The 72,089-nt window shown below is 37.3% G+C and overlaps 3 protein-coding genes and 1 long non-coding RNA gene across 5 annotated transcripts; 1 reads left to right on the top strand and 3 right to left on the bottom strand.

Moving 5' to 3' along the window:
* Positions 1-6,146: 6,146 nt before the first annotated feature.
* AspRS-m (aspartyl-tRNA synthetase, mitochondrial) lies at positions 6,147-29,725 on the bottom strand. 2 transcript variants are annotated; one of them, XM_089836834.1, is made up of 17 exons: positions 29,495-29,725; positions 25,280-25,461; positions 22,642-22,740; positions 22,478-22,576; positions 22,278-22,401; positions 22,158-22,204; positions 19,115-19,186; positions 18,409-18,513; positions 16,961-17,131; positions 11,798-11,896; positions 11,385-11,456; positions 10,453-10,608; positions 9,716-9,821; positions 9,557-9,639; positions 8,764-8,883; positions 8,628-8,703; positions 6,147-6,402 (listed from the first exon to the last, which is right to left on the bottom strand). In XM_089836834.1, exons 1-17 carry the CDS (start codon positions 29,679-29,681, stop codon positions 6,257-6,259), a joined length of 1,944 nt encoding a protein of 647 aa, XP_089692960.1. In that variant the 5' UTR covers positions 29,682-29,725; the 3' UTR covers positions 6,147-6,256. The 2 variants fall into 2 exon arrangements, with proteins under 2 accessions (XP_089692960.1, XP_089692961.1); XM_089836835.1 differs by having other exon boundaries at positions 11,397-11,456; positions 29,495-29,724.
* Positions 29,726-38,664: 8,939 nt separating this feature from the next.
* LOC149679005 (MFS-type transporter SLC18B1-like) lies at positions 38,665-42,544 on the bottom strand. The gene is made up of 8 exons (XM_089836836.1): positions 42,055-42,544; positions 41,744-41,883; positions 41,524-41,622; positions 40,768-40,862; positions 40,336-40,431; positions 40,029-40,100; positions 39,867-39,960; positions 38,665-39,612 (listed from the first exon to the last, which is right to left on the bottom strand). Exons 1-8 carry the CDS (start codon positions 42,077-42,079, stop codon positions 39,559-39,561), a joined length of 675 nt encoding a protein of 224 aa, XP_089692962.1. The 5' UTR covers positions 42,080-42,544; the 3' UTR covers positions 38,665-39,558.
* Positions 42,545-45,560: 3,016 nt separating this feature from the next.
* Positions 45,561-48,699, bottom strand: LOC149679006 (putative glutamate receptor). The gene is made up of 8 exons (XM_089836838.1): positions 48,573-48,699; positions 48,403-48,500; positions 48,247-48,340; positions 48,020-48,184; positions 47,412-47,529; positions 47,020-47,252; positions 46,694-46,959; positions 45,561-46,352 (listed from the first exon to the last, which is right to left on the bottom strand). The coding sequence occupies exons 1-8, from the start codon at positions 48,609-48,611 to the stop codon at positions 46,091-46,093; spliced, it is 1,275 nt and encodes a 424-aa protein (XP_089692964.1). The 5' UTR covers positions 48,612-48,699; the 3' UTR covers positions 45,561-46,090.
* Positions 47,366-48,699, top strand: LOC149679007 (uncharacterized). The gene is made up of 3 exons (XR_016366193.1): positions 47,366-47,692; positions 47,781-47,925; positions 48,034-48,699. It is a non-coding gene; the product is annotated as an uncharacterized LOC149679007 (long non-coding RNA).
* Positions 48,700-72,089: the final 23,390 nt, after the last annotated feature.

The raw sequence follows: 72,089 nt of genomic DNA on the forward strand, positions 1-72,089 counted from the left end.
AAGAACGACGTGAGAATTGACTACACTCGGTTTTACAGTCCATCCTCCTCTTTAGTCTGTACTAAGCCTTTGACAAGGCCTCACTACGCGTCGCTTTACAAGAATCTATGACGTTTCACCTACGTCACTTCATGACAAGCTCTCATTAACGAGTGACACACTTATGGAACATATCTTATAAACTTATGTCATTGTTATAAGACTTTGTCAACATTTTTACGATATAAACAAAGGGGATTTGATATAAAATAAAGTAAATTAATATAAATTAAATATGTTTACATACCTCATTAATTCTAGAAAATTACATGCTTTGAAAACCGTTTAATAAAAACAATAACATCAGTTTCACCGTGTGACGGTTCAATCATATTGATATTTGCATAAGTTTATAAGATATTTTCCATAAGTATGTCACTACCTATACTTCGTAATGCTAGAGGCTTAATGAGAGCCAGTTCAAGAACGACGCGAGAATTGACTACACTCGGTTTTGCAGTCCATCCTCCTATTTAGTCTGTACTAAGCCTTTGACAGCGCCTCACCAGGCGTCGCTTTACGAGAATCTATGACGTTTCACCTACGTCACTTCATGACAAGCTCTCATTAACGAGTGACACACTTATGGAACATATCTTATAAACTTATGTATTTGATAATCCAAGCCTTCCTAAAAAACAACTGTTCGAATTACAACCCCTCTATGCCCCTATCGTCCATGTTTTGAGTAATGTCACTTTATGTTAAGATTCCATAGGGCTTAAGGCAATGAAAAGCAGTACAGTGTCAATACCTTTATGCTTTTTAGTTCTCCGTTCCGTCTATAGGTGGCGCTCGTGTTTTGCCCCTACTATACATGGTTCTCGCGCAAGTAGGGAAATGGAAGCAAGGCCGCCAATTCAATAGTGAGTCTAAGTGTATATAGTGTTATATGTCTATGGAATTAACATACGGAATTCAAGTGTTTGCTTAACTGATGTGGTTTAGTTTAATTTTAAGAGGAAAATTCACAGCTGAGACAAAGTTATTTTAACTCAAATTTCCCAACTTTTGAAGGGAAAACTAACCTGTTTGTAAAATTTAAATGCTTTAACCATACAAATATAAATCTAGGGAACTTCTAACTGTGGATACTAATTAGCATTTCAGGAATTATAACAAATTGTATGTGCTTATTAAATTATTTATTATCACTAGAAAATTACAAATTCTCTGTGGAAGGATGGAGGATTGAAGGTGGAAGTAGAGTGGGAGGTAAAGTGAAAACCAGTTTTAACAGCTAAAACCCGGTTTCAACAGCTAGTAACCAGTTTTTGGCGCAAATATTTCGCGCCAAAACATTACCGGGAAATTTAAAACGAATAAACTTCATTTTTCTGGTTGTGCTCATGTGCAAACAAAGCTTTATTGAATTTCAGGGTAAAAACTATTGGTTTTAGAGCTTTAAAACTTTGTTCGGTCATTAAAAATCCTTCAGTACACCTCTCATTCAAATTTCAAGAGATTTGAGCCAGTATTCTCAAAATTAGGGGCAAAAAACGTGATTCCCCCATAGATGTTAAAAGCTGACGGCTTTGATTTAGGTTAAGTTTAAATTTTTTTGCAAAAAAACTACAACATAAAATCTTTTGAAACTTTGCACAAAAATCAAAAACCTTATTTTACACATCTCATTAAAATTTAAAGAGATTTGAGCCAGTATTTGTCAAATTAGGGCCAAAAAACGGTGTTCCTTCCATAGAAGGCCATGTTAAAAGCTGACGGCTTTGATTTTCGGCTTGAAATGCTTGATACGCGTTTTTGGGCCGATTGAACGGGCTTCTATAGCGCGAGCAGCCTGCGACCGCGAGTTGCGTGATCCAGGAGGCTATGGCTCCGGGAGTGCTCGGAAGCAGGGTGGGAAATAAGGGTTTCTTTAAAACTGGACATTGGGCCAGCGATCCCCCTGGTCTGGAATAAATAAACTGGTCCAAGACCATTGACCAGGGCGCGTCGTCTGCTAAACTAAAGAAGTGGATAATTAAAATAGTTGAGATAATCTCTGGACTCTGGTTACCCTTGAATTTTCTTAGTGGTCCCGTGGACCACTGACCCCCCCCCACCGATTTAATTTTTAAACTGGTCCAGGCAATTTTTAAACTGGTCCAGGCAATTTTTAAACTGGTCATTTGCCCTGTGACCGGAAGCCTCGGATCACCTTTTGGGTCCTCGCGGAGCGCTCCCATGGAGGAATAAAACTAGGAGATCCTATTCCTCAAAAGAGTCAAAACCAGTCTTTAACGAAGTTTGAAACTACTACTACCATTTTTATTGCTCCTTGGGAGCGTTCCGCGAGGACCCTAAGGAAAACGCTATAAAAGAAAAACACTATCAATCAGTCTTCAGTCTGCACTCAGCCGCGACGTCTTCAAGTTCAACTAGTGAAGATGGATCAAGACAAAGACTTTGAGAAAATTGATTATTTTGAGAAAACAAAAGAAGGACAATATAATATTCCAAAAAATGCGGTTGAAGCTCTTCTTGAAAATGTATTAAATGGAAAGACTGTTGTTTTGCCTTCAGAGGTTTTCCGTAGCATTACGAAGGAAGCTTTGTCTTTAAGCCTTGCACATAGTGGTGAACCCTCAAAAAGAAGACTGAAGCCTGGCGATGAAGATAAGACAGTTGATTTTTCAAAACAAAACTTGCCAAATGACGGCCATGCTGAAGAAAATAAGGTCGGTGCGTCGAATAACTGTGATCTTGCATCACAAATGCACGTAAACAACCCCAAAGAAAAAGATTCCATTTTCATGCTTAAAGATACTTTGGTGGAAATAGTTCAAAATGATACTAACGAAGGAAGAACTACGCGCCCTGTCACACCAACTGGCATGCAAGCCGTTTCGGAACAGTATATTCAAGCAAAACGTATACTCAATTCCAACCCATATGGCGTGGAACCACCCATTTTTCAGAACCTCCCTGCCGAGTTCGAAGAAGCCTTCACTGTTTCAGCTGCCTATGTCGCCCAACTTATTATATCATCGACAGCGCAGCTTAATTATAAATTAGAAAAAATTGCGAAAAGTCTTCCTATTCCCGCAGCCGTTAACGATCCAAATGTTAATGCTAACGTACCTGAAACTAACTCTAGCATCAGCGATACTCGAACAACTGTAGTTAAAAAAGATGCATCCGCACTACCAAGCGAGAATGCGGCTAATAATAATATTTTAAAAGGAAATAGTCCTAATAAGCAGTCCAAAAATAATGAAGTTGAGAACCGACCACCTATTGCCAAAGCGGCTGTCGATGTATTTGCTAGTTTCGAGAGTTATCTACTAAGGATTAAAATGCCAGCTCCAGAAGTAACGGCTCATTTAAACCATGCGAGGATTCTAAGCAAAAAGGAAGCGGTTAAATACATGTCAAAATTTGGCTTTACTCCCAAGAAGAAAAAATGAACTCAATCAAAAAAATAACCATGTTTTTGTTTAGTCATCTCAAAATATGTTTCTTTTAAAAGAACGTCCTAATGTTTTCCCACTTGCATGTAAAATGTAAATTACATGATTATATTGTTTTCATTAAAGAAATAAATGAATAAAAGACACATTTCTTAAATAACTAATCTAAATTCAGTTTTTGAACTAAGAAAAACGTTTTTAATACTAATGAAGTGGGGTGGCGTAGTTGTTAGCGCTTTCGCCTCGCAGCAAGAGGTTCCCGGGTTCGATCCCGGACTGTGGTACCGGGTGAAAAATCTGGGAAGAAATCCTTCTGCGTAGAGTTTGCAAGTTCTCTCCCCACTTGTTAAAGGAGTTTTCCTCTGCGGTCTAACCTGTTTCTCCTTTCCATCAAAAACTTGCAGAGGTTAACGGTAATAGTTAGTATAGGGCGCTGTAGGTTAGCTGTGGCATAGGGGCAAGCCACCACCCCTCTATGCATTGTAAAGGGACCCACCTGTAAACAAGCCACAGGTTTAATGTGGAAATCCCTTCGTAGGCAAAGCCTAGATTATTATTATCTAAAACGATTAAAAATCTTTTTCATTGCTTTCATTCTCTCATCAACCTGCAACGATTTATTGCTCCTGACTAGAACCATGGAAGAAACCAGGAGTGTCGAATCTTCCTTTGGCCTATGTTAACAAATTTTTGAAACGCGACCCTGGTGCCCCCTTTTTTTCATAAAGACAAAAACGGGAACATCTTAATTATGTTCCGTAAGAAAATTAGAGGCCGGTAGAAGCTGTAGCTTCTGCCACGAGTCTACCGGACAGTAACGGAAACTGCCAGAATCAACTCTCCTGGTTTGCTCCATGCTAGAACTTTGGAAAATGGGTTTACAGTGTTCAAAAATCACTAATGAAATATCACAAATGGCTAATAGATAGCTTTCAGATGGGATAGTAGTACGTCACACCCTCCCAAGTCTTACGGCTGTTCTGGTAGCCATATTGGGTGGTCTCAGCTTCATCCCTGCTTTATACCCACCTATTGGGACTTGGCAATTCGGGCTTAACTCCGCCCCCAGCGCCATTATGGTATGTTTTTTTAACAGAATGAAAGCTATATAAGTCCCTCCTCCTGGTATGTTTTTTAGCACTAATGGAAGGTAGCCTGACGTTGCATGACATAGTACTGCCAAGTCCCTATATGGCAGCGTAAATTATGTCACGAGACTCAGCTCCTCCTCCAATTGAAAGCTCTCTATAGCAAGAGTAAACTAAAGGCTGTCAATTGAAAAAATAAAAAGTTTTGATGTCAAAATGCGTCTATATAAAAATAGGTCTTCAATTAACATATTTTTACAGTGTTGAATAATAATAATCTACGCTTTGTCTAGGAAGGGATTTCCACACTTAGCCTGTGGCTTGTTAACATAACCCCTTCACATTGCATAGATGGGGTGGTGGCTAGCCCATATTCGCAATCGCAACGTAAAGTTACTATAGGGGGCGCCACTGAAAATTCCAATAGGGACTTGGCAGTACTACGTCATGCAACCTCACACTACCTTCCACTAGTGCTAAAAAACATACCAGGAGGAGGGGCTTATATAGCTTTCATTCTGTTAAAAAAAACATACCATAATGGCGCTGGGGGCGGAGTTAAGCCCGAATTGCCAAGTCCCTATATGTCGCAAACTAAAGTAAACAAACCATCTGTCGTGTACTAAGAACTCCATCTTTCGGGTGTGTTTTAATAGTGATTCATAGATTATACAAGCGAAATTAACTATGGTTTCTTACTGCTGCGTTTATGGATGTAAAAATAATGGAACAATGGAGAATATTCATTTCCATAGATTTCCGCGTGACGCAAAATTAGCAAAACAGTGGGATATAGCATTAAAAAGGGGCAAACCACACAGTAAAACTATGGTAGTCTGCTCCCATCATTTCGAAGCAAAGGATTACCGCCCTAAGCCAATTATTCCAAATAAAGGTAAGATTTTGTACGCAAGTTAAATTGTAATAGGGACTTGGCAATTCGGGCTTAACTCCGCCCCCAGCGCCATTATGGTATGTTTTTTTTTAACAGAATGAAAGCTACATAAGCCCCTCCTCCTGGTACGTTTTTTAGCACTAGTGGAAGGTAGCCTGACGTTGCACTGCCAAGTCCCTATTGTACAATCTTATCAAATAAGCCTGTACATTGTAATCCTGTAAGTGATATAACAGAGGCGGTGTTCAAAATTCCGTTAGAACCATTAATGTAACACGTGTGATTATCCAATGTGTTAACCATGATGCATTTATCATTTAATATTGACGTGGCTTCCTTACAATCTTCTTTTTCACGTAATATCAATGTTTCCTCGAGGACTTCTACCTCCATCCTCGCATACTTTATTGAGAAACTTCGTCTGCTTATATTTTTGCCAAAAGTGTTTAAAGGGATGTACAATCCGTTATGTATGGGCGGGGCCTATATCAAACTTATCTTCCATCAAATATAGCTCTACTGAGCATGCGTGAAGTTCGTAGCATTATCAGAATGGGCATCTACCGTAGAAACAGACGTTCAAGCAGACGACAGCCTAATCACTACTCCAGGAAATAGTAACACTACTACTAAAAAATATAGTTCTTGAGTCTTATAGACACGCCCATACATAACGGATTGTACATCCCTTTAACAAAATAAACGAGTCTTCAGTGACACACTTAAAATATTTACTTTCTGCAAAATAACGCTACTCGATCGCCAAGCATAAGTGCTCAATTGAGTAATTGGACTATTTATTTTATTGTTCGGCAATAGCTTTATTAAAGAAAATAAAGTTGTTTATCTTTAGCGTTGATAGTAGCGGGAGCACCAGACATTGGGTCTTTCCCGTCAAATGATTTTGGAAATGCAATCACTTCTCGGATATTTTTTTCTCCACACAGCTTACTAATTAAACGGTCCAAACCTAAATAAATATTTATTTGAAAATAAATTATTCGTCAAGTTATCTATTAAAGGGAGGGTTAATGCTAGGGAGTTTTTATTCCCCCAAAAAGATAAAGTATACATGTTCCAAACGCCCCCTAGCAGCAGCTACTTTCCCTAACAGGAAGTTATAAGAAAATTGGACCAAATATCACGTGTCCTATGACGTCAAAATTAAAATCCTGCCTAACTTGAGCGCCGCCATCTTTAAAATCCGCAAAAACCATTTATTTTGCATGGAGATGGCGCCATATCTACATCCGTTTTGGTCCAATAAATTGGGGGAATGAAGAGGGGGAATCAAGGAATAATTCGGAACATGTAGTTGGCGATAGCAAGACATGGGAAACACGGTAAGTGAACAATCCCTAGCGTTAGTTAATCCATGGTTAATTCAAATCTTGGCTGTGGTTTAGTTCAAACAAATGCCACTAGATGCTCCCATCGTCGAGGGGTGGAGCTTAGTGTTCGTACGGGGTAAAAATTTAATCGGGGTGGGGGGCAGGTTATCCCCGAAAAAAACAAGTCGGGGTCGGGGTAAGACATCGCATGCTGAAAATTTTTGGAAAAATGATAAAAAAATCGTTAAATTTCTGGGTGTTTGGAAAGAAGCTTTATTAATATACAAATTCGAATTCAGTCTCTGAGAGACTCATCACTCATATTATCAGTCTCCGGCTCTGTCGGGGTCGTTGGCAGTGGCAAAACCCATGGGGTATCAAGATTTAGCTAGTAGGCAAGAAACTGTAAAAAAGCCCAATAAATTCCGACTTTCCGAGCTACGCAGCTAAGATTCCCACGAAAGACCACTGCCATTACAAAAGACGGGGGAGGGCCGCCGATCCACGAGAGGGAGGATGGTGAACTTTGGAATTTTCGTCACTGTTTTTACTGTATTTTGTTTGTTATTAGTTACCCCCTTGCCCTTTTTTTCATAAAGAAGAAGCGGAGCACTTATTTGAGACGAATGAGATGATTGTTTTTGGCGCAGGACAAAAAATAATTGGCTAAAAATAATCTAACCAAAATCTAACCCCGAAAAAAACCCCGACTACATTTCACATGTTAGGTACTGGGGTCGGGGTCGGGGGAAAAAGTCGGGGATCCCCGGTTTTCGGGGTCGGGGTCGGGGTCCCCGTACGAACACTAGTGGAGCTGACTGGCCTACAAACTAGTTATAGCTCGACCGCCCTATTGGACCAATTCTGATTGGTGCATGCCTTGGGAAAGGTAAAATTGGTGTACAGAAGATTAGCTAAGATGTTATAGGCGCAAAGGAGCTGACTCTTGCTTTAATACACTAACAGGAGCAAATGATCTGGTGTAATTACAAGTTGCAAAGGCAAAATTGCCCCCCCCCTAACCTTTCTCTCACCCTAGTAAAAAGCCCGTTGTGTTGGTAGCACACCTAAGGCCGTAAGTCGGAACTAGAATCTTTCAATAACAATAGCAATCTGGCAGGCCTTTTTCACAGTTGGTCATGGTATAGCCAAGAAGCGACATCTAGTTTACTAGGGAGAAGTTATAAATTCGCGCCTGCACATTTCTAGCTCTTTATCTCCAGTCCAAACGTAGGTCCGGAGTTAATCCCCGCCTCTAAATTACAACCAGCATCTCATTGGTTCTTGAAAACTCACGTCAGCCATGGATTAACTAACGCTAGGGATAGTTCGTTCCCCCAAAAAGATAACGCATGCATGTTCCAAATGCCCCCTAGCAGCAGCTACTATCCCTAACAGGAAGTTATAAGAAAATTGGACCAAATATCACGTGATCTATGACGTCAAAATTGAAATACTGCCTAAATTAGGCGAAAATATTTATTTTGCCGAGAGATGGCGCTATATCTACACCCGTTTTGGTCCAATAAATTGGGGGAATGAAGAGGGGAATCAAGGAATAATTCGGAACATGTAGTTGACGATAGCAATACATGGGAAACCCAGTTAGTGAACAATCCCTAGCGTTAGTTAATCCATGCGTCAGCACGACAAGAATGACGAAAATTAGGTTTTTTCCGACTGAGGAGAGACGAAATAACCCAGCCTCCTTTTACGTCCCCCCTTGTATTTTGAAAGGGGGATTGGCACTATGGTGCGCGAATACTTATATTAGGCATCTTATACCTTCTCCCTAGTAAACTAGATATCCCTTCTTAATTGGTATAGCTCTGGTATTCTTTTCAAAAATGGGCAAATTACTCACCTAAAGCGATTCCAGCATGAGGGGGGCAACCAGATTCCAAAGCATCAAGAAAATACTGGAGCTCAACAATATTTTCCTAAAATTAATACGCGCATAAGTCAATGTAATTTTTTTTCTTTCTCTTTTACTTAAGCACCTTCAGAATATTTTGGAGAACATATTTTTGAATTTCGGCATTATTAATGCGAACAGAGCCACCACCAACTTCGTCCCCATTTAAAACGAGATCGTAATGTTGACCTCTGATTTCTGTAAGCTAGAATACACGAGTCAGATTTAATTTAAGTCTCGGCTATGTATTCGATTTAGCAGACGACACTAAACCAATGGCGGTCCAGTAATCATCGTTTTTAAAGGGAATGCGAATTTAAAATATCATATCATATTTTACCACGAAAGTGGTATTATGTTACACTTTCAAGTCTCTACACATTCAAAATATCAAGTTTTTAATATAATTGAATTATTAAAGTTTCTATTTTTAAAATCCATTGAAAAATCATGAAAACTCTGCAGTTTCGATATATCAATGATTTTGTCTTGTTGAGCTTGTTCGCCCGTTTCATGACATCACTATGACGTGAGGGGGAAAAACGCGGGAATCCTATACGCGACTCGGGCTTCTCGCCAGTCTAAACTCTGGGTCTGATAGCGGAGAGAGTGGCGCCATCTCACGTGAAAAATATCTATCTGTGACGTCAGCCAAAGGGAAACGTTTCAGCCTTTCATAAAAAGCGGATTTCAAATAATTTCATATGAAGCATTTTCAAATGCATATTGCGGCCAAATAAGCAGCAGAAATCGGAGGGAGAATTAAAACCTTGATATTTTTGAATTCACAGAAATTAATTCTATCTTTTGTTATATAAAGCAGACGTTTTTCAAACGAAGCTTCTCATTCCCTTTAAGACTAAATAAAAATTTCATACCTTCGTTGATTCATAAATTTTGTTGATGTCATCAGGGTGTGGTGCAGTAAATGGGTGATGAACTGATTCCACACTTCCTTTTTCTAAATGAAATTTAATTGCAAATATTTTAATCCTTACTATTTTCATGTTAAAATGTTCACAAACATTGACACTAACCAGACATTTCAAATAAGGGAAAATCAGTTATCCATAAAAATTTCCATGATTTTGGAAATTCAATGAATTTGCAAATAGTTTCCCTAATTTTGCCCAAAACTTGGCACTGTTAATTAAGTTAAAAGATCGTTTAAGACAGTATTAATTAAGATTTTAGAGAAACTTTCAACAGAGAGAATTTATAATAGGGAGTGGAAACTGAGGAATATAATGAAGCTCAAAAATCACGTGATCATCAAAACTCGCCAGGTCTATTTCCGGTGCTATTTTTTGTGGCCCCTCCCTCTAGGGTGGGTGTAGAAGGTTGCGGGAGGGTCTCTAGGGGGAGATGGACACTACCTGACTTAAAATATCTCCAGATGGCGCCAGTCGCACTCGAAATCGCGAACCCTTATTGGGAAATTGTACAACCAATAGGGACTTGGCAGTACTACGTCATTCAACGTCAGGATACCTTCCACTAGCGCTAAAAAATTTACCAGGAGGAAGGGCTTATATAGCTTTCATTCTGTTAAAAAAACATACCATAATGGCGCTGGGGGCGGAGTTAAGCCCGAATTGCCAAGTCCCTATAGTGTTTTAGGGCAAACTTTAAAATTAAAGGAGTGTCATGTGACCCGAAATTTATCATTCCAGTTATAGCAACGCAGCCTTCTTGTTTGAGCTACATTTTATTTAGCACTGCCAAGGGCAAGAGCTTCCACTCCCTATTATAAATTCTCTCTGCTTTTAATTACCGATTTATCAATAGTACTACTCGAAGCCAAGTAGATTAATTGGTCATGTTTCGCTTCGAGATTTTCGTTTAGTTCTTGTTGAATATTAGTTGAAACATATTTAGAAATTGAAGATTTCCATGACATGTCATTATTTATTTCAATGGTATGCAAACGCTGTGAATATTAGTAACAAGAATAAAAAAATGGCGGTGTGAAAATTAATTCACGAAAATGTCACTTGAAATCATTAACTAATCATGTTTTTGGCTCAATGGGAGCTAGTCAGGGTTCAAATTAAAAACCCACGGTTTTTTTTGGGTTTTACCCACCTAGAGATGCGAGTCGGTAATTTACAAAATACCGCGTAAATTACTGATTTATATCTTACCGTAATTTTAAAATGGTAATTTACCGGTAAATTAGGTAAATTACCGCGGTAATAGGCCTGAGAAAATATAAAATACCATAAATTAAGGTAATTTTTCCTATTTTAATCGTTTATTTACCGGTAATTTTTCGGTAAATTACCATTTTTAAAAAAATTACGGTAATTTCACATCCACCATAAAAAACCCACTTAATAAAATCCATCACTAAGACCTTTTTGAATGCTAGAATAATATTTATTGTTTCAAAGTATCATTTACTGGGCTGGGTTTCCTTAAAAAAAAAAATAAATAAAACCTGGTGGTCTGGGGTTTTTTTTAAATAAAACCGAGTGGGGTGGCTTTTTTTAATAAAATCCGGTGGGCTGGGTTTTTTTTTTAATAAAACCCGGTGGGCTGGGGTTTTTTTTTTTCGAACCCTGGAGCAAGTCGCTTTCGAATTAACAAGCAACTACTTGGAGCACACATAGTTATTTAGCCCCGCCCCTTTAATTCAACTAAATATTTCTATTATACACCATATTAATGATTTCAAGCAATACTCTTATTAATTTCAAACAAGACTTTTATTCTTACTACTTCCGAAAATTTTGATTTAAAAAGTTCCTTCAACTCCTTTTTCGCCTCATTAGTAACCTGTTAAAATTAAATGAAATTACTGGTTTTTAGAAATTTTCAAGTAAATTTTCCATAATTTTTAACTTAAAGGAACTGTAAAGTAGGCATCAGCGGATGAGTAAAACTGTTTTGAAATACCTAAGTCAGAGTCATGCAACCGAGGAGATTCGTGGATCAATGAAACTTAGCTCTAAAACTACATCTTCGGGAAATTGGCACTGCAATCTCGCGTATGAGAGGACTAGGTGTAAAATCCCACTCTATGTGGGACTCTTTGGATCGTGACGTGTGACGTATTTCAAGTAATTTTTACCCACCAACCGATGCCTGCTTAACAGACCCTTTAATGTGATTTGTACCTCATTCTTATCAAAGACAATGGCAGTGTAATATATCTCTCCATTCGATTTAAAAAATTGACAATCGGATTTATTTATGATAGAAGTAATATTTTGAATCTAAATAAATACAAAATTTAATTCACCAATAGATTTCAGCATTTTTAGTCCTATATTTTCCTAAAAAAAAAAACATTTTTTTTCCTATAAAATCCTGTAATTCCATAAAAAAAACAACTATTCTTCATATAAGGGATTAAAATTTTTGACTGGGTTCCCTGGACTGACGATTCTTTATTTATCTCCTTAATTAATAATTTTTAGGGTCAGTATGCATAACTGTGGACACTTTTTGCATAACCTTGAATAACTTCCGTTGCTTATATGTTAGACTCAAAATTAAAAAAGCAATGGAGAGAAGCATTCTTAAGACACATTCTCACAAGTTTTCAACATTTTAAATGGAATACATTTTTCACAAAGTAGAGTTCCCCAAAGGACGAATTCGTGCTCAACTTTGGACACTTCTATGTAACTTTGGACGCCCCCTTCCTAACTTTGGACACCCCTTCCTAACTTTGGACAGCGAAAAAAGGGTGACTTGGGGACGCATTAGGCGAATCACAATTTCAAAAGTAAAAATATTAGGCCTGTGCGGGTAGTGGTTTTTGGGTTTCGGGTCGGGTACGGGTATTTAAAAAAACTTCCAATCGGGTATGGGGTCGGGTACCCGGATTTCTAACGGGTACTCGAATAATTAGGCCTAGCTAAACTACCATTTGTCGGGTGCTTTTCGGGTAGCAAAAAATCATATCGGGTACTTATCAGGATGAAATACTTTTATTTGTGAAAAAAATAAGTGTCATGAAAGACTTGGATACCATTATGGCGAAAAGTAGAAAAATAAGACGCTAAAGGTGGAATTCATAAACTTTGGACGCAACGCAATTTAGTACAGGCAAAGGAAGGGCGTCGTGCGCAAACTTCCGCCTTTTGCGCACGACGCCCTGCCTTTGCCTGTACTAAATTGTGTTGCGTCCGACGTTTATGAATTCCACCTAAGCTATTAGCGAGGATTGAAATAATGAATAATACTGAGCAGTGAGCATTGTGGAAAAGTTTACTCAAACTTAAGATCTTCTAAGTTCAAGAAACTTTGCCAAACCAATACCCGATTGTCCTAAGCCTTGTCACGGGTAATGAGCGGGAAAATTCAAATATTCGAATAATTTCGGGTATTAAGAAATTAAGTTTTCGGGTATCGGGTCGGGTACCCGACCCGATACCCGACCGGGTAATTTTCGGGTACCGGGTACTCGCACAGGCCTAAAAAATATAGGCTTAGGCCGACCTAGACGTATGCCTAAAATATATAAAAAATCAGAAATTTCTTTAAAACAAACTTTATTAAATATGGGGCTACTTATGTAGGTTTTTAGGGGTGAATAAAACGTTTCTTTTTAAGCCCAGTCCTACATCTACTAGGCCTATCGCGAGTTAATTAGTGTTAACAAACGGAGAAATCGGCCAGCATGAAAGTGTCCAAAGTTAGAAATTTGCCCAGGTGTTTTTAAAGCTGAATATTTCGTCGAATTTCCCGCGCAAGACAGTGTTTAAAATACGGATTATGAAGCCAAAAAGTTGCTCTTTCGAATGGTTTCTAGTTTGTTCAGGTATGATTTCTCTAATTTTCGTCAAACCTTATTTCCCGGGACCAAAGGGTTGACCCCCGTCAAATTTGGCCGTAATTTAAATGGACGAGTTTGGGCAGTGGGCTAATTTGGCTCGTAACGTAGTCGGATGTTATTCTACGACTTTGAAGTATTTTTTTCTAAATTCCTCACATTCTAAGCTTTAAAATAAGCTATTTCAGTATCAATTTGATGCATCCAGTAATTAATGAGTAAGTAAAGACATTTTCCTGGAAATGCTAATTCCTTCATTTTTGGTAAATATGAACTGTAAAATGTTCATTTCTAAAGTTTTATAAAAATCTGACGAGCGGTTATTGAATTATAATGAAAACAAAACGAGATTTAGAAAAGGCACCTTTTGTAAACATTGAACACGTGCAATATAGATCTGACGTCAAGAGAGGTGGCTCCGTTATTGGCTGGTATAATGCATTGGTTTGTTATGGGAAGGCGTGTCTAATTCAGTCCCTCTAAGATAATATTTCTGACTGGATACTACCAAGTACTACCGCGGCTAGTGAAAAACTCCCACACCGCTTCGGTTTCCTACTAAACCTCAATATTAGCCTTTTCACACCTTATGGCCGCGCATTAGCAGTTGCAATGTTTGACGCCATGAGTTTTACGCTTCTATGGAGTTAACTTGTAAAATAAACTACGATGGACGTGTTTTAGAACGTTAAGAAATAAACAGTGTTTGAGTTTGAGTTCTAATGGAACCGGTGCAATGATAATAGTTGGTTAAAACTCACTAAGCCTCGGCGACCGTATGGGATCATCATCGCTTCATCGGTTGACATCACCGATGCCGGGCGGCCGGGCCGAAAGCGCCGCGTTACCCCGCGTATAACACGCTCGTAAGCAGTAGGAGGCGAGATACTAACTGGTGGGAAAATATGGAAAGAAAAGTACCAATTTTACTACTATCAGAGCGGTCTAAATCCCTAAGCTATGACGTCAGACAGCAGAGACAAATTCAATTCTATTTGGCGGCAATTTTAGCACCTCTTTTTTTATCAATATTTGAAGTTAATTTTTAAATATTTAGAAGTGGATTTTTGGTGAAAATTTATTTTATTCTGAATGAGGACGTTGAAATCTATAGAAATGTATGATTTCTATAGAAATTTAAGGAGTAGTCAAAATGTCTTTACTTACTCTTTAAATATGATTTTTATAATAAAAGTGTCTAAAGTTGCAGCTGTCCAAAGTTAGGCACACTGACCCTAGTAGCTTTTTTTTAAAAAAAAGGATGATCTATGGACCAAATACCGATTTTAGGGTAGAAAAAAAGGCCTTGCAGATAAACAGCCAAGATTTCTAGAGACCTGGTGGGGGCCATGAGAAATACATCTTAAAACTATCAAGGAAAATAATAACGTAACGCAATAGAACCTTGTGATCTTCGGAATATCACAGACCCGCATGGACAACGAAGGCTTACGAGTCTAAGACTGTTCACGAGTCGAGATGAGCAAGCTTTTTAAAAGCTCGGCTCGAAAAAAAGGATAGAAATGCTATCCCATGTTTAGGAATGATGTGGTTCAGTAAAAACCGCTCGGTAAGAATGGAAGAAATCGTTAATTGCAAATTTCCCCACGCTTTATTTCATGTAAAAATACAATGGAACGCTATTGGTGGAGAGAAAAAATGCTAAAAGGAAAGCACCATTTCAGTGACTAAGCTCGAACTCGGCTTGCTCAAGCTCCGGAACAGTCTTACTTATGACGACTATACAGGGTGTTTCTGAAAAGTCCATCACAAATTAAGGGGCGTGTTTATGGGACCAAACTGAGCGGAAAGTACCAAAGAACATGGGGTCTACAACATTTAGTTTCGGAGATATGGCCCCCCAAACATTTGCCCCAAAAACGAGAAAATATCCCAAAATGTGGAGTAAGGGTTATTGCCATTACCCAACTTGTTTCGAAGTCATAGACAATTTCAATAGCCTTGAATTTGAGAAACACTACTGTAACTTTAGATAGCAGAAGGGTATTAAATGGGTAGAAGTACGCGTACGGCGTTAATGTAAAGCTAATACCAAGTGTCATAGTGTTTTAAGATTTCTCAGCACCCAGTAAAATGGTGGACCTCAACCTAGAGGGCAAGAAGTCCCAGAGGCCGTAGAAGACGAAGTCCTTACTATTTTCGAGGACGAACCAGAAGCAAGTACCCGCCAGGTGAGTAAGCGATTAGGCGTTGGTCACGTGCTCGTGTGGAAAATCCTCAAAAGTCACCAGTTTCATTCTTACCATTTTCAAAAGGTTCAAGGTTTGAATTCCGCGGACTACCCACGACGCATTGATAAACGCCATTGATTTCCCGCGTAGTCTGTTAGTCACAGACGAAGCTAATTTTTCGCAAGATGGTATTATTAACCTGCATAATAAGCATCAATGGTCCCAAAGAAACCCTCACGCAACGCTCGTTAAATCTTACCAAGTACAATTTAGTTTAAACGTGTGGTGCGGTATTGTAGGTGACAATTTAATTGGATCTTATTTTCTACAGCCCAGGTTAAACGGTGAGGCGTACCTACAATTCTTACAAGACGTTTTACCGGAATTACTTGACGACGTGCCCTTAGGTTTGGTGCGCAGAATGTAGTTCATGCATGACGGTGCACCACCACATTTCAGTCTCGCTGTCCGAGCTCACCTTAACGCGACGTTCCCTTTTCGGTGGATAGGTCGAGGTGGACCCGTGGAATGGCCTGCTCGATCACCCGACCTTAACCCGTGCGATTTCTTCCTTTGGGGCCACTTGAAGGACATACTTTATCAGAGTGAAGTACCTGATGTGGAAGAGCTTCGTCGACGAATCGTTAATGCCTGTCAAACTATTCGCGATACTCCAGGCATTTTGCAACGTGTTAGGGAATCGTTTGTAAGGCGTGTTCAAGTTTGCCTTAACGCGGGTGGTGAACACTTTGAACAATTCTTGTAGTAGTTATTTGTTACAGATTAAGAATGAAGAACTAATAAAAAATACATTTACATTGGGATCGTGTCATGGCGTTTTCTCTGTGACACATCAAACACTAACGTAATGAACAAACACAACCTTCAATCGCAACCATTTTACTGGGTGCTGAGAAATGTTAAAACACTATGACACTTGGTATTAGTTTAGCATTACCGCCGTACGCGTACTTCTACCCATTTATACCCTTCTGCTATCTAAAGTTACAGAAGTGTTTCTCAAATTCAAGGCTATTGAAATTCTCTATGACTTCGAAACAAGTTGGGTAATGGCAATAACCCTTACTCCACATTTTGGGATATTTTTTCGTTTTCGGGGCAAATGTTTGGGGGGCCATATCTCCGAAACTAAATGTTGTAGACCCCATGTTCTTTGATACGTTTCACTCAGTTTGGTCCAATAATCACGCTCCTTAATTTGTGATGGACCTTTCAAAAACACCCTGTATGTTAGTAAATTTTCTTAATTAAAGGTAAACTTTAATGTTTAAAAAACGCCACATTACTTTACTAAGATGACGAAGATCAGGTTTATCGGTTCCATATTGAAGTATAGCCTCTTGGTATGTCATTTTTGGAAATGGAATATCCAATTTATCAGGCCATACATTTTGTAGCGTGTTTTCAATTAAAGCTATGATTCCATCAGCGGTGACAAAAGACATCTCCAAATCTAACTGTATAAAATAAGTTGTTGCATTGCGCATTGCACCGGTATCCACATTTAAAGGGAGATTGAAATGTTCAGACAACTATTTTTCAATCAATTAACATTGATAAAATAACATCAAAATAATTAATAAAAATTACCAAAACATTTCCGTTAATTTATATATTTTTGCAAGTTTCCGAAGTCGACTTTTAAGCCTAAAACTGTTTTTATAATAAAAACGGAGGTAATGCAAGTGACCAATTAGAAACCTTCATCTCAAGTCAGTGCTTTATTCCGCGATTAAAAGCATGCGAGCAGGGCCGGAAATAAGGGAAATTTCTTATAGGACAAGTGTCCAGTGACGCCCCCTTTGATTGGAAAAATTATAGGACATTGTCCACTGGAGTGTGCAAAAATAGTGTCGCATCTTCATAGTCAAACTATCAAAACTTCGGAAAATTTATTGGTCAAATGTCCCGGGACCCTCTTAGTTTTTAGAAAAATTATGGGACATTTTAAAATTTTATTGGACAGTGTCCAGTGTCCTGTACTTATTTCCGGCCCTGCATGCGAGCTTCGCTTCGAGTTTCTATTTGTTAACTCCTCTTTTTTTTTGAAAAAAAAATAGTGTAGAAAACATGGATGAAGGATGCGCGTGAACAAACATTCGAAGCTCAACAAGATGTGCAACTCCCTACTAGCCGAAACTAGCGCCGTCTGGCTACCAGCGCTGGAAAGCCTCGCGTGAAAAATAAAAATACTAGACATAAGCAGCTCTAAGTCGCTGGGTCTCCTTGTGTTAGTGGTAGGAATCCTCCACGCCTGTAACAGCTGTCGGTGGCGACTTTTTGATAAAACCGGGTCAAATGAAGAGAAACTCGAAGCATAAGTCGCGTGCTTTTAATCGCGGAATAAAGCGCATGAGGCGTCAGTCGTTTAAGCAAATTTAACCTTGCCAAAGGCAGGAGGCAATCAGAACTCGTCCATGAGGGCGGAGCTAAAACTAGCCTACACTAAGCTTAGATGGCTAGCTAGTCGACTCCACCCCTCGACTATGGGGGCATCTAGTGGCATATGTTTAAACTAAACCACAGCCGAGACTTAATTGTTTAATTGGTCACTTGCATTACTTCTGTTTTTATTACAAAAAAAAACAGTCTTAGGTTGCAACTTTTGAAAATTTTATAAAATTAACGGAATGATTGTTTTATTAAGTTTAATCAATAAGTTGGATAGACCGATTAAAAAAAATGGTTGCCAAACCAGTTCATTCTACAAATTAAGTTCCTACAAATATGATACCTGCGTAAATTCTGGCTGTCTGTCCCTTCTTGTTGTCTCATCTCTGTAACATCTTGCAATTTGAAAGTATCGGTCAATGGCTCCCACCATTAGCAGCTGCTTAAACTGAAAAGGCAGCCAACTAAGTTTAAATAATGCAAAGCGCGGGTCACGTGATTCCCCTATGTTCTGACTTTCCTTACAAACTCCAGCTTTGGCTTGGCGAAAGCTAGTGGGCGGGATCTATAGATGCACTTAAAAATCCCGCCCACAAATGCCTTCTGCCTTTGCCAAGCCAAATAATGATAATTACTTTGTAATTAAGATATCATTTATTCTGTTAAATATTTTTTCCTTTTATATTTAGAAAAAGGCTGTTCTTTTAAGGTAAAATCAAGAAGGGATATCTAGTGTTACAAGGGAGAAGGTATAAGATGCCAAAGTCCCAGTCCCCCTTTCAAAATACAGTGGGGGGGGGGCGTGAAAGGAGGCCAGGCTATTTCGCCTCGGAGTTTTCAAGAACCAATAAGATGCTGGTTGTAATTTAGAGGCGGGGATTAACTCCGGACCTACTATACGTTTGGGCTGGAGATAAAGAGCTAGAAATGTGCAGGCGCGAATTTATACTTTCTCCCAAGTAAACTAGATATCGCTTCTTGGTATAATATTATATTATGCTACCTGAACTTTTCCTTATAATTCTTAAAAATTTGGAACGACACTTTACCTGTTGTGGGCTCTGGGTCAAAGAATAATATCTTCCTTGTAACTGAGTTGGAACCAAAAACTCTTGCGCTCCCTAAATAATATTATAAATACAAATTGACTATTCAGTTAAAGTTCGACTAGCATAAATTCAGGGTCTATTAGGCGTTGGCACTGCAGCTTTCTCTATCCCACCTTATTTAAAAAATATACTCTCAATTTTACCAGAAGTCCATTAAATAAATTAGCCTAGGAAGTAAACAATTACAATAGCTGGTATAGCGTACGTCTCTGCTAGGGTAAAGCAAGTAGTCCACTAAACCTTGGGAAACCGTACCGTTGACGTAACATCACGTATCCAAATACGAACAGAACGCCATCTGATAACGTTTCTTAAACGATGCTTTCGGACTTAGGTAATGGACGCCCTCTTTCGGATGATTTACGTACTTAAAATTGTAACGATACGGTTACCCAAGGCTAAGTGTGGACTACTTGCTTAAAGGAATAGCGACGTGATTTAAAAATTATCTCAAATCTAAAGAAAACCTTACTTTTTTGAGAGTTTAAACTCTTCTGATTCCAAAAATAGGCTTGATAAATATTTAAATATGAAGGAAAACACAGAAAAAACACTTTGAAAACTTGAAATTTGGGGGGCAAAAGCAAATTTGCGGAGAAAATTTTTGGCGGGTTTTCTCCTTGCTACGTCACTCACGGCATCTCGCGGAAAAGCCAAGCGCGCGCGCCCGAGACTCCCGAGTCTACTAATGCCGCTAAAATAGGCTTAACGCGGCGCTGAGACACTAACACGCGTCACGTGAGCGACATCTAGAGTGAAAGTTTCTCCTTACTACGTCATCAAGCGAAACAAAATTTTAACTAGGCCTTTTCCAAACACTAAACTTTGATTGCAATTTTACAAATTTCTACGAAACCAAATACAAAAGTAAACATATCATAATAAACTAGATTTTTCAAGGATTTTTTTAGCATTTTAAGTTTGTGGATGACGAAAATTATGTCACTAACACTTTAAGAACTCCTACTAACTCAATGGATAGGGGGTTAAATTTTTCCCCCTTTCCTAACACTGTTAGAAATCACGAGCTCCTCTCTAGGAAGACTTTCTTGACGTGAGCGGGGCGTGACTTCTTCAGCCCATGAACGCTAGATCTCTAAAGGGTAGATTGTTTGCTTTATAAAAAAATAAAAAAAAGGACTGGCCACGGTCTTTAAAAAGTTTTTTTTTCAATAGGTTTATAAAGAGTCATAAAAAACTGAATGACCTTGACTGTTCTAGAATTCACACCCCCAACCCTTCTCCTGATTCTATGCTAAAGAGGGCTCGGTTTTACAGTGGAAGGGGGCGTTTCCCGGTCCCTTTAGAGATACAGTGTTCATTTTCAGCCAATAGTTTTTTCTCTCAATAGGGAAAATTTTGGCGTACGAGTCGCACCTAAACTGGAGATCTGAGAAAAATTATCGCGAGGTGGCGAATGTGTCGCCGTTCTTCAGTATTGCTACACAAGAGAGGGGAGTCCCAAACCCCGCTTTTGGTTACTTCCTTGGCTAATTTAATGAACTTCTGATTTTATTTATATCCCATCAAAAACCACCATCAAGTGCCTAGAAAAATGTTAAGAAATACTCGGTGACCTATGAGGAGGGGTATTTTGAAATATAGGAGATTCTAAATATTTTTCTCCTTGCTTGGTATTAATACTAGGCTTTAACTATTCGCGAGTACTAGGCTTAACTATTCGCGAGTAATAGGTTTAACTATTCGCGAATACTAGGCTTAACTATTCGCGAATACTAGGCTTGAACTATTCGCGAATACCAGGCTTGAACTATTCGCGAATACCAGGCTTGAACTATTCGCGAATACCAGGCTTGAACTATTCGCAGGGTTGGCAACTACCTATCCAGTCCGGTTTAAACCACCTGGTTTAATCCGGATTAATCCACTTAAAAAAATCCACCTAAAATATCCGGCTTAATTATGAATGGGGAAAAATCAAATTTGTGCCATAAAAATAATTAAAATGCAACCAGAAACAATTAAGGCAAATATACATGAAGCGATAACTAAAGATTATTTATTATAAATGATAAAACTAATAGTTTTGTTACCAGTTACTGTCCAGTTTCAGCTTACAATATTTTACCAGTATCACTCGAACTTAAAGCATAGCGTGGTTCCAGTGGATCCCCTACAGGTTGACTTTCCTTACGAACTCCAGTTTTGGCTTGGGAAAGCTAGAGGCATTTGTGGGCAGGATTTATACGTGCATGTATAAATCCCGCCCACTAGCCTTTGCCAAGCCAAACCCGGAGTTTAGAAGGAAAGTCCCTTTGTAAGGGATCCACTGGAGCCGCGCTAGTGTTAGGCTCGTGCACTCAGGAAAGAAATAGATTTCATGAAAACATTTTAGCAGTTAAACGATTTGATATTGGAACCGAGGCTAGGGGTCGGGTCGGGGAGTGCCCCAAAACTTAAATAAGAGCTAAACAGAAGTACTTTGCCTTCAAAAAAATCTAAAATGACTCATTTTTTAAAAAATCCGGATAAATCCAAAAAAATCCGGTTTAATCCAATAAAAACCACTGGTCTGGATTTTATTCAAATTATCCGGATTTTTGCCAACCCTGACTATTCGCGAATACTAGGCTTGAACTATTCGCGAATACCAGGCTTGAACTATTCGCGAATACCTGGCTTGAACTATTCGCGAATACCAGGCTTGAACTATTCGCGAATACCAGGCTTGAACTATTCGCGAATACCAGGCTTGAACTATTCGCGAATACTAGGTTGAACTATTCGCGAATACTAGGTTGAACTATTCGCGAATACTAGGCTTAACTATTCGCGAATACTAGGTTTAACTATTCACGAATACTAGGTTTAAATAGTCGCGAATACTAGCCTTAACTATTCGCGATTACTAGGCTTAACTATTCGCGATTAATCGAGTAGTAAAAACTTTACATAGGCCTAAGTATTTGGTATTCGATTCGGTATTTGTTAAGGTAGTTATGCCAAGTAAATAGTTACCTACTCCAGGAGTTCTCCGAAAAAGTGTTGGCGTTTCCACATCAACGAAACCTTAAAAGATTTCTAATTAGTAACAATAAATTACAGAAAAGGGTTAATTATTCATTCATAGCAACTTAATTACCATGTGCATTTGACAAGTAATTTCTTATATCTAGAACGAATTTTGAACGAAGTCTAAGATTACTTTGCAATTTAAAGTCTCGCAGATTTAAGTAACGAAACTGAAGCCGAGTCGATTCTTTCGTCTATCAGAAATAAAATTGAATGCAATTTTAAAAATAACAACCTCTTAATTGCATTGATAATTAAATTAACACTAACTTGATTAAAGTCTCTTATTTGAAAAGGCATATTTGCTTTACATGGCCCGAGTACTTCAATTTCCGTAGCTATTACCTCTACTTCGCCCGTTGGAAGTTTCTAATTAATTAATTAATAGTTTAATTGGATTATTTAATTAATTTCAAATGCCAAGGCTTAATTACAGGGTTGACTTGCGTTTCTGGTCTTAGCTTGACCTTCCCTTTTACTTTCAGAACAGTTTCGAAGTGTATGTCAGTTAAAAGGGTCTTTGCATTATCCAACTGCGTAGAAATGTTTTAACAATTTGTTAGAGGTGTGCGGGTAGTGAATTTTCAATTTCGAATCGGGTTCGCGGGTACTCAAAAACATTGTTTTTGGTTGGGTATCGAAGCGGGTATTCGGGTAATTACTGGCTTAGAACCATTTTGCCCCTAAGCCGGCAAAATTTTTTTTAACCAACTTGCGGCGGGTTTAGAATTTTTTCACTATTTTTTCCGAACTCCCCGTGGCCTAATTAGTCAGAATCAAGTGTTGGTTGGGTTAGGTAGGTAAAGTAAAATCCTACCATGGTTGTCGGGTATCAAAAGTTAGGGCCCAAAATTTTTCGGGTAATTAGGGTTAAATAAATAGACACTTCCTTAAAAAAATATTTTAGTACACAATTTTTACAGTTATATCAGGGAGGAAGTAAGGAGAGTCGACTCCGGTAGTTTCCGTAAACGTCCGGTAGAGGCATGACAGAAGCGTTGCAGAAGCTAGTGCTTCTAGCGGCCTCTAGCTCTCGTACGGAACATAATTAGATGCACGGGGGGCAAGGGACTAGTTTCCCCAATGTTAATATCCCCCAGTTTTTCCGTACGACAAAAAGGGGGCGCCACGGTCGCGTTTCGAAAATCGGGTACTACAGCCAAAGCTAGAGTCGGCTATCCTTGTTTCATCCATGGTTATATGTCAATTCTAGGTTCTTCAATGTATGGTCTTTCTTAAAGGGGATGAGAAGCTTCGTTTGAAAAACCTCTGATTTATATTGCAGCGGTTTCGCCCAGAAACCGTTGCAGACGACAAAAGGGACAGACATATTCCTCGGAATATGTCCGCTCCTTTTGCCGTCTACGTCACCTCCTTCTTCCTTCTCTCTACCCCCCCTTATTATTTTATATATAAGCGCGTGTAAGACCCACGACTCTCTCTCTCTCTTGTTCCTGTTCTTCACGTCAACTCCAAGGAAGACGTCTTCAGGGAGAAGCTCCGTCCCGCGACCCGCGATAAATTAGTTTTGTACTCGCGCCGTCGTCCTTTTGGAATCGTCGTGAAAGTTTTCTTTTGTAAATTTAAAAGTGTATTAAATTCGTTTGACTTCAACATGAGCAGAAGGTATGATGATTTCTTTTATTGAATTCCAACGGGAGGAAGTTAATTAATTAGGCCTATCTTAAAATTCCCGTTTTTAAGACTTAACGTTGTCACGAGGTCCCCCTTTACTAACTTAGGGCTACCTAACGTCCTGTGACGGAATTCCCCCTTTTCACGACCGGCCAGTTTAATTTTCCCCGGGGTAGTCCGTTGCAATATAACAAAAGATGGAATTAATTTCTGTGAATTCAAAAATATCAAGCTTTTAATTCTCCGATTTCTAATTATTATTTGGCAATATGCATTTGAAAATGCTTCATGTGAAATTATTCGAAATCCACTTTTTATGAAAGGCTAAAACGTTTCCCGTTGGCTGACGTCACAGATATATTTTTCACGTGAGATGGCGCCACTCTCTCCGCTATCAGACCCAGAGTTTAGACTGGCGAGAAGCTCGAGACGCCTATAGGATTCCCGCGCTTTTTTTCCCCCCTCACGTCATAGCGATGTCATGAAACGGGCGAACAAGCTCGACAAGACAAAATTATTGATACATATCGAAACTGAGTTTTCGTGATTTTTCAATGGATTTTAAAAATAGAAACTTATTGGTTCAATTATATTAAAAACTTGATATTTTGAAAGTAGAGATTTGAAAGTGTAACATAATACCACTTTCATGCTAAAATACGATATGAAATTGAAAATTCGCATTCCCTTTAATCACCGATTCAAATTTTGCGGATAATCTAAATTATCTATAATATTGTTAGTACTTTATTATAAATTAAAGGAAAAGTTCGGGTAATATAACATTATACCTTAAAAGAACGGCCTTTTTCAAAATATACTAAAAAAATAAATTGAACCAAAGTTTCTATTTTTAAAATCCATTGAAAAATCACGAAAACTCAGTTTCGATATATATCAATAATTTAGTCTTGTCGAGCTTGTTCGCCCGTTTCATGACATCACTATGACGCGAGGAAAAAAAGCGCGGGAATCCTATAGGCGTCTCGAGCTTCTCACCAGTCTAAACTCTGGGTCTGACAGTGGAGAGAGTGGCGCCATCTGACGTGAAAAATATATCTGTGACGTCACCCAAAGGGAAACGTTGTAGCCTTTCTTAAAAAGTGGATTTCAAATAATTTCACATGAAGCATTTTCAAATGCATATTGCGGCCAAATAACTAGCAGAAATCGGAGGGAGAATTAAAAGCTTGATATTTTTGAATTCACAGAAATTAATTCAATCTTTTGTTATATAAATCAGAGGTTTTTCAAACGAAGCTTCTCATTCCCTTTAACTGATAATTTACAGAGCAAATTACAGTTTTTTTAAAATTATAGTAATTTCACACTACAATCAAGTATTAATAATCGAAAAATTATGCTGATATAAAAAAACCAGTAAGACCTCGGGGGCTAGGTTGTTTTGAACTGTGACAATTAATAACAAGTACTCACGTTAACTATAACTTGGACAACACCATATCCATCTCTCAGAGTGAAAAAGTTCATGCGTTTGAATTGCAGCCATCCACAAAGAACAACATCTTGATCTTCGTCAGCAGCTCGAAGTTCCCCACAAGTGTGGCTTCGATAACTGAATGTATTCTCGGGTTTCTTTACGGTAGTTGAAAATGAAGCTGATAGGGAGAAAAAAATAAAAACAGTTTCTTTCAGAACCATAGAGAAACAAGAGGAACAGTTGAATTTTCAGCTTTGACGCTTTTGAGTCCAGCTCAATGGAAGCACCCCTTCGCGTGTGTGATAGGGTTAGTCGCTTGTGGCGCCATCTACACGCGGCGGGATAAACTAAAATATTGCTAACCCCATGTTAACACTCGAAGTTTAGCAGCTTTGCCTTCTCTAATACTAGGCCTTGCGATAGGAATAAAAGGGGGGGGGGAGTGGCAATTAGGATTTCACAAATGGCGCGAGATGTCGCTTTTCTGAGGTTTTAAACTGGCGGCATATTCAAAACTATGGGAAATTGTTAGCAACGACGAAGTGTAATCTGCTAAGTTCGTCTCGAAAAAGAAAGGAAAAAACCGGTCAATAAACCGGTTCATGATGCTGAACGGTTTCCGAGTTTGAAAAATACTAGTTTAAATTTGGTGTATGTTTTGACACGTGTCAATGGCGTCTGCATGGAAATTTCAAACCCATCACAGCCCTTAGGTTTTTCCCAAAAACTGCCACTGCCAATGAAATGCCTTAAGTTTGATTTGGATTGCCCAATGAGCGAGCTTAGGAGAGGTAGGAGGAGATTTCTTTGGCAGCTGAATTCGGACACAGACATTATCTCCAATTTTTTAACTATCCACTTCTCTAATTTAGCAGACGATGTTCCCTGGTCAATGGCCATGGACCAAATTATTTAGTCCAGTTTAAAAAAATCCTTATTTCCCTTCCTGGTCCGCCATAAGCGAAAGACGTGACGTCATGCGAGACTGCGCAGTACGAATTTACTTTCGTCATCGCGAAAATTCGCCTCAGAAAAGAGCCATCTAACTCTTTTCTGAGGCGCAAATTCAAAATGTCACATAAAAAATGCTTCTGTTGTACATTTCAAGGCCAAGTATTAGAGAAGGCAGTGTAAGCAGCTTCGAGCGCGGTCAGTACTTGGGAGGGAGACAACGCGGGTTCGAATCCCGCCGGGGACGTTTTACATTTTATTAATTTCCATATTATTTAATAGAAGGAAAAGCGTTTGTAGGACGCAGAAATGTTTATTATCAGATAATTAAAACATTTGCAAGATGAAACATTACGGTATTTATTTTTAGTTCAAATTTAGTAGCTCCTTAATTCGCTCACCGATAGGGGCGCCACGTATCAAAAACCCTATCACACACGCGAAAGGGTGGGATTGAGATTTTAGTAGAGATGGGCCGATACCGATACCATATCGGTATCGGTACTGATATTTGGCCTTAACCGATATATCGGTATCGGTTAAAAATGAACCGATATTTTTTGAAGAAAATAAATACTTATGTTGACGCCATAAGACCTAAAATCTGAGACAGCACAGTTTTTCATCTATTTTTGGATAACGTAACTAGTGTCTAAAATGGGTTTGTCGTATGATAAGCCAGTTTTATAGTTTCAAGTACCGAAATTGGATCGAGAATCATCAATAGAGATGGGCCGATACCGATACCATATCGGTATCGGTTTGATATCGGTTTAATCGAAGGATCGGGTAAAATATCGGTATCGGTACGTATCGGTTTCCCAAGTATCGGATCATATCGGTATCGGTTTAAACTGGTATCGGCCCATCTCTAGATTTTAGACTCAGAATATCGCGAGACCCCCCTCGCAATAGTTTGTCTGAGTTCATAATAGTGTTCTAATGTCTATGTTCAGAACTAAAAGTAAAGAGGTAACGATCAAGACTGAAGTTTTGTATTCGAGATAAAGTACTACATTTAGTGCCCTCACAGTAGCGTCGCTAGGGTTTGAAATTTGGGGGGGGGGGCTATTCTGGGCACACTATTTGAAAGTTGTTCTTATTAGAAATTAAAGGAATAGCGACGTGATTTAAAAATTATCTCAAATCTAAAGAAAACCTTACTTTTTTGAGAGTTTAAACTCTTCTGATTCCAAAAATATGCTTGATTAATATTTAAATATGAAGGAAAACACAGAAAAACACTTTGAAAACTTGAAATTTGGGGGGGCAAAAGCAAATTTTGCGGAGAAGATTTTTGGCGGGTTTTCTCCTTGCTATGTCACTCACGGCATCTCGCGGAAAAGCCAAGCGCGCGCGCCCGAGACTCCCGAGTCTACTAATGCCGCGCGAATCTGAATAAAATAGGCTTAACAAGGCGCTGAGACACTTATAGGCGTCACGTGAGCGACATCTAGAGTGAAAGTTTCTCCTTACTACGTCATCAAGCGAAACAAAATTTTAACTAGGCCTTTTCCAAACACACAACTTTGATTGCAATTTTACAAATTTCTACGAAACCAAATACAAAAGTAAACATATCATAATAAACTAGATTTTTCAAGGATTTTTTTAGCATTTTAAGTTTGTGGGTGACGAAAATTATGTCACTAACACTTTAATAACTAAATATTGCATAATTGGTTCATTGGATGACGGGTGACGTAGCGGTTAGCGCTTTCGCCTAGCAACAAGAGGATCCTGGGTTCAGTCCCGGACTGTGCCACCGGGTGAAAATTTGGGAACAAACAACAAATCCTTCTGCGTAGAGTTTGCAAGTTCTCTCCCCGTTTGATATAAGGGAGTTTTCTAACGAGCGGTCTAACCCAGTTGGTCTCTCCTTTCCATTAAAACTTGCAGGGGTTAAAGGGACTGTAAAGAAGGCATCGGCGGGTGGGTAAGAATTATTTGAAATACGTCAGAGGCACGTGACCAAGGAGAGGTGTGGTTCAAAGAAGCTTTGTTCGTTTTATTTCGAAAACTACCACTTCATGGAATTGGCGCTGCAATCTTGCGAAAAACAAGGACTAGATGTACAGTTCCACTCCATGAGGAGTCTTTGTATCTTGGCATCACGTGATGTCTGTCACGTATTTCAAATAATTTTTACCCGCCCGCCGATGCCTTCTTTGCAGTCCCTTTAAAGGTAATAGTTAGTATAGGGCGCTGTAGGTTAGGTACGGGGCATAGGGGCTAGCCACCACCCCTCTATACAATGTAAAGGGACCCACCAGTAAATAAGCCACAGGCTTAGTGTGGAAATCCCTTCATAGACAAAGCCTAGATTATTATTATTATAGACCTTTATAACCAGCGTGGGAACTAAGGCGGTGGCACAGGGCAAATGACCAGTTTAAAAATTAAATCGGAGGGGGGGGGGAGTTAGTGGTCCACGGGACTACAATGAAAATTCAAGGGTAACCAGAGTCTAGACTAGTCTGGGAAAAAACACATTTGGTCCCAAAACCAGTATATTAATTGCTGGGATTATAGTTTTTAAATTCAAGAAGTGGGGGTTACTGGTCCTCAGGACCAGTTTATTATTTGCAAATCTATTGGAGAACAAATTAAGGCGTGGACCAGGACCAGTCCAGAGACCAGTTTATTATTTCAGACACTAGGGGGGGGGATCACTGGTCCCAAGGACAAGTTTAAAAAATATCCTTATTTCCCAGACTGTTTATAACTACTCGAAAATTTGTTTCAACGTGAAATTATTCGTATTCGCAGGCAATATTAAATTAGACACAGATGTATTTAATGTAATTTTAAAGTTACTTTCGTTCTCATTTTCTCAACCCAATAAAATTACTCAATAGACTAGTGGCGGTAGAGAGGGGCGTAGACTGTGTATCCCTCCATCTGGGCGCGTTCTTGTAAGAGGGGATACTGTGCGCTCCCAGTAGGGGGATGACACTGAGCTAAGAGATAGAAGGGTATGACGTTTGCATATGTAGTACCAGCGTGGGAAATAAGGCGGTGGCATTACTCTATAGAAAATGCCAATGGAAAACGGTATAAGAAGCTTTACTTTCACGGCGTTTTCAGTCGGATTTTAAGAGGTAATAGAGCAAATTATAGCTAAATTCAACACGGCAATAGAGTAGTGGCACTCCATGTTAATTTCTCATAGAGCGTAACGTAGCCAAAGGCAGGGAGGTGCCATTACTCTATTGAAAATTTACAAGGATTATTTAACCTAAACTTAATGTAGAACTCACCAACAGGATGCCAATGGTTTTTAACTGCTTTCAAGAAAGCAGAGTTTTTGGATTTCAATAAAATATGTGATTGTGAATTAGTAATTAAAGGTACAAAATTGCTCTTTAAAACATAATCCATAAACCTGTCAGACCTTTTCTTTAACTCAAAAAACCTCAAAAGATGTAACTTAAAACACCGCTTCATTGCTAGGTTTTTCTAAATTTAAAACACTGTTTACGGAAGGTAGAGCAGACGACGCAAACAACTCGCCTCCACTATCGTCTACCATCGAAGAGATTAGAGATGAAAAGGAGTGGAAGCTTCAGAGCAGGCTGGGAAATAAGCATAATTTTTAAACTAGTCCTTGGGACCAGTGACCCCCTAGTTTCCGAAATAATAAACTGGTCTCCAGACTGGTCCCCACCCTTGTTCTCCTATAGATTTGCAATTAATAAACTAGTCATTGGGACCAGTGACCCTCACGTTTTGAATAAAAAAAATGGTCCAAGCTATTAATAAACTGGTTTTTGACCTGTAAACTTGTCTTATTTCCTAGCCTGCTTCAGAGCTGTGGAAAGTTAGAATTTCGAAAAGATATTTTCCAAATGGTCTTCCGAACTAGGGATCTCTGATGTCTAGAATTATTAAAATTAGTCCCAAGGACCAACCCCTTTGCCATGAACAGGGTGGGAAATAAGGATTTTTTATAACTGCACATTGGGAAAGCGACCAGTCTGGGAAATAGCACACTTCCTCTGGTCCAAAACCAGTTTGCTTGGACTAGTTTTTTAATTCTAGAAGTGAGGGTTACTGATCCTCAGGACCAGTTTATTAATTGCAAATCTATAGGAGAACAAAAGTTGGGACCAGTCCGGAGACCAGTTAATTATTTCGGGGACAAGGGGGGGGGTCACTGGTCCCAAGGACTAGTTTAAAAAATATCCTTATTTCCCAGACTGCAAGCGACCCCCCCCGCTGGCCTGGAACCTAGCTCACTTGATCACGCGCGTCCGGGAGCGCGGATCGAGTGGGCTATGCCTGGAATAAATAAACTGATCCATGACCAGGGTGGGAAATAAGGATTTTTTTTAAACTGGACATTGGGCCAGCGACCCCTCTGGCCTGGAATAAATAAACTGGTCCATGACCACTGACCAGGGCGCGTCGTCTGCTAAATTGAAGAAGTGGATAATTAAAATATAATAGCTAATGTCTAGACTTTGGAAATCCTTGAATTTTCTTAGTGGTCCTGTGGACCACTGACCCCCCTCCGATTTAATTTTTAAACTGGCCCAGGCAATTTTTAAACTGGTAATTTGCCCTGTGCTAACCCTAGGCATAGCCCACTCGATCCACGCTCACGGATGAAGGCCTTTCAATCGGCAAAAAGTGCGACTTTTGGATTCTTAGCGGGATATTCGAAGGAACCGAAAATTAACATTAAGTTCTATGGGAGGAGGTTGGTTTTTTGACCAGATCCTTTAACCTATTGATCCAAATGTCCTGAAATTATAATGAGAGGTGTGATACAATTTATTCTAATATATCAAAAAGGATTCAAGCTTTCAGACTAGATAATTATTTTAATAAAAATTTATTAAATTATTATGTCACAAAAGTAAATTCGTACTTAATGCACAATATCTTTGGATCTAATGGCCCAAATGTCCTAAAATATTAATGATAGGTGTGTTACAATCTAATATATCTAAAAATGGCTAAAAAATTTCATAATTTATTAGGTTTCCAAAAATAATAAATCTAGTACTTCCACTCCCTTTCCAAGATTAAACATATTGCTTACAAATTACGCTAAAAATCTTTTAATTAGGCCCTAAGCAAAATTATAGGGCTTAAAGCTTAAAACACACCTATTTTGGGGAAGTTCAAAGGAACACTTGTGTTCTACCAAGAAATTTTTTATGTAAACGCATTTTAGTTCAAAACCGTATTTACTGAAAATATCACGTACTTTACAAAAACAAAGAAGCGCAGAAAAATCACGAGTAAGAAACTAACTGAAAAAGGTTGGGGAAAAGTATCATAATACCAGTTGCAGTTGGTAAAAAAAACCAATGATTTAGTGAAGAGCTAGTTTTAAATTATATACTTAGTTGTCAAGGGGTCCAAGAAGAAAAAAAGCTTGTAACCCAGTTGGTACTATCGCAGCTAGCTTTTATTTTAAAATTTGGCAGCTCCATTACGCCGCATCAATGTCTGGCGATATTTTTTACTCGTGGCCAAGTACACGCAAAACGTAAGACTGTTAGAAAAGAACACCAACAATTGGGAATCGTCAAGGTCCACTAAGAATGTCGGAACAGCCTTGATGTCAGAATAAATAGCACCAATGGCGTAAGCGATAGAAGTAGGTCCATGTGCCACGAGTTGCAGCGCAATTACCAAGAGTAAAGTCACCGTGACACGTTCTTCCGTTGTCTGTGATCGCGTCATGCTCGTGCTCGAATTTGACGTGTTGTTTGGCTGTGAAGTAAACGCATTATTTTTCTATTGCAGAACATAACGGTACAAGCATAAATAAAGTTTGAAACTTCTTATTGTTGTAAAGCTGCGTTTCTGAAGATTGGTTGGTTTCCATGTTATAGATATGAGTTTGGTGTTAAAACGGGAAAGGCAACTCTAAAATCATAGACCTACTACCCCTTTGTGATTTTAAATATCGCCTATTTCCGAAACATCTGACAAGTTACAGGTCGGTTGGTGGAAAACCCGTGTGGTTTTGTCAGTGGCGTCGCTAGGCCAAAATAATCGGTAAACCCTACCAAAAAATTGCTGTTAGCAACCTAAAATTCTGTAGCAATATATAAAAATTTTTCAATATCAAACAGTATAATTTTGAAGAAAAAAACAGATGGAGACAAGTAAAATGTTTCATGTTCTATCGAAGGGAGTCCCAATAGTGTGGACTAAAAGCTAACCAAAGCTAAAATTAACCTAAAACGAGTGAAAATCCTTCATAATCGGTTCTTTAGTCTTTATCAATGAAAGGTTGTATATCGTTAAAATACGAATAATTTCACGTTGACACAAATTTACGGATAGTTTTAAAGGTCTACACATTTTCCAATGAACCCATAATGCAATTTTTTTATTATTAAGTTCTTATAATAACTTTCAAATAGTTTGCCCAGATTTAGCCCCCCCCCCCAAATTTCAAAACCTAACGACGCTACTGGGTTTTGTTACATTATCCTTTAATGAATATCTGAAGGACCTAGTTTGCGTCAAACTTACCGAGACTGTAGTTTCGGGCAACAGGGATTTCCTTCTTATTCTGGCCTTCCACAAGTTAAATAGCAAAGAGACGGTAACGAAAACAGTCACCAAACAGGGCACCGTGTATATCAATAGATGCACCAAACTGAATAGTATAGTGCTCGTTCTTTCGCCAATCAATTTGAAATTAGCTTCGATAGCATATAGTTGAAATTGACTAATTGTGGTCGCATTCTCTTCGATTCTTACGGTAAACTCAAACAATTTAAACAGAATTAAAGAAGTCGCGAGCATAAGTAGTGAAAGTACTGAAATTCCAATGAGGCAATAATAAGCTCTTCGTTTGGTGCAAAGTGTTTTTGAAGCTAGAGGCCACGTGACTGCGATGAATCGAAATACACTGACAGTCAAGGTTAACCAATTTGAAACACAAGCCACAATCAGAATAATGCCTTGACTTAAGTAATAAACAACCACAAAGTAATAATTCCGAATTATAATTGGTAAGAAATATCCTGTGATGGCCGGAATCATAGTCAAATACAACACAGTGTTAATTCCTGGAAATTAAAAGTAAATGAAGTTTAAAATAAGGTAGGCCTATATCATAAGTAAAAACATTGCCGCCTCTATTGGATAAGGCCCGAGCGGGCGATATTCCCCCTCCTCAAAATCTGACATTTTAATTCGCCGCTTTCTGTCGCGAGAGGCGCTCGTTTTGACAAAATGTGACGTCATAATTTTTTGAATTTTAAACCTCAGGCTTTTCGCGCGGCTTTGATGGCAGGGCTGGGCAGGGGAGGGGATTAGGAGCTTGTTGGGTCTGGGGACGTCAGCACAAGGAGTGTGGGAAGTCGGTTCGTTACCGTTCCTCAATTCAATAATGTTCTAGAGATTACATGCATATTTTATTGCCTTATTTCTGTCATACCTTACAGTACAATTGTGGCGATAAAAAATTTCCAAAGATATTGTTAGAAAAGTTTTTAAGACCTCTTTTAAATAATTATGCTGAAGATATAACTGACCAGTACGGAGCTTTTAAGAAACTAAATTCAAAACCGTTATGTAGAAAAATAATCAAAGTTTAAATTTGTTACTCTTATAAAACAAAATAAAATCTTTTAAAGCTAATCTGTTTATATTGTTTATATTTAGTTTTCCAATTCATAGAGAAGATAAACCAAATAACTTAGGTATTTCGTCATTTTTGCAAAGGAACCATTACAAGACTGAATTTACGCGCCATTTAATTTTTGAAATTCTTTCAAAACGAGCTCAATCTATCGGAGAAGTGAGGTTTCCTCCCTCCCGCGAATGTTCCCTACCTCAGGACCCGCCCGCTCGGGCCTTATACAATAGAGGCGGCAATGGTAAAAATTATATCTTCTTTAAAGATTTATTTTTATATAATTAATGGCACTAAAGTTGCCTTGAAAATTATAATAATTTTAAAACTGTTCTGCTATACTTTCCCCTTTTTTATAAAATTCTAGCGTCTTACCAAAATAGCCAGTAGAAAATTGAAAACTGATTTCATGGCCGGTCTGCTAAAGATAAAGACACTCAACGAATTCAATACGACACCAATTACTATTAAGCTTATATTAACGTAAATGGGAACACCTTGATACATAATTCCTAATCCATGTGGATCGTAAATTTCTGATTTCAGCGTTTCATACTTAGCCTGATTTAAAGTTAACAATCTAAGGGTTGCGTTATAAGAATAAGACATATTCAACTAACCTGTCACTTAGACAAAAAACTTAAAAATCCGGTTGTTACAAAGTTTATAATGGTAGTGTTTGAGATTGCGCCAAGATTCTCGCTTAGGCCGAGTGAGTCTTTTTAGCCACATCGTAGTATTTTATAACTGGTTTGCAATGAGGAAATCGAATGAGATGTTTTACGATTTCAGAAAGTTTGAAGTCAAGGTTGTTTTTATGTCATAGGCATTAGTTACTTCGATGGTCTTGATGGTAGGCATAGTTAAAGACGAAGGTCAGCTAGCACTAGATGACTTCGATCATTTAATGTACACGTGTATTTTATCATTTTATGGAATCGATAAGTCTTCATACCAATATTAATATATAATTAAATTCTCACGTTGATGGCCAAATTGATCTCAGCAAAGTGGAGTAGAAAAGATAGTGAGTTGCACTAGTATACTATACTATAGTGGGAGTAAGAGGGTCGAAAGGGGCTAAATTGTTTCCTATTGTCAGATTGGTTGTAATGATTCAAACTACTTTTAAAAGCCCACGGAAACTGGTTTTGACATTCAATTTTAACTCCTGATGAAAACCATGTTCCCTTCGTTAAAACAAAGACAAATTACATACGTTTTTTTTCCTAATTTTGTATACCTCAACCGAGCACGACCTTCAATGAGATAAAGAGCCCATACCAGAACTTTAAACAATTTTCACGCCCAATTATAAGTGACGGGAACAAAATTTGTTCAAAATACAACCATTGAGCGCACATCTGAATTGTTGATTTGAACTGCGACTGGAGAGATTGTTCAACATAAAATTGGAACAAATCTTTATTCGTATAAAGTGTAATTTATGTTGACTTAAGAAATATATGTATTCCGAGTAAGTTCAACGCGCTTATAATGTATAATTAACAGTCACTATGAAATTTAAACTTTCGGTAAAAGCATTCTTATTTCCACGTTGTGGATAAAAATTCTCATGACTTTTCCACATGATCAAGAAAACCATGAATCTATATAACTATGAATATACAGCTCTATCATATGCCCCTTCTATCATGTCGATTTGGTTTGGGTGTTAGCCTCCTAGCTTTAACAGTTTTGCGTAGCCAATCACAAGACAAGAGGAAGTGACGTTTCGAATTTACACACCCCCGGACTCCCACTCCCTTCTCCCGCTCCTAACACTAGCAGACACGTGACTGATGTCTCCTTTCGCTAAGCCCCGCCCAAACCTTATCGAGAGGTTAAACAGCGTAACGCAGCTGTATAAAAACTCCGTTATGCAAAAATACTGTTATGAAACAGTGTTTTGAGTAATGATTCTATTCTATTCTATGCTTATAGAATAGTAAATAAGAAGCTGAAATTAATATTTTCGTAAAAACATCTTAATTGCGGAGTCATAATATTTGGTTCATTACTATATTACATGAAAACAAAAAGTATAACACTTAAGTATAGAAAAAGGGGTTTTGCGTGTGTGGGATAGGTGACATAAAATAAAAAAAGAATTCATGGTTTTGGATTGATATGGTAATTTCGATATTAGAAAATCTTTGCGATAGGACGAGCAAAATGTGGAAGCCTTTGTTGCATAGATTTTTATTTCCAAAAAACGGTTACAGAAATCTGCTTATTCCTTATGTCTAGCAACAATGTTGAAAATAACTTGAAGGAAAATCTGCAAACAATTAAGGTATAAATTTCAAGCGTTGTCCCCTTTTTATTAAATTTAATTTTACATGGGGCAATTCTCAAAATTTTTAAGCTTGTTATCGCATGTGATAACTATCGTCTAAAAGAGTTTATGTCAAAATCGCGCGTGCCTTGAGAGCGCGAGACCTAGGTCTCATCAAAACTTGAACGAAAAACGGCGGATATCTCGCAAATCCCCTTGTGCTAATGAAAACCAAGGTATTCAAATTAAAATTTTAATGTCTTTAGTTATAAAGCAAGCGATAACTTATGGACCTGCTTAACCCTTTCGATAAGTTATCACTCTAGTGATAATTAAAACGGTAAAATTTTAATTTGACAACCTTATTCTTTGTCAGCACCGGCAAGGGAATTAGCGAGACATCCGCCGCTTTGCGTTGAAGGTTTGACGAAAGCTAAGACTAGCACTTATTTACATACCCCCAGTAGCAAAATCGACGTTGGGCCAACGGAGTCGGCTCGAGATTCAACCGACACTGCCCTATACTGCCGCAAAATGGTCGGTAAACTTTCCTTTTGACAGTCGAAATGTCCTACCGGAAAATGGGTCGGTCCGGCGGTTTTCCAACCTTTTCAAACGTGCACGGAAAATTTTCGGGATTTCCAAAATGAGGTCGGCATAGAAATTTTGCCAGCACTTTAACCGACGCTAAAAAGTAAGCGTGGCCAGCTCTTACATTATCAAACAAGAAGTCGGCTTTGTTATCTGGTTATGGTCGGATTATTAATCTAATTGCGGTCGGCTTCATCGACTGTTATTTGTAGGATTTATGGCTTGTTTGTGGTCGGCTTTATGGCTTGTTTAGGGTAGGCTTTATAGCTTGTTTAGGGTAGGCTTTATGGCTTGTTTAGGGTAGGCTTTATGGCTTGTTTAGGGTAGGCTTTATGGCTTGTTTAGGGTAGGCTTTATGGCTTGTTTAGGGTCGGCTTTACGACTTGTTTATGGTCAGTTTGATGGATTGTTTATGGTCAGCAGAATTTTTTAAAGGTCGGTTTAGAGATCTTTTACTGTAGGTAATGCGAAGTGTCTCTGATGATTCCCTCCCATTGGACCGAAATCCCATTCAACCGAAATGAAAGAAGAGAGGTCCCATTAGACCGATTTCCGCACCTTGGGTGGTTTACGAAAAGTGGAGATAGCCAAGAATGACTCCATTTAACGTTAGTGTACACTGCAGTTATCTCCGATAAAAACGAAGTAGCAATATGAGTATACCGTGGAAACGGTTTTAAAGGCTTATGTAAATTTAAAAGAAAGCTAAAATAGGCCGTAAACCGTAACATTTTCTTTAATGTTACTTTAAAATGATACTTAAAACGAGAGATTTATATTTATATCAATGTGAATAAACATATTACACTATATTGTTGATTCTAAAATTTTATTTTATGTTTTGTTTCTAATACAAATCCAAATATTTTTGATTTGTCTTAAAACATAAGAATATAATATATAGCTCCCTATAAGTATGAAAAGTAGTACATTTTCATACTACAGCATTTGCTCCCAAATTTGCCGCGTTTACTCTTTTACGCCCCGTGGGAGAAGTTTCGGTACTGCTAGTAAAACCATCGCCGCCACCTAAGCTGCCCGTGAAAGGCACGATGGGCCAGGGAAATATTGCCGCGCAAGTAGAGACACAAGATTCTCCTTACCTCGTACCAGTGTAGGCGCTAGCCTCGTTCGACAAAATCTCGTGCCATCTATTAATTTATTATCATAATTTTGCAATGTACTTAATCAGTTATAATTATCATAAAAATAATTTCAAGACCTTTAACTATTTAATTACGATATAAAATTTGAAAATTTACTAAACAAATATTTCATTTTTTTAACGCCAAAAGCTGTTAATAGGTGGCATTAGAAACTTTTTACAAATTTCAATGGCTTAAATGGAGAGTTTCATACTTATAGGGAGCTAAATATTATTTTCTTATGCTTAAAATAACGAAATTTGAAATGTTTAGTATTGATCGGTAGGTCGTCGCATGTCGACCTCTCGACCCTTGTTATAAATTTGATAAAAAGTCATGTTAGTTGGTAAGGCGTTGAGCAGCCGACCTAATCATTTGTTTTCGTGCCGTGCGGTCGCATTTAATTTTCTCTCCGATAAGCGTTATCTTATCAGTATGTTATATCGTGAAACGGGTTTCACTGGAATTTATTTCATTGGATTATTTTCGCAACTGTTTTTGTCGTGTAGTGCTTCTTTTGAATTACAGTTATACGATCGCGTCTCGTCTCTTTTAGCTGGTTGCTTTTTGCCGTCGAGTTTTTTATTTAGCTTAACTCTCAATGGACGGTATTTTATCAAAAGAAAGTCTCCGGCGGTTAAGCAGGGTTATGACTTTTGCGGTAAGCTTTTTTCCGTCTCCGTGCTGTTACTCTCTGGTGATGTTGAGTTGAATCCCGGGCCTTTGCCTAAAAGACAATGCAAAGCTTGCCAAAAACTGATTCGTAAGAATCAAAAACGTTTTCGCTACTGTGTCTGTGTGTTTGAATTTCACGCGAAGTGTGTATACCCTAATGTCTTAAAGAAATCTTTTCATCTACAAGACTCATCTTTCGTGTGTCTTAGTTGCGGACTACCACCTTTTAGCGACTCATTCTTTACGGAAAATAGTGTTTCTTGTAAGCCAAGAAAGGTTGCGGACCACACAGTGGGAAAAAAGTTATCCCGGTCACTAGTTTCGTTTCATGTGGCGAACGTGCGTAGTTTAAAAAATAAATCTCTCGACTTTTCGGTTTTTGTGGAGCAGAATTTACCGGACGTTATCGGTCTTACGGAGACCTGGCTTAATCGTGACGTGTCTAGTACAGAGTTTTTTAATGACGATTATGTCGTAGGCCATAAAGCGAAGAGTCTACCTCGAACCGACTCAAGCGCGAAAGAAGCCTCATTACAACGAAATCTGCAATGTTCAGTGTGATCGGTAGGCCGTCGGATATGCCGACCTCTTGACCCTTATTGTTATGTTTTATTTGATAGAAACGCATGTTAGTTGGTAACGAGTCGAGCAGCCGACCTAATCCTTCATTACATTAACCGACTTAAAATACAGCTATCAGCCAACACTATTTTATTGCTCTCACGGCCGACTGCAAAGTGGAGTTGGCAACTGAAGTTGGATAAGAGTCGGAATTGAATCGTAACTACCGACTAGACCATAAACCGACGAATCTACCTCGAACCGACTCGAACGCGGAACACTCGTGCTACTGGGGACCGCGCACTCTTAGACGGCACGAGGTTGACACCAACCCTTTAGACGAAAGTCATCACTTGGGATAGCTCGCTTAAAAAGTTAGAGAATTGCCCACAATATTGTCTGTAAATATAACTACTGGTGAATTGACCATCCAGTTTCATATGTCTACAGCATGTAATATTCGTTTCATTCGTCGGCAATACTGCGATTGTATCTGATATGATCCACAATGTACAGATCCTTTTTTAAAGAAGGGTCCTCAGTATCGTCTGCTTGATTTAGGGTTAAGACGGAACATCCGGTATATGGACAACAAAGACGTTAGATAGAGCTTCAATGTTACCAGTCCACCAAAGTAACATCTAGCCATCTTTGGATCCACATACCGAATGTTTCATCTTAAAACAACATGATGGTCAAACACCAGTCTCTACTTTTAACCCGGAACTTTGGAAACCAGGGTCTACGCATTCAAAAATTTTTATTACACTTACGCCTAATAAGACGAGAAGTGCCCAAACAGCTGCACCATTGCGATATCCTATATAATCAATGAAAGATCCTCCTACCAAATCTCCTATCGTCATGCTTTAATGAAAATACAAAAAAAGTCTTAAAACAAATGAAACTTAATTTACATCAGTAAAATTGCTTACCCCATACTAGCGAAGCCAACGTAAGCCGCTGATACAACTGAGCTTGCCATGTTTTCCGATGGACATGATTTTCTGTTGAAACACACAATTAATAAAAAAACTACCGATAAAATAAGAAAAGAAACTAAATAGATTTGGGGGGGGGATTTTCCATAGAATAGCTTTACTTAATTGAAAATAAAACATTCCTTAAATGTGCGGTGTTTTTCAATTAGGTCTTGTAAAACATTTCTCCATGGTGTCTGATTTCTCTCAGCCAATGGCGTAAGATATTATTTTACGATTAAAACCATGTCTGATACTTAACAGTAACTGAATTTTACACAGCATAAATGTTGAAATAGACACTGCAGATAATCCAAGGCCACATAAGACCAATGAAAAAATGACGATAGGTAGAATTCTAGAAACAAAGAACAATATTACAATGTTATAGAGAATTCCATTGGACTGCTCGCGGCGCTCTGATCGCTTTTTTGTGTTCAATTGATAAATCTAGATCACAGCTCACTCGGATTCATGTCTTCAATGGTCGCGCTGTCGGCTCAAGTTCCTCTCGGGACTGATTTGTATTAAAAGACAGATCAGTACGGATCGGTCCGCAAATCGCCAAGTAATGTTAAACCTATTTTTCTTCAAGATGACGAAATAGAGCAAACCGCAAGCGATCTCAGAGCAGTCCAATGGAATTCGATATTAGAATTAGTTACTAAAGCCTATTTTCTTACTCGGTACTTACAATATTTGTTTGGGAAGTCCAGGAAGTGGTCCAAATAGAACCAATCCACAAAGAATAAGACCATACGCAATAAACAGAATTGTGTTATACCTTCCCTGAAAATGGAAATATCAAAACTTTACACAAGTTGTTCGATGAATTTGTTAATGACATCAGTAGAAAAGGAGACGAATTGTCAACCGTGAAATCTTAACTCCCACAAAGGAAGGGAGGCAGGGTTATCGCATATCACGTGGCAAGCGACATCAGAGTTCACGCGAATTCGCACTGCGAACTATCCTGTGTCGCGTCTCCTTTTCTACTCATCCCTGTTGAAATTCAATCACTTTATTGTGACTCAGTTGCAGGTTTCAAAAAATCGATTTGTTTTTATTTTTATTTAACTACTAGTTAGTAAATTTCCAACATGAACACTTTTGAGTCAAAATTAACCAAAAGCAAAATAATCATGACATTTAAGCAGCTACTGGATATTTTCTACAGAGTTATTGTTACTATTCAAATGCTTGTACAAAAAGACTATAGCTTGACCATTTCATTTCCAAGCCTATTTCGAATCTTACTGCAGTTAAAATTGACCACGAGTGGCAAGACAAACTGGAGTTCTGGGAAAAACTTAAACTGAAATATGCCAAAACCATGATTGTTTTTAATTATATAGGTCTTTTCTAGTTAAGTTTCTTAAACTATTTCTTGGAATCTAAGAATTAAATCAGTGATTTAAATCAAACAACCCTGCTCAGTTGATCAACTCACTGTTTTGTCTGATATGAGACCCCACACAGGGTATGTCAAGGCTTGAACTCCTGTTGTAGATAAAATTATGCCTCCAACTGCGACTGTAGTCAAATTGAACTGAAATACATCAAAACTAGTGAAAACAAAATTCTTATAACGGAGACGATTATTACGTAGTTCCTAAAAAAACAAATTTAACTATTGATTCATATGCTAGAATCCCTTTAAGAGTTCTCACCATTCTTAAGTGAGGTTCGATTATTCCACCAAAGAAGCCGACCAATGAACCGAATAAAATCATATGATACAAATAGGGAATCAATGATACAGCGAATGTCTTCGAGAGAAGACCACATACTGTAAATTCTTTTTTATGTTCTGTAAGTACAAGAAAAAGACCTTATTAAAAACATATTTATGTATACATATATGTCTGTCAGCCTGTTGGGACATTTTAATACTTTTCGGGCAGGGAAATTGAAGCCCTAAAGCCATTAGGCCCGTCTTTAGCATTTAACTTGTGGGGACATAATTTTTATAAAACGATACCTTTTTTGGTTAAAAATAACGCCATGAATACGCCTTGGGCTAGACACAAACCAAGGAAGATGTAGATAGGGAAGTTTGGTCAGTATAGGAATCTCTCTTCACGAAATGTAGCAGGTCACGTGACTTATATTCGGCGTTAGTTTGAACTGCGCAGGAAACCGGTAGTGCCGCCTATCCTCAACACGATGCGCGAGAAAAGTGCGGCGCGTGCGCACATGCACATCCACGCCGAAAACGGGATTTTTGGGCGACCGGAGTTATAGCGTTACACGAAACTTCCCTATCTCCATATTCCTTGCACAAACTGCCCGAGACAGCGAACGGTATGTAAAAGTGATCATCCTAATAAATATTGAAATAGGTCAGCTTAACTTAAGTAAGTTCTGGCACAGTAAAGTTTCCTGGCAGTTCATTACTTCGTAAAGAGCTCCACCTAACGGAGCTGCAATGGCGATGGAGACAGCTGCCAGACTTTCTAAAATGGCCTTAAAATAACTTTCGTTCAATACCGTTAACCCACATTTTTATAAAGATGCTTACCATAGCTGTTAGTACAGTCAATCTAGCTCAAAAAAGGGCCTTACCCGAAACAAATTGCGATAGTTTTGAAATTGGGGACTTTTATAGATTTTGAAGCGCTCTTTCACATGGTGCAATCTCCCCCAATCAGCAACTTGAGGAAAATCCGCCATCTTGAAAAATGGCCGCCAAAATTACTAAAGTGCTACGTAACTTTGGCTGTAATTATCGGATTGAATCATAAAAAATCTTATAGTGTAGCTTAAGACATTCCACACGATTTACCTTATATTCATTTTTAGCGTTAAACCAACCGGAAGCTGACAAACATGCATTAAAACCGGCTAAATTGATAAATTTCGTGAAATGCAAAGTTTCTACCGAAAGTAATTAAAGATTTCTTTAAAATTTCGCTGTTCAAATAGTAGAAAGCGCTCTTCTAAGACTTTTTGTCTATCCTACGATTAAAGAGGGCTAAAAGTGTCCGCCATCTTGAAAAATGGCCGCCCAATTACGCTAAAATGATCATAACTCGTGATCCAATCATCCAATTCACACGTTTCATACCTCAAATTGTTTGTTATAATATTTCCTAAAGTTTAACTTCTAAGAGTTTTGGTCATTTTTTGCACCGTTGTTTAATTTTAATTGATATTTTAAATAATATAACTAATTTTCATAATAACAAATTGTTTTAAATAAATAATTTACTTTATAATGAATTTTCAGTTCTCATTCATGAGCTTTAAAATTCGTAATTACACTCTAGCGCCATCTTTCCCTCCTAACATTAACTTTAACTGGAACTGGAACTAATAGCCATTGACGTCCCAGTACAGAGTACACCTGCACTCATAATCGAATGTTATCATTTTTCTTCACAAAATAAATCAATCTTATCAAGTAATTAAAAAAAAGTATAATTGTGAATTGGATGATTAGATCACGAGTTATGATCATTTTAGCGTAATTGGGCGGCCATTTTTCAAGATGGCGGACACTTTTAGCACTCTTTAATCGTAGGATCGACAAAAAGTCTTAGAAGAGCGCTTCCTACTATTTGAACAGCGAAATTTTAAAGAAATCTTTAAATTCTTTCGGTAGAAACTTTGCATTTCACGAAATTTATCAATTTAGCCGGTTTTAATGCATGTTTGTCAGCTTCCGGTTGGTTTAACGCTAAAAATGAATATAAGTTAAATCGTGTGGAATGTCTTAAGCTACACTATAAGATTTTTTATGATTCAATCCGATTATTACAGCCAAAGTTACGTAGCACTTTAGTAATTTTGGCGGCCATTTTTCAAGATGGCGGATTTTCCTCAAGTTGCTGATTGGGGGAGATTGCACCATGTGAAAGAGCGCTTCAAAATCTATAAAAGTCCCCAATTTCAAAACTATCGCAATTTGTTTCGGGTAAGGCCCTTTTTTGAGCTAGATTGACTGTACTATCTGACGTGACGGTGCTCAGCGCTGAGCCAGCGCGGTCACCAAAGAGAATAGCCGGGTTTTTGGATAACGTGACGTAAAACGCGTAGTTCTCAGCTTGACAAAAAATACATGGAGGAATTATTAGAAATAGCTCTTGCTCATTCTTATGGGACTATACCTATGTAATTGGCGTGAAACCAGTTGATCACGCGAGAAATTTAAGAGACATGTTAGTCTTAGTCTTTCTAATTTTAATTATAAAAGTTGTTCTTATCTATCTCTATAAATGTTATCATACAATTTTCGTTAAGCCTTGGTACCTTGCACGCCTTATTGCGCTAGCGTCATTTTTAAAACACCGATGACCGGAGAAAAGCGTTCAGCAAAGCTATGACGACAGAGATCACCGGTAAACGTTTTCCAAAATCCGCTGTCTTTTTTGGTGAGCTCTGCTGAAAGCAGCCCAGATCTGTGAAAGGTCTGATCGTAATCGGATTATAGCTTCGTGTTTTCATGCTTTATATGGTGCGCATTTACTTTCAGTGCGTGAAGCCACAAATAAGCTTTGGTGTTACGTAACGTTAATAGTCATGTTGACAAACTAAAGCCGCGTTTACACGAGACACTTTGAAACCGTTTTAAACCGTTTTGGAATGTACAAAAAAGAATATTAAGTTTATAAAACCAGAGATCTTTCACGAGAAAATGCAAATATTATTTTTTAAAAAGTGTTAGGCCTTTCCAAAACGGTTGAAAACGGTTCCAACGTGTCTCGTGTAAACGCGGCTTAAGTAAATCGTTGAGGTGAAACGAGAGGATAGTGTTTAGACGGCAACCCTGTTGTGAATATGGCTTTGAACAGTTGAGGAGTAGAAAATTGCGCCTTTACAAACACGTAAAAGTAATATGCCTCCAAAGTTTTATCACTTCATTTCCCGTTTTTTTCCCCATCGGATGATTTTAATGTGTGCAAGTATATCCTTATTGGATGTAAAATGTCGTCTGATTTACAGTATATTCGCTATGCTTTGTATTCTTCTTTAATATTTCATAAAACTAACTTCAGTATTTGTTCATAAAAAAAATAAACATTTCTATATCTGGGTAAATAAGTTTGTAAGTAGTCCTCATCTTGACTCGGAGAGGTAATATTTTGGTTTTTCCAACTTGATATTTATTTAGAGTGGCAGGTAAAATATTTCAAGCTTTAAAAATAAAATCAGTTAGGTCAGAAGTCCATTAAATTAGCCTAAGAAGTAAACAATAGATGGCATAGCGTACGTCTCTGATGGGGAAAGAACTCCTTTTAACTCCATGGATAGGGGGTTAAATTTTTCCCCCTTTCCTAACGCTGTTAGAATTTTCGAGCTCCTCTCTAGTGTGTGTTTCTTTACGTGAGCGGGGCGTGACTTCTCTAAAGGGTAGATTGTTTGCTTTCTAAAAAAATAAAAAAGGAACGGCCACTGTCGTTAAATAGTTTTTTCAATAGGTTTATGAAGAGTCATAAAAAACTGAATGACCTTGCCTGTTGCAAAATTCATCCCCCCCATCCCTTCTCCTGATTCTATGCTAGAGTGGGCTCGGTTTTACAGTGGAAGGGGGCATTTTTCCGGTCCCCTTAGAGATACAGTGTTCATTTTCAGCCAATAGTTTTTTCTCTCTCAATAGGGCAAATTTTGGCGTACGAGTCGCACCTAAACCGGAGATCTGACAAAAATTATCGCGAGGTGGCGAATGTGTCGCCCTTCTTCAGTATTGCTACACAAGAGACGGAAGTCCCAAACCCCGCTTTTGGTTACTTCCTAGGTTAATTTAATGGACTTCTGGTTAGGTCCATACCAGTCATACACCAGTGGAAAGAATGGAATTTTAAAATAGTGGTATTTCAAAGGTGGACAACTGAAAGAGTCATAATGGCCATGGGTTCCAATCATGGGGGCGGAGAATGATTAAAACAGCGGGAATCACGTGTCTACAAAGAAATCCGATGCCGCCGGGAATAGCTCGAAGAAATTTAACGAGAACTAAATACCACAATTATCTTCTGCTCTATACTGCACACCCTCTTGCTTGCTTCACGGACAAGTCACCATTTCTTGTACTGACCCACTCGGTTTGACCTTTTTACTTTTTTCCACGTGACAACCTGTAGGATATGTATGACGCAGGCGCAGCCCCATCCCACGGCTGCCAAGACGTAAAATACCAATTTCAGATCGTCCATTTCAATGTAGTTAACTGTCTTAGTCTCTATTTCGTAAGTCGATTGGTAATCAGTGCTGGACAAATAGAGTTTATCGTCCGATGTCCATTTGTTCATTAATCCAGTAGACAGTAAAATATTCAACCTGAAAATGGCGTTAGTTCTATATTAACTGCTTGACTTTTACAGTAAATAATATATGACTTAGTGAACTAGGATAACAAGTTTAACCAGGAATCATTTTTCCCCCATATAAAGCATGTCAGAAACCATATCCCCCTCTTAAGAGGCAATAAGAGAGGTAATAGAGAGTCGCCATAGAAACGCAGAAACATAACTATTACTGTGGACTCGTATGCGGACGTCTTCACACGTGAAAATCAGGCTCTGAGGAGGAACTAAATTATGCAAAGATACTGGTCCCCTACTCCCGAGATAGTATGAATATGCCTCTACTAATTACGTAGGCAATGAATGACGTCATACCATTTACTGATTTGATCTTTGCAAGGAAACGATTTGTGGAAAGCGATGGAATGATATTGCATACACAATGTTTCACGAGCCAAATGGAACATGTTTCTCGGATACTTAGTCGTCGCGATGAAAACTTCAAAGTCAAATTTAGATGCAAAATAAGCGACATTTCCTTGTAGAATATCTTCCAAACCTTCGCCGACCGATTTTGTAAACGGAAAACTACTTTCTTTAGTCGCATTTGCGAATATTTTCATGTATTCCAGGTCAGACGTCTACAATACAAATGGGAAGGTCATTTGAATATCAAATGCCAGACTCTTCGTTGAATATACCATTAGAATTTCTTGAGAAGCGCTTCCAGCCTCGCATTTGACAATGTAATGTTTCGTTTTAACCAATTGAGCCAATTGTTCGAAGGTGTCAATTGGTAGAGTAACTGGAGCGAAACTCGTGGCCGAAGTCAAATAACATTCGTATAATTTTTCTATTGTTCCAAAAAGCAGAATGGCGGTGGCAAGAAAAACCACACTAATGGCTGATCGAACTCCACTTTTGATTGTTATACCTTTTTTTCAACATAGAATACGTCAACATTAACATTATAAACACTATAGAGATAGGAACAAATGGGATCCGTATCGATACAACAATCATGACACAAGAGAGATTAGGGCTATGATACTACTTTGTTGTCCTAAAGGTAAAATATGTGTCTTATTCTGACCTTGACGAAGTGTTAGTTCAACGATGTTCCATAATATAATATTTTCGTTCATCGTCCGAGTTACAAGTTTCACGATAAAAACGATAATTGCCAAGAAACAAAAACTTAAAACCCAAGCCTGCAAAGTATAAATTTTTCAAAAAATTTATTGGTGAGTTTAAATTACCGCAGATCGCAATTGCGATTTAAACCTCAGCAAATCAGTCAGAGGGGAAACTAAATTTAGAGCAAAATGCTTCCAGTCATACCAAAGAATTGAGAAGGCGCCAAGCAAGCCATAAGTAAACGGAACAATTGTTTTCCATCTCTTACGATCGCAAAACGAAAAAAATTCAAAAACGTCTGCCTGTATCTATTTTTTTTTGCCAGAATGATTTCCCTCGTCCCACTTGCTCGCCCACAGGCCTACACCTACTGGAACCTTATTTTAAGTTTCGGCAGACTATGATCGAAAGTTCCGCATCTACGGTAGATAAATATCATCGCCAACGCCGAGCTGGAAGAGGCTTCTGGTGTGAGTTATAAGCTTCTGGTGTTACTAATATCCACCTCGCAGTGTACTCAAATTAGCGAATAATCGAAACGAGCAATATTCTGAAATATTATACCTGAATTTGCATAGGTTCTTTTAGAAACAAGGTGTTGCTCGTTTTACTGAAGCTTGGAGCTTTCGTAATAAAAGACATTGAATCCTGATAATATGGGAAAGAAAAATCGACGTAAGACGTTCGTCCCGTTGTTAATGTTACGGTTGAAATACCCATATCCGCTTCCTAAGTATTGAAACTTTTGAAAGTGTTCATTATCCATACTAGAATTAAAATTGTAATTGTACCTTTCGGGCTACCATTCCCACAATTCCAGTGCAATGATTGGTCATTGGGCTACACACACCCCATTGGGCATCGAGTGGAGATACAATTCTAAAACTATTCACGAAACCATAAGGGATGAAATAACAAATTTTAAAATTTCAGATAGTCAAACCTACTTGAAAGAGAGCACCCGCGAAAGTGATTCTAAAATATTGAAGTCCTTTCCACCAAATCGAAGATTTCCTTCTTTACCAGGAAATCTGAATGCCCAGTGCTATAGGCAAAGTGTTTAAAAAATTCAAGTTAATAATTGTATTGTGTAGTAGTTCTAAAATTATGCACTTACATGTACGGCCGCCACTGTAAATGTTTTGTTCTCAAACATTTTATTTTTCTTTCGCGTATTAAGGTTGAAATAGCAATTTCAAATAATATCTTTAAAAATTACCTAAAACATCGTAAACAAGTTTTCAGGGTCTTGCAGAGTTCTACCGTTCTAACTCGACTGTTGCTCAAAACAGAAATAGTACGTGAGGAAAAGTCCATAGGGTGGTGTCCAATTTATCTTTCTTTTTTGGGCGGTGCCTTTTAATTTTGCCTTTCATAGAAAAATTGCAATAAGTATTTGCAGTGTCAAGAATATATTAAAAAAAAACAGAAAAGAGTTCATAAACGAAAAGCTACACCTTATAAGTATGTTTTATTTATTTTGGGCTATTGATTGTAGAAATTTATCGGTAAGATAATCAGTTTTGGAATTTTTAGATCAGTTTTTCCCGAGAATTTTGTAGTGCTAATAGAGCTTTGCCTTATCCTCAAATTAGAATATATTAATTGATCATTTATACAAATTTTTTTTGATAAGTATGTCGTAAATTAACGGGTGTGTTCATTGTGCCTTACTGAGTAATGTAAGAGAAGTTCAAAGCGCATGCGTTTCCAGTTAATTTTTTTTATTAGTGCCAAGTTATCATCGTTATATAGAGACATTGTTCAAAATTAGTGCTATTACACTTTGAACTACTTTTTCATTACCGGCTTAAGCACACTTCTACCTTTGAAAGTACACTTCTGGCAGAGCTGTGCTAAATTATCAGTTGCCTAATTATCATTCTACTTGTCATTTTTTAAATGGTAATTCAGTTTTAATGATTCTTCTGCTGCGTAAAAACCCATTAACGTTCTTAGATTGGAAACTATCTCACGAAGAATACAGTGGTAATCACGTGCTTCACCAAAAAAAAACCATTGGAATTAAAACAGTCGTAATCACGAAAATCAAGGACTTCATTCAGTAATCAACGGAATTCACGTAAAAATTCAGAAATTATGTGTACAAAATTTTGGCGAATGACTAGACCCTTGGTAAAACATATCCTCAATTTAAGAACGTTATTGGATATGTTGGTACAACAGAAAGGGCAAATTATAATAGGGTATACGAAGGAGGTTTATTACAAAGTTCTGGTATTATCAAAAGTAAATAGATATCAAAAAGTTAATAGCTTTAAGTCAATCATACCTTCCCGCCTGCATGCTATGTAAAATGAGTATAGAGTATCACGTGGCTTGCTTGTAACCAATAGGATGTTCGCATGACGTCATAGAAGCGACAAGAGATATTGGAAAGCAGTACAAATTACTGAGCATCATGGGAGTAAATTTAGGGCAATATCATTGGTAGCCGCGCTTACGTGATGGAAAATGGCGCCGTAGTAGTGCGGGTAATTGCTGAATTATGGTAAATTATATTAAAATACTAAAGTCTAAAACTGTAATTAGCAGTAGCGTCGCTAGGGTTTGAAATTTGGGGGGGCTAAATCTGGGCAAACTATTTTAAAGTTATTATAAGAACTTAATATAAACAAGATGGCCCAAGGGCTGGGACTTAATAGTAGCCACATCGTTATCTATTTAATTAGCACATGAATAAAAAGAAAAAAATTCAAAGACCCTAAACAAAAAATCAGAAGTGTCCGACCCCACAGTGGTAGCGTGTCTTACTGCTGCGCCAGCCAGCCGGGTTCAATTCCCGGGTGCGGTGTGAAAAATTATTAATTAAAATAAAATCTCTAACTGAGCTCAGCTACCACTATTGGTTCCATTTAAGCTAAAATCTGACGATAACGAAAGCGAAAACCCCGGCCAGTACTACTACGGCTCGGGTCAAACTAAGAGCCTATCGTATACTACGATGTGGCTAAAATTGCATAATGGGTTCTCGTCTTAGGTTTATTTTTAGTTTTGGTTAGCTTTTAGTCCACACTATTGGGACTCCCTTCGAAAGAACATGAAACATTTTACTTGTTTCCATCTGTTTTATTCTTCAAAATTTTACTGTTTGATATTGAAAATTTTTTATATATTGCTACAGAATTTTAGGTTGCTAACAGCAATTTTTTGGTAGGGTTTACGGATTATTTTGTGGGGGCTAAGTTTGGAATTTGGGGGGGCTATAGCCCCCCCAAAAAAGGCCTAGCGACGCCACTGGTAATTAGTTTTATAATGCCGCGTAAAAAACGATTTTAGTTTCGCCTTCGGTATCGACCCAGTGCAATTTTTATCTGAAACCTACGAATAATACCGCATACTCTTCCATCATGTTGCAAACAAAAGTTTTCAAACGCCCTTGGCTCTCCCAACATTGTAGTATTGTTTTACGTTCATCTTTTTGTTTCACGAATTCGTCATAATCATATTCCTTATCCATTTTTCATATTACTATTTTATCACAATCATAGGCAATCACATGTAGTCTTCACAGATTTTGTACTAGGCCTAGGCTTATACTGTTACAGTCTCACAGCAGACAGCTGATTGAAATTACCTTTAGAACGCATGCGCGTCGATTAAACCTTCAACAACCCGCACTACTTTGTCTGAGCGGCGCGACACTAGATACGTTAGGTACATGTCAAGTGGTTCGCTAGGTGCTACGCCATTTGTGCGCTGCCGCGGAATAGGAGCGGGAATCTCAACTTTCATAACGCGCCCATGCCGGGGAGATATTAACTTCTTGTTTATAATCTATTTACTTCTGGTATTATTATTATGTTTCATCCGGTTTCATCATTGCCGCCTCTATTGTATAAGGCCCGAGCGGGCGGGTCCTGAGGTAGGGAACATTCGCGGGGGGGGGGGGGGGAGGAAACCTCACTTCTCCGATAGAGTGAGCTCGTTTTGAAAGAATTTCAAGTATTAAATGGCGCGTAAATTCAGTCTTGTAATGGTTCCTTTGCAAAAATGACGAATTACCTAAGTTATTTGGCTTATCTTCTCTATGAATTGGAAAACTAAATATAAACAATATAAACAGAGGAGCTTTATAAAAGATTTTATTTTGTTTTATAAGAGTAACAAATTTAAACTTTGATTATTTTTCTAAATAACGGTTTTGAATTTAGTTTCTTAAAAGCTCCGTACTGGTCGGTTATATCTTCAGCATAATTATTTAATAGAGGTCTTAAAAACTTTTCTAACGATATCTTTGGAAATTTTATATTGCCACAATTGTACTGTAATGGATGACAGAAATAAGGCAATAAAATATGCACGTAATCTCTAGAACATTAATGAATTGAGGAACGGTAACGAACCGACTTCCCACACTACTTGTGCTGACGTCCCCAGACCCATCAAGCTCCTAATCCCCTAACCTGCCCTGCGCTGCCATCGATCCCCTTACAAAAATCTTCCTAAGAACTCTTAAGAAAATTTCTTGGGAAATTTCTTTGGAAATCCTTAAGGCGTTCTTTAGGAAATTGGGGAATATTGGCCTCTTTTTCTTTGGAAATTACTTTGGAAATATCTTTGGAATTTTCTTGGGAAATATCTTTGGAATTTTCTTGGGAAATATCTTTGGAATTTTCTTGTGAAATATCTTTGGAATTTTCTTGTGAAATATCTTTAAAATTTTCTTGGGAAATATCTTTGAAATTTTCTTGGGAAATGTCTTTGAAATTTTCTTGGGAAATGTCTTTGAAATTTTCTTGGGAAATGTCTTTGAAATTTTCTTGGGAAAATGTCTTTGAAATTTTCTTGGGAAATATCTTTGGAATTTACTTGGGAAATGTCTTTGGAATTTACTCGGGAAATGTCTTTGGAATTTACTTGGGAAATGTCTTTGGTATTTACTTGGGAAATATCTATGGAATTTTCTTGGGAAATATATAGAGAAGTGGGTTAATTAATTTAGCCACTTGAAACGAGGATAGTTCTTACATGCAGAACCATATCCCAATACAGGAAGTATAGTTTTTATATGCTGAACTACACCCCTTATAGCGAGGGAAGTTCTCGCATGCAGTGTGGAATTGCCCATAAAGTCAGACATTTAATCGACTTAAAAACATCCGTAAACGGCAGAAAGTCTTAACCTTGTGCAATTGTATGGGGTACTAAGTGGGTTTTGGAGGCTTCAATGACCAAGCAGTAGATACAGACATTGTTGTTAAATTTAGTAATGTATATTCACTGATAGTTTTTCGAGTATCAGAAACGCGTTTAACTTAATTTTCTCTACAATGTTTTTTAAAAAATATTTATTTTGGACTCTAATTACGCTAGAAATAAAGATAAAACATGCCATAAGAGAATTAAGCAAAAATTCCCTGTAAATCTAAACGTAACGATTTTAATTACTCTTATTTTACTTTTAATCTATTTTATCCTTTACATTAACACCTCACGGATTATTAAAAGCAAAAAAATAAAAAATAAAAAAAAAGAAATAGGTAATTAAAACATTCCATTTCAGCGCTTGCTGAGCCTTAGCTACGGGACAAGCATTCGTGAAACGTTTTTAATTTTTTTAACCATCAAGTTAATGTCTATCTAGGAAAACTTTAGCTAAACAATTTGGGTAAAAATATTTTGAGATAATTATATGTAAAGCATAATTGCAGTATATCTGGCCCTTTGAAATTCATCTCTAAAATTCTTAACTAATTTCGTTGGAAAATAAACCTTCTTTGGAAATTTGTCTCTTGAATTCCAAACGAATTTCGTTGGAAAATAAACCCTAGATCTTCTTTGGAAATTCATCTCTGGAATTCTTATCGAATTTCTTTGGAAAATAAACCCTAGATCTTCATGGGACATTTATCTCAATAATTCCTACGAATTTCTTTGGGAAATAAACCCTAAACCTTCCTTGGAAATTGATCTCAAGAATTCCTAAAGAATTTCGTTGGAAAATATTCCCCCTAGGCGTTCTTTGGAAATTTATCTCAAGAATTTTTAAAGAATTTCTTTGGAAAACAACCCCTAGACCTACTTTGGATATTTATCTCTAGAATTCCTAAAGAATTTCTTTAGAAAATAATCCCAAGACATTCTTATGAAATTTATCTCTAGAATTCCTAAAGAATTTCTTTGGAAAATAATCCCTAGACCTTCTTAGGAAATTTATCTCTAGAATTCCTAAAGAATTTCTTTAGAAAATAATCCGTAAACCTTCTTAGGAAATTTATCTCTAGAATTCCTAAAGAATTTCTTTAGAAAATAATCCGTAAACCTTCTTAGGAAATTTATCTCTAGAATTCCTTAAGAATTTCTTTAGAAAATAATCCCAAGACATTCTTTGGAAATTTATCTCAAGAATTCTTTAGGAAATCCAAAGAAGTCTTTGGAAATAGTTTCTTTAGAAAATGATCTCAAGGGCTCCGTAGGGTTCCAAAGAAATTCCTTTAGAAATCTTAACAACATTTTTGTAAGGGTAAAACTCCTTTAACAAGCGGGGAGAGAACTTGCAAACTCTACGAAGAAGGATTTGTTCCCAGATATAGTATTATTTATATTATAAAAGAAAAAACGCGTATGCACCAATTAAAAAAAACTAGTTTTGTTTCGCAGTCCTTTAAAACTGCATTTATACTCAATCCCCGGCATCACAAGGACTCTTTCAAACCCACCAAGGTCCACAAATTAGAAATTAATATGGGTTTTGTAATGTGAAATTGAGTTTCATTGATATGAGAAATATATGATTCGAAATTTAACAAAAAGTCCAGTATAATGTGGCACTTCCAAATAAGAAAGCTTACATTTTCATGTATGAGACCATCTACAATCTATTCTTGTAAAAACTTATATCGAATTTTTAACGCAAGCAAATTCAAAATGAGCTTTTAGCATTTTAATTATACAGGGTGGAACAGATCAGACGAACACTTATTTCGCGTATAATGTCTCTGTACTACTCGTGAAATGAGAGATGAGTCATTGTGATTACTACACAGGCTGTTCAGAAACGTGTACATTTCGTGTAAAAACAATTTTAACGTAAAGCGAAAGGTGTTTGTAAAAGAAGCTTTCTTCGTTACACCCTTATTAATAGGTTTGAAAGTATTAATTTTTTGACAATCAAGAAATTAAGGATAAACAAGTTGGGAAAACCAAAATATTACCTCTCCGAGTCAAGAGGTCTACTACTACAAAGTTATTTACCTAGATATGGAATTATTTCTCTTTTTTGAAGTAAAAATTTACGAAATATTGAAGCAGTATTCCAAGCATAGCGAATATACAGTAAAGCAGACGACATTTTACTTCCAATAAGGATAAATCTTGGACACATGGAAATCAGTTAATGGCAAAAAGAACAGGAAATGAAGTCTACGGTTGAGGTGTTTACCCTATATTCTGATAGCTACATTCACAACTGGTTAGCAGTGTAAACACTATCGTCTCGTCTCACCTCAACAATATTCTTAGTTTGCCAACATGAGTGTTAACGTTAAATAATACCAAAGATAAATTGTAGCTAGACGCACTGATAGTCAATGCGCACCATAAAGAAAATAAAAACTCTGTAGCTTAGCCCTACTAATCTAATTGCCACCATCATCTTTTCTTCTATTATAAAATCTTAACCTGATTAATTAAGAGTGTATTTAACTTTCGGCTCACTCTGAACCGTTGATGTCTCTTCATTTCAGACACGAAAATCAAAACCCAAAGCTTACTTCACCTCAGGCCTCAATTATTTACTCTATATTTCACTAAGCTTATTGCAAGTAATACTAGATATGCCCGCCGGAGTCTAGATCTTAGCTTTCTTCATGAAATTACTAAACCAAGGATTATTCTATATACAGATGTAGTATAGCTTAAGTAATATATAAACAGCCATTTCAAATAATAATATTAAAAAAATTCTTTGGAATATCAAAATGAAACAGAGCTTTAAAGCTACAAAAGCACTAAATGCATCATAATTACGAAAAATATTTCATCATATTCACTTTATATTAAGGATAAAGGGAATATTATGGTTCTGCAGGATTTCTTTACACATCAAAGCAAAACGAATTTCTAACGCAGCGCACTGCGGCACTAGTGTAATAACGGACGGACACACACAGACAATAACATAGACTGCTTTTTAACTCTTTCCGTATTAATTTTGAATTGAGAAACAAGATTATCTTAAATATTAAAATAAATATAATTAATATTTAATATTTTTTTCGTTAGTTATTCGCCTTATTGAACGTTACATCGCTTTAAAAAAGAACAATTAAACATTCTTGAGATACTTGACTAATATTGGCGTTTGAAATGAAGCATACGCCGGTTGCTTCGCCTTACTAAAATAGGTAGTATATAAAGGATTCGAACCGCAGCTGTAGATAAGAACATCGCAATTGCGTGAACCTTGGAGGAAGACCCCTCCATTGGAAGGCTAGACGTTTCTCGTAACCCTAGCCGATCGCCGCGTATGTCTTAACCTTAAGGATGATCGTGGTGTTAGAAGCCAGGTGTACAGACTGGTGTCCATGTGGGATGGACAAAAACAAAGACCAGAAGATGGTGGTGTTAGAAGCCAGGTGTACAGACTGGTGTCCATGTGGGATGGACAAAAACAAAGACCAGAAGATGGTGCTGTTAGAAGCCAGGTGTACAGACTGGTGTCCATGTGGAATGGACAAAGACGAAAAGGTGGTGGTGTGTAGTAGCCAGTAAGTAGAAACTGGTGTCCATGTGGAATGGGCGAAAGACTAGAAGATGGTGCTGTTAGAAGCCAGGTGTACAGACTGGTGTCCATGTGGAATGGACAAAGACGAGAAGGTGGTGGTGTTTAGTAGCCAGTAAGTAGAAACTGGTGTCCATGTGGAATGGGCGAAAGACTAGAAGATGGTGGTGTTTAGAAGCTAGTAAGTTCAGACTGGTGTCCATGAGGGGTGGACAAATGAACAGAGTTGTTAGACAGGCAATGGAGTAATAGCCTATAAGTGGAATACAATTTCCGGGACTGTAAATGCGGTCTGGAAATTGAATACACGTTTGCTCCGATTTGCAAACTGCGAACGCGGTCACGTGGGTATAACAACGGACAGACGGACAGACAGACAGACAGACAGACAGACAGACAGACAGACAGACAGACAGACAGACACGTCGAAATTAGAACCTCTCCGTGACATACGTCACTCGGAGAGGTAAAAACTAGAGATGGGCCGATACTGGTTTTAACCGATACAGATATCATTCGATACTTGGGAAACCGATACGTACCGATACCGATATTTTACCCGATCCTTCGAATAAACCGATATTAAACCGATACCGATAAATTAACCGATATCAAAAATGACAAAAAATTAGAAAATAGATGCTAAAATAAAGGTTGGAAAATAGTAACGTTATTTTGATACTAAATAACAGCTTTTAACTTATTCCTATGTGAGAATTTCTTATATTTTTGGAAATTTTCTAAACTGTATGCGTATCACAGAAAAACACTTTTTCTCCGTGTTAACACGAGACCAACTTGAAGGTCAGGCATCCAAAGAAATAATACTAATTGTATTGTAATAATACAGTATTTAAAATGTGCACTTGTTCAAAAACGACAATTTTTCGGAATTTGAGGTTTCAGGCGACTTCTTTTTGGAGTAACCGAATCCTTATACGTCTTCTCACTCTGCCGTAATTCTCTAGGCTTGTGATTCGTTAAATATTAAGTCTTATGGCGCCATCTACTCTCAACAGTAGTATTTTTCTTTAAAACCAGTTGAGAAAACCAAAATGTTACCTCTCCGAGTCAAGAGGAGGTCTACTTACAGACTTATTTACCCAGATATGGAAATAATTCTTTTTTTTATGAACAAATACTGAAGTTAATTTTATGAAATATTAAAGAAGTATACAAAGCATAGCAAATATACTGTAAATCAGACGACATTTCACATCCAATAAGGATAAACTTGTACACATTCAAATCATCCGATGGGGAGAAAACGGGAAATGAAGAGATAAAACTTTGGAGGGATATTACCTTTACGTGTTTTTAAAGGCCCAATTTTCTACTCCTCAATTGTATACCCTCTATGTTAAAAGCCATATTCACAACAGGGTTGCCGTCTAAACACTATCCTCTCGTTTCACCTCAACGATTTTCTTAGTTTGTCAACATGACTATTAACGTTACATAACACCAAAGCTTATTTGTGTCTACACGCACTGAAAGTAAATGCGCACCATATAAAGCATGAAAACACGAAGCTATAATCAGCAGAGTTCACCAAAAAAGACAGCGGATTTTGGAAAACGTTTACCGGTGATCTCTGTCGTCATAGCTTTGCTAAACGCTTTTCTCCGGTCATCGGTGTTTGAAAATTGACGCTAGCGCAATAAAGCGTGCAAGGTACCAAGGCTTAACAAAAATTGTATGATAACAGTTAAGAACAACTTTTATAATTAAAATTAGAAAGACTAAGACTAACATGTCTCTTAAAATTCTCGCGTGATCAACTGGTTTCATGCCAATTAAAAAGGTAAAGCCCCATAAGAATCAGCAAGAGCTACTTGTAATAATTCCTCCATGTATTTTTCGCCAAGCTGAGAACTACGCGTTTTACGTCACGTTATCCAAAAACCCGACAATTCTCTTTGGTGACCGTGCTGCACGGCTCAGTGCTGAGCACCGTGACGTCAGAATTCAATTGGGAGTTAAGCGGTGTATGAATCCGCTGAGCTTTACGGCGACACTTTGTTGTTACTGGCTTTTTAACTAGTTTCATACTTATTATGAACTCCTGCCTAAGTTTATTTTTAGTTGGGGAATCACTGCATTTTAAACGTTTAATAATACTTCATGAGAAAGATTAAAGCAAATATGAAACTTTACATTATTAATAAGGAAGTGAAGCTGTGTTTTCACGAAAAATTAGAAGCGACACTGAGAATATTTCTTTCCACGTCTACGCTAAGTAAGAATGGTGAGAAGTGAGCGAGTACTGAGTACTCAAGTAAACGTGGAACCGTAAAGATTACTCGTGTCGCATCTAAATTAGGGATAACAACTACATGCCACAAACCCAGTTTTCGGATAACTGGTTTTGAAAAAGGCCGGTTTAACCGATCCAAAAAACACCGAAAAAACAGAAGCACTTAGCAGTGTGAGGAGTAACAATGAAGCTCTTTTTCCCTTCAGAAATCATGCAAATAAACTGACGTCGCTGACTCACTGCATCACTACAAAGTGATGGGAATAAAATTCAAGTGACTGAAACGTGAATAGTTATGCTAGAGAACAACGGAAAACGGGCTTTTTTTCAATTTTATAAACTCAAAAAAAAAAAAAACGTTTCGATTTTAACCAAAGAATTAACAAGATGGCCCCGGCTAGATTACACTTTTGCGCGGCCTCTAGTGACTAGAATTAGTATTACTATATTCATTGACCCCGGCAAATTTAAAATTTTCGGGGTTTTTTCCATTGTTTATAAAATAGCATTCTGATTATGAATAAAACCAATTTAGTAAGAATTTGGTTTACAATTTAATGAAATAAGTAACAAATTTCTGTCCAATGAACTAGAACAATATTTTTGACTTTTTTCTCAATGCAAAAGTAACATTTGTTCACTCTAAGAAAAAAAGGTTCTACTTCGACGAGAAAAGGGTTCTTAACGCTTGTCCCCTATTTTAAGCCCTTTTTCGATCTAGATAGAACCCTTTGATATGAGTGCTCTATAAAGCCCTAAGGAGTTCATCTACGAACCGACCTGGGGTTTTTCTTTGAACCAAGTTAGTTTCATTTGGAACCGTATTAGGTTCCTCCCTGAATCATGTGGCGTGTGCTTCAAAACCTTGTTCAGTTGTAATCGGAACCATGTGCAGTTTGACTGAGAACCGTGTTGAGTTCGACTCTGAACCTGGTTTAGTTCGACTCTGAACCCCACTTCGTACGGCTAAGAACCGTATTGCGTTAAACCCAAAACCCGGTTTATACGACTCAGAACCCTGTTTAGTTCGATCCAGAACCGGGTTTAGTTCGACCCAGAACCCTGTTTAGTTATAATCCGAACGCTGTGTAGTTTGACTCTGAATCATGTCGAGTTCGACTCTGAACCCTGTCGAGTTTGGCTCAGAACCCTGTCGAGTTAGCCTAAGAACCCTGTTGAGTTAGCCTAAGAACCCTGTCGAGTTAGCCTAAGAACCCTGTTGAGTTAGCCTAAGAACCCTGTTTCGTACGGCTAAGAACCATATTGAGTTAGTTATAAATATTAAAATTCTGTTCCATGGTAAAACTTTATAAGAATTGATTTTAAAATAAGTGCTGCTACTTCATGGAGAATAGTTTATTTAAAACTAGAAATTAAAAATTATTTTCGGGAGCTTTCGTACCGTGGTTCTTCCTCAGCCGCACAAACTTAAAATGAATTAATTACATTTCTTTATCAGCAAACAAAAAACAATATTACCCCATTTTTTTAAATTTAAACGCCCCCCATGCGTTTATTTTTACTGTTCCTTCGTCTAAATTTAAGCTGCCCCTATCTCTTATGTACGCTGCTTCTTTAAAGCATCTCTTATACCACCCCACCTCCTGACACAATACCTCTACCGATTCCCAATCTATTTCATGCTTCTTGTTATTTTTAATATGTATTGCCAATCCATTATTTTCTATTTCATTTTTTACACAATTTTTATGTTCTGTTCGTCTTTTTCCTAACCGTCTTTTTGTTTGGCCTACATATTTCTCATTACATTTACATTTAATTTCGTAAACTACCCCTGTATTTTTTAGTTTGTCTATTTTAGGTCTATTTTTTACTAATTCTGTTCTAAGGGTGTTGGTTGTTAGGAAAAAGACGAACAGAACATAAAAATTGTGTAAAAAATGAAATAGAAAATAATGGATTGGCAATACATATTAAAAATAACAAGAAGCATGAAATAGATTGGGAATCGGTAGAGGTATTGTGTCAGGAGGTGGGGTGGTATAAGAGATGCTTTAAAGAAGCAGCGTACGTAAGAGATAGGGGCAGCTTAAATTTAGACGAAGGAACAGTAAAAATAAACGCATGGGGGGCGTTTAAATTTAAAAAAATGGGGTAATATTGTTTTTTGTTTGCTGATAAAGAAATGTAATTAATTCATTTTAAGTTTGTGCGGCTGAGGAAGAACCACGGTTCGAAAGCTCCCGAAAATAATTTTTAATTTCTAGTTTTAAATAAACTATTCTCCATGAAGTAGCAGCACTTATTTTAAAATCAATTCTTATATTGAGTTAGACCCAGAACTCCATGTAGTTTGACTCTGAACCGTGTTGAGAACGCCTAAGAACCGTGTTGCAATCAACCCAGAACCCGTGTAGCTCGACTCTGAACCCGGTTTAGTTCAAATATGAACCTGATTTATTTTGACTCAGAGCCCTCGTTTGTTTCAACTCCGTTGGAATTATATTATATCATATGACCACCTTATAGAGGTTCTTATTTTAACAGTGTTAGGTTGCAATCATAACAATGATTTTCAATTTTTCTCTCTTGGTGACTTTTTTAAAACTCTTCACCACTATATATAAATGTAGTAACCCTTACCAAAATGAGAGTCTTATTTTAGTATAAAGTAAGTCTAAAATAAGGATAAAGGATATTTGGGTACCAAACTTGTCTCAAAAATTGTTAAAAAATATAATGGTTTCATATTGGACTCCTTTGAGACTAAATTTAGTCTTACATAAAAGAGCTCAGTTTTAGAGACTGTAAAAGGAATGCTTCTAGACTTGATTGAGAACACAAATCTGCGACTTATTATAGGACTCCTATAAGACACATTTTAATCTCACCAAATTAGGCTTAGTTTTTGAGATTGGAAAGAGATTCTTTCTACACTTGATTGAGAACACAAATATGCGACTTATTATAGGACTCCTATAAGACACATTTAATCTCACTAAATAGGGTTTAGTTTTTGAGATTGGAAAACGATTCTTTCTAGACTTGATTGAGAACACAAATCTGCGACTTATTATAGGACTCCTATAAGACACATTTTAATCTCACCAAATAAGGCTTAGTTTTTGAGATTGGAAAGCGATTCTTTCTAGACTTGATTGAGAACACAAATCTGCGACTTATTATAGGACTCCTATAAGACACATTTTAATCTCACCAAATAAGGCTTAGTTTTTGAGATTGGAAAGCGATTCTTTCTACACTTGATTGAGAACACAAATCTGCGACTTATTGTAGGACTCCTATGAGACACAATTTAATCTCACTAAATAGGGCTTAGTTTTTGAGGTTGGAAAACGATTATTTCTAGACTTGATTGAGAACACATATCTGCGACTTATTGTAGGACTCCTATGAGACACATTTTAATCTCACTTAATAAGGCTTAGTTTTTGAGATTGGAAAGCGATTCTTTCTAGACTTCATTGAGAACACAAATCTGCGACTTATTATAGGACTCCTATAAGACACATTTTAATCTCACCAAATAAGGCTTAGTTTTTGAGATTGGAAAGCGATTCTTTCTAGACTTGATTGAGAACACAATTCTGCGACTTATTATAGGACTCCTATAAGACACATTTTAATCTCACCAAATAAGGCTTAGTTTTTGAGATTGGAAAGCGATTCTTTCTAGACTTGATTGAGAACACAAATCTGCGACTTATTGTAGGACTCCTATGAGACACAATTTAATCTCACTAAATAGGGCTTAGTTTTTGAGATTGGAAAACGATTCTTTCTAGACTTGATTGAGAACACAAATCTGCGACTTATTATAGGACTCCTATAAGACACATTTTAATCTCACTAAATAAGGCTTAGTTTTTGAGATTGGAAAGCGATTCTTTCTAGACTTGATTGAGAACACAAATCTGCGACTTATTGTAGGACTCCTATGAGAAACAATTTAATCTCACTAAATAGGGCTTAGTTTTTGAGATTGGAAAACGATTCTTTCTAGACTTGATTGAGAACACAAATCTGCGACTTATTATAGGACTCCTATAAGACACATTTTAATCTCACCAGATAAGGCTTAGTTTTTGAGATTGGAAAGCGATTCTTTCTAGATTTGATTGAGAACACAAATCTGCGACTTATTATAGGACTCCTATAAGACACATTTTAATCTCACCAAATAAGGCTTAGTTTTTGAGATTGGAAAGCGATTCATTCAAGACTTGATTGATAACACAAATCTGCGACTTATTGTAGGACTCCTATGAGACACATTTTAATCTCACTATATAAGGCTTAGTTTTTGAGATTGGAAAGCGATTCTTTCTAGACTTCATTGAGAACACAAATCTGCGACTTATTATAGGACTCCTATAAGACACATTTTAATCTCACTAAATAAGGCTTAGTTTTTGAGATTGGAAAGCGATTCTTTCTACACTCTAAGAAATGGAAGTGTTAAAAAAGTGTTAAAATGGTGTAAACAAAGTAAAAACACCCAAAAGAGAGTTTTATTACGTTGAGTTTTTAGGGGCCAATTAAAAGTGTAAATTCGGTGTAAAATAACACCCTGAAAACACCGTTTTGAAATTAAACATGTAAAATTATAGTATACTGCGGGTTTTTTAAAAAAGGTCTTTCATTTTCATTAATGTTTTAATATTAAAGTCAATCCGAACAGTAAAAAATTATTGAAAACCTTTATTTTTAAACGTTTTTTTTTAAAGATGATATTCATGAAAGAATATATTTTTATCCATTAAATAAAATTAACAAGGAGATTTTTAATCGAACGGTATTGTTTATTCATAAAGCACTGCTAAACGTGTTAGGTGACACTCTTAAAAGTGTTATGCGACACTCTCGCAGTGGCGTCGCTAGGCCTTTTATGGGGGCTATAGCGCCCCCAAATTTAAAAGTTAGCCCCCTCAAAATAATCCGTAAACTATACCAAAAAATTGCTCGTAGCCCCCTAAAATTCTTTAACAATATAGTGTATATAAATTATAATGAAAAGTTCGTTAAGGTTCATCTTTGTAGAGATGAATTTCAATATCAAACAGTAGTGGGGACTAAAAGCAAACGAAAACTAAACTTAAAAAAGACGAGCGAAATTCTTTCATCTACAATTGTCTCATAGTCAATAACTCGGTTCCGTACTCTTTATCATAAAAGTTTGTATATCTTTAATATACGAATAATAAGATTAAGCCCCCCCCAAATTTCAAGCCCTAGCAACGCTATTGCACTCTTGAAAGTGTTACGCGATACTCTTAAAAGTATTGTGTGACACTAAAAACAGGAGACTAGGTTAGGTACTGGCCTCACAGTAGGGCGACTATTATTATTATTGTTACAATTGGGGAGAGGGGACTCACATCCTTGCACCAATGTCAGAGGCATATTGTGCACCCACAGATTCAGGCCTTGAAGAGACCTGTGGCCACGGTGTAGCGTAGAATTCTTTCCACCGTTATGGACTATAGACGCCAGCTTGAGAGGCCAACATGTGGGACACATGCTTTTGTGACATGTCTTATCTTTATTTTGAGTAAAATTAGATTAGAAAATGGTTTTTTTTTAAATATTTTAGAGTAGATTCGGTCAAACGCGTTTCTGGTGTTCGGAAAACTCTTCGTGAAAAGAGATTGTTAAATTTAACGAGTTCGTCTGTATCTACTGCTGGGATATTATAGCCTCCAAAACCAATTTAACACCCGATGCATTTTTACTAATTTAAAACTTTCTGCCTTTTCAGAAGTTATTAAGTCGGTGAAAATGACCAACATATCATGCAGTTTCACGCTGGATTTTGTGCAGTTTCACATTGCATGAGAGAACTACCCTTGCCTAAAGGGTTATAGCTCTGCATGTTAGAACTGTCCTCTTAAGTTCTCTCAAGGTGGAACCTTGCTATGAATATAGCGCTATTCGCGAATAAATCAAACACTCTGAAAGGTGTTATGCGACACTCATATAGAGTAAAAAATTAACTTTTAGTTCGATATAAGAGTTAAAAAGGTGTTAAACTACACCTCTATTGCACCATTTTATTCTTATCTTTGACACCAATCGCTCAAATAAGTGTTATTAAACCCTTTTAGGGGTGTAAATGAACACCTGTAACGGTGTCAAATTTGGACCCATATAAACTACTTTTAATGGTGTTAGGGCACACCCCATATTCTTAGAGTGTACCAGCATAGTTTTTTCCTTGTTTTTTTTTTGCAATTTGCAATTAAACAACAGAAAATCGAGGGAATCTTGCAATAGCATACAAGTAAGAGACTCGAGGGAATCTTACAATAGTATACAAGTAAGAGACTCCAGGGAATCTTACAATAGTATACAAGTAAGAGACTCCAGGGAATCTTGCAATAGTAAACAAGCAAGAGACTCCAGGGAATCTTGCAATAGTAAACAAGCATGAGACTCCAGGGAATTTTATAATAGTATACAAGGAAGAGACTCGAGGGAATCTTACAATAGTATACAAGCAAGAGACTCCAGGGAATCTTATAATAGTATACAAATAAGAGATGCGAGGAAATCTTACAATAGCATCCAAATACGACACTCCAGGGAGTCTTACTACAGTGTCCGAAGTAGAGACTAGAGGGAATCTTGCTATAGTGTCCAAATGAAAGACTCTATGAAATCTTACAATAGTGTCCAAAAAAAAGACTGCAGGAAATCTTACATTAGCATTCAAATACGACACTCCTGGAAGTCTTACTACAGTATCCGAAATAGAGACTAGAGGAAATCTTACTATAGTGTCAAAAAAAGAAACTCGAGGGAATCTTACTATAGTGTCAAAAAAAGAAACTCGAGGGAATCTTACTATAGTATCCCAATAAGACACTCCTGGGAATAGTGTCCGAAAATGTGACTCGGGGAGTCTTACTATAATGTCCAAATAAGGGACTCGAGGGAATCTTACTAAAGTGTCCAAAAAGAGACTCGAGGGAGTATTACTCTAGTATCAAAATATGAACACCCGATGGAAACTTACAATAGTATCCAAAATAGAGATTCGAAAGAATCTTACTATAGTGTCCAAAAAAGAGACTTAATGGAATGTCCAATTAAGAGACTCGAGGGGTACTGCTACAAGTCTTGTAAATTTAGAAATCCAAACTCAAATAAGTCTCGTTTTTGGACTGCCGGTGCACCTAGTGGGGACTTATTACGGTACTTAAATAAGTCTTGAAATTCGAACCGCGATTTTGGCAAGGGAAAGCTGAATTAAAAGTAAACCCCAAATTTGAAATATTAATAATAAAATAATTTCCTCGAATATTGAAATGAAACAGAGCTTTGGAGCTACAAAACTACAAAAGGAATCGTAATGCCGAAACATATTTAACATATTTTCATTTAATATTCAGCAATAAAAAAAGTTATGATTTTGTAAGAGATTATTTCATCCTACTCGCTTTATATAAACCTTGTGTTTCTATACGTCGTTTACCACCCTTGCCAAAATCGCGGTTCGAATTTCAAGACTTATTTAAGTACCGTAATAAGTCCCCACTAGGTGCACCGGCAGTCCAAAAACGAGACTTATTTGAGTTTGGATTTCTAAATTTACAAGACTTGTAGCAGTACCCCTCGAGTCTCTTAATTGGACATTCCATTAAGTCTCTTTTTTGGACACTATAGTAAGATTCTTTCGAATCTCTATTTTGGATACTATTGTAAGTTTCCATCGGGTGTTCATATTTTGATACTAGAGTAATACTCCCTCGAGTCTCTTTTTGGACACTTTAGTAAGATTCCCTCGAGTCCCTTATTTGGACATTATAGTAAGACTCCCCGAGTCACATTTTCGGACACTATTCCCAGGAGTGTCTTATTGGGATACTATAGTAAGATTCCCTCGAGTTTCTTTTTTTGACACTATAGTAAGATTCCCTCGAGTTTCTTTTTTTGACACTATAGTAAGATTTCCTCTAGTCTCTATTTCGGATACTGTAGTAAGACTTCCAGGAGTGTCGTATTTGAATGCTAATGTAAGATTTCCTGCAGTCTTTTTTTTGGACACTATTGTAAGATTTCATAGAGTCTTTCATTTGGACACTATAGCAAGATTCCCTCTAGTCTCTACTTCGGACACTGTAGTAAGACTCCCTGGAGTGTCGTATTTGGATGCTATTGTAAGATTTCCTCGCATCTCTTATTTGTATACTATTATAAGATTCCCTGGAGTCTCTTGCTTGTATACTATTGTAAGATTCCCTCGAGTCTCTTCCTTGTATACTATTATAAAATTCCCTGGAGTCTCTTGCTTGTTTACTATTGCAAGATTCCCTGGAGTCTCTTGCTTGTTTACTATTGCAAGATTCCCTGGAGTCTCTTACTTGTATACTATTGTAAGATTCCCTGGAGTCTCTTACTTGTATACTATTGTAAGATTCCCTCGAGTCTCTTACTTGTATGCTATTGCAAGATTCCCTCGATTTTCTGTTGTTTAATTGCAAATTGCAAAAAAAAAACAAGGAAAAAACTATGCTGGTACACTCTAAGAATATGGGGTGTGCCCTAACACCATTAAAAGTAGTTTATATGGGTCCAAATTTGACACCGTTACAGGTGTTCATTTACACCCCTAAAAGGGTTTAATAACACTTATTTGAGCGATTGGTGTCAAAGATAAGAATAAAATGGTGCAATAGAGGTGTAGTTTAACACCTTTTTAACTCTTATATCGAACTAAAAGTTAATTTTTTACTCTATATGAGTGTCGCATAACACCTTTCAGAGTGTTTGATTTATTCGCGAATAGCGCTATATTCATAGCAAGGTTCCACCTTGAGAGAACTTAAGAGGACAGTTCTAACATGCAGAGCTATAACCCTTTAGGCAAGGGTAGTTCTCTCATGCAATGTGAAACTGCACAAAATCCAGCGTGAAACTGCATGATATGTTGGTCATTTTCACCGACTTAATAACTTCTGAAAAGGCAGAAAGTTTTAAATTAGTAAAAATGCATCGGGTGTTAAATTGGTTTTGGAGGCTATAATATCCCAGCAGTAGATACAGACGAACTCGTTAAATTTAACAATCTCTTTTCACGAAGAGTTTTCCGAACACCAGAAACGCGTTTGACCGAATCTACTCTAAAATATTTAAAAAAAAACCATTTTCTAATCTAATTTTACTCAAAATAAAGATAAGACATGTCACAAAAGCATGTGTCCCACATGTTGGCCTCTCAAGCTGGCGTCTATAGTCCATAACGGTGGAAAGAATTCTACGCTACACCGTGGCCACAGGTCTCTTCAAGGCCTGAATCTGTGGGTGCACAATATGCCTCTGACATTGGTGCAAGGATGTGAGTCCCCTCTCCCCAATTGTAACAATAATAATAATAGTCGCCCTACTGTGAGGCCAGTACCTAACCTAGTCTCCTGTTTTTAGTGTCACACAATACTTTTAAGAGTATCGCGTAACACTTTCAAGAGTGCAATAGCGTTGCTAGGGCTTGAAATTTGGGGGGGGGGCTTAATCTTATTATTCGTATATTAAAGATATACAAACTTTTATGATAAAGAGTACGGAACCGAGTTATTGACTATGAGACAATTGTAGATGAAAGAATTTCGCTCGTCTTTTTTAAGTTTAGTTTTCGTTTGCTTTTAGTCCCCACTACTGTTTGATATTGAAATTCATCTCTACAAAGATGAACCTTAACGAACTTTTCATTATAATTTATATACACTATATTGTTAAAGAATTTTAGGGGGCTACGAGCAATTTTTTGGTATAGTTTACGGATTATTTTGAGGGGGCTAACTTTTAAATTTGGGGGCGCTATAGCCCCCATAAAAGGCCTAGCGACGCCACTGCGAGAGTGTCGCATAACACTTTTAAGAGTGTCACCTAACACGTTTAGCAGTGCTTTATGAATAAACAATACCGTTCGATTAAAAATCTCCTTGTTAATTTTATTTAATGGATAAAAATATATTCTTTCATGAATATCATCTTTAAAAAAAAACGTTTAAAAATAAAGGTTTTCAATAATTTTTTACTGTTCGGATTGACTTTAATATTAAAACATTAATGAAAATGAAAGACCTTTTTTAAAAAACCCGCAGTATACTATAATTTTACATGTTTAATTTCAAAACGGTGTTTTCAGGGTGTTATTTTACACCGAATTTACACTTTTAATTGGCCCCTAAAAACTCAACGTAATAAAACTCTCTTTTGGGTGTTTTTACTTTGTTTACACCATTTTAACACTTTTTTAACACTTCCATTTCTTAGAGTGTAGAAAGAATCGCTTTCCAATCTCAAAAACTAAGCCTTATTTAGTGAGATTAAAATGTGTCTTATAGGAGTCCTATAATAAGTCGCAGATTTGTGTTCTCAATGAAGTCTAGAAAGAATCGCTTTCCAATCTCAAAAACTAAGCCTTATATAGTGAGATTAAAATGTGTCTCATAGGAGTCCTACAATAAGTCGCAGATTTGTGTTATCAATCAAGTCTTGAATGAATCGCTTTCCAATCTCAAAAACTAAGCCTTATTTGGTGAGATTAAAATGTGTCTTATAGGAGTCCTATAATAAGTCGCAGATTTGTGTTCTCAATCAAATCTAGAAAGAATCGCTTTCCAATCTCAAAAACTAAGCCTTATCTGGTGAGATTAAAATGTGTCTTATAGGAGTCCTATAATAAGTCGCAGATTTGTGTTCTCAATCAAGTCTAGAAAGAATCGTTTTCCAATCTCAAAAACTAAGCCCTATTTAGTGAGATTAAATTGTTTCTCATAGGAGTCCTACAATAAGTCGCAGATTTGTGTTCTCAATCAAGTCTAGAAAGAATCGCTTTCCAATCTCAAAAACTAAGCCTTATTTAGTGAGATTAAAATGTGTCTTATAGGAGTCCTATAATAAGTCGCAGATTTGTGTTCTCAATCAAGTCTAGAAAGAATCGTTTTCCAATCTCAAAAACTAAGCCCTATTTAGTGAGATTAAATTGTGTCTCATAGGAGTCCTACAATAAGTCGCAGATTTGTGTTCTCAATCAAGTCTAGAAAGAATCGCTTTCCAATCTCAAAAACTAAGCCTTATTTGGTGAGATTAAAATGTGTCTTATAGGAGTCCTATAATAAGTCGCAGAATTGTGTTCTCAATCAAGTCTAGAAAGAATCGCTTTCCAATCTCAAAAACTAAGCCTTATTTGGTGAGATTAAAATGTGTCTTATAGGAGTCCTATAATAAGTCGCAGATTTGTGTTCTCAATGAAGTCTAGAAAGAATCGCTTTCCAATCTCAAAAACTAAGCCTTATTAAGTGAGATTAAAATGTGTCTCATAGGAGTCCTACAATAAGTCGCAGATATGTGTTCTCAATCAAGTCTAGAAATAATCGTTTTCCAACCTCAAAAACTAAGCCCTATTTAGTGAGATTAAATTGTGTCTCATAGGAGTCCTACAATAAGTCGCAGATTTGTGTTCTCAATCAAGTGTAGAAAGAATCGCTTTCCAATCTCAAAAACTAAGCCTTATTTGGTGAGATTAAAATGTGTCTTATAGGAGTCCTATAATAAGTCGCAGATTTGTGTTCTCAATCAAGTCTAGAAAGAATCGCTTTCCAATCTCAAAAACTAAGCCTTATTTGGTGAGATTAAAATGTGTCTTATAGGAGTCCTATAATAAGTCGCAGATTTGTGTTCTCAATCAAGTCTAGAAAGAATCGTTTTCCAATCTCAAAAACTAAACCCTATTTAGTGAGATTAAATGTGTCTTATAGGAGTCCTATAATAAGTCGCATATTTGTGTTCTCAATCAAGTGTAGAAAGAATCTCTTTCCAATCTCAAAAACTAAGCCTAATTTGGTGAGATTAAAATGTGTCTTATAGGAGTCCTATAATAAGTCGCAGATTTGTGTTCTCAATCAAGTCTAGAAGCATTCCTTTTACAGTCTCTAAAACTGAGCTCTTTTATGTAAGACTAAATTTAGTCTCAAAGGAGTCCAATATGAAACCATTATATTTTTTAACAATTTTTGAGACAAGTTTGGTACCCAAATATCCTTTATCCTTATTTTAGACTTACTTTATACTAAAATAAGACTCTCATTTTGGTAAGGGCAGGCAAATTCAAGGGGGGCTGCCATTGCGTCTTAGTAGTTTTTGATACCGCCATCTAGCGTCGAAGTAAAGCGTAAAATTCGGTATTTTTGTCTCTTTAAACGTCGGTGTTTAAAGCCATCTAGCGTTCAAAAGCAGGAAGTTCAAAACCATCGTCTGAAATCCTTTGGCTCGGTGAATCCGATGATTTGAACATATTTTTTAATTCTCATTGGTAATTAGTAAGTTTTGAAAAATAAAAATGGCAAGCTGGGGTAGAACATGTTCCGTTCTTGGCTGTAAAAGTAGTGATAGGGATTTAAGGGAGTGGAGATCGTGGGTTTGCAAACTTCATTCGGGACCTGACAAAGGGTTAACTCTGTGTCATAAAGATTGTTGTTGTCCGCGGCCATTTTTAAAATACGGAATAAAATCAAAGTACAGAATTCGCTCACTAGATGGCGATTACCAAAAACTACTCACATTTTAAAAATGGGAGGTAACCTCGTACATCGCGTATTCATATGCAATCTTCATTACTCGTTCTATATAAACTTGCACTTGTGTCGTTCCGTAGAAAAGAAGATTATCTTAAATAATTAAATAAATACAACTGATATTAATTTTTTTAATCGTCAGTATTTTTCCTTAATTCTAGTTTAGCCGCTTTAAGAAACGTTATTCTTAAAATGAATTTAAACATAGCTATTTTTGACGTTTGACTTCTAGCGTACACCGTTTTTACAATGTTTGAAAATTTAGGGTATATAAGGCGATTCATTCACAAATGATAAGAATAAGTGTAATTGCGTGAGCATTTGGTGGAAGCCCTGCCATTGGGAAGCTAAACGTTTCTCGTAACCGTAGCCGATCGCGCGTACATCTTAACCCCAACGATGATAATGGAGTAGAAGCCAATGTTGCAGATTGGCGTGTATGTGGTATATACCATATGAAAGACAAGTGTGGAGATAGCGTAATGAAGTAGAATTTTCCTAATTTCTGTTAACTGCGAACGCGGTCCGGGAATTGAGAACACGGTTGCTCCGATTTGCCAACTGCGAACGTGGTCACAAACAGACACACACACAGAAACGTCCAGTGTTATACCTCTTCGTGACGTCATCGTCACTCGGAGAGGTAAAAACCGGTGTTAAGGGAAAATTCTAGTGATTTTTATGAATTACTCCAGCATATTGAACTCTCCGATTATTATTTTTTTGATTTTTAAAAGCTTGGAATTTTTTAGGATGTTTCACTATGCAGGGAGAATTAGTAGATGATTTCTCTCTTCACCCTTCACGCTCCAAGCTCATATCAAAAAACATTTAACTTAAAAATACACCATGTGAGGTAAAAAGTGTTAAGTAAAGCCCAAAGGTGTTTATCCGCACCATTCAAACAGTTTTATATTAAACAACAATGCGATTCGGAATTGGTTCGATTATAAACGGTTGTGTTTACACGTGGTTTCAAATCGTTTCCAATGCGTTGGCAACGGTTCGTGCAAGCTCGTGTAAACGCGGCTTGTATTTCCGTTTAAAAACATTTCAATAAGGGTCAATTAA

This window comes from Phalangium opilio, unplaced genomic scaffold (genome assembly GCF_054372755.1).
Source record: "Phalangium opilio isolate 3A_F unplaced genomic scaffold, DU_Popi_V2 ptg000042l_1, whole genome shotgun sequence".
In the NCBI taxonomy this organism is placed as follows: domain Eukaryota; kingdom Metazoa; phylum Arthropoda; class Arachnida; order Opiliones; family Phalangiidae; genus Phalangium; species Phalangium opilio.

Coding starts and splice junctions, on each gene's coding strand:
- LOC149679005 (XM_089836836.1), bottom strand. CDS start 42,079: ATGGCGTTATTTTTAACCAAAAAAG. Junction 41,884..42,054: donor GTTATTTTTAACCAAAAAAG/GTATCGTTTTAT, acceptor TTGTACTTACAG/AACATAAAAAAGAATTTACA. Junction 39,613..39,866: donor CACTTCTCGTCTTATTAGGC/GTAAGTGTAATA, acceptor TCTTTAAAAAAG/GATCTGTACATTGTGGATCA.
- LOC149679006 (XM_089836838.1), bottom strand. CDS start 48,611: ATGTTTGAGAACAAAACATTTACAGTGGCGGCCGTACAT. Junction 48,341..48,402: donor TCGCGGGTGCTCTCTTTCAA/GTAGGTTTGACT, acceptor TTTCGTGAATAG/TTTTAGAATTGTATCTCCAC. Junction 48,185..48,246: donor TGGGAATGGTAGCCCGAAAG/GTACAATTACAA, acceptor TTCAATACTTAG/GAAGCGGATATGGGTATTTC.
- AspRS-m (XM_089836834.1), bottom strand. CDS start 29,681: ATGAAGCGGTGTTTTAAGTTACATCTTTTGAGGTTTTTTGAGTTAAAG. Junction 11,897..16,960: donor ATCTTCGTCATCTTAGTAAA/GTAATGTGGCGT, acceptor GTATTTATTTAG/ATTCAAAATATTACTTCTAT. Junction 8,704..8,763: donor TTCTCCAAAATATTCTGAAG/GTGCTTAAGTAA, acceptor TATTAATTTTAG/GAAAATATTGTTGAGCTCCA.